The sequence below is a fragment of the Sipha flava genome, unplaced genomic scaffold (genome assembly GCF_003268045.1).
Source record: "Sipha flava isolate LNK unplaced genomic scaffold, YSA_version1 0_pilon_pilon, whole genome shotgun sequence".
Taxonomy (NCBI): Eukaryota; Metazoa; Arthropoda; class Insecta; order Hemiptera; family Aphididae; genus Sipha; species Sipha flava.
The window spans coordinates 6928880-7000968 of NW_020271713.1; the positions used below are offsets into that span (position 1 = coordinate 6928880).

Here is a 72089-nt window from a genome sequence, read left to right on the forward strand (position 1 = left end):
TTTCATGCCATAAATAATGGTCTTCTTTAATTTTTTTTAATACTTAATTAAATTCTTAAACAATTAACTATTTACTGCTATTTTGTGTTTATCAGATATAAAACAACTGTTTACAAGAGTTAAAATTCATTATAAATAGGTTCATTAAAATATATTTTAACACAGCAAAAAAAAATCTATACTATTATAATGTTGGCCGATACAAAGATTAAAATGACCTAAAAAGCACAATAATATTAACTTTATTATTCATAAAATATTTTTGATTGTAATAACAAAATTACATTATTTTTCAAATTATACATCAGTGTTATATAATAAATTACAGTAAAATTATATCTTATTTTTTTAAATAATTTTCTTTATTATTTATAACAATACTTGTAATTATAATTTTTAAATATTCATAAATATATGTATAATTTACAATTGAAATATTACAAAAATATTCAACAAAAAAGCATGAGAGATATATATAAATATAAAACAAAATGGCTTTAAATATTTCTTATCATTTAAATCCAGTAAGCTTTAACAAATTTGTTTATAAATAATACCATAATTAAAATACACATTTTTTTACAGAGTAAACAATTAAATTGTTGAATGTTTAATCACTCAACTTGATAACATTAATTCATGTCAAAACTTATGTTGAAAATTATCCTAATTACAATTAAAAACAAAGTAATTTGATTTCATGCAAATTTATTTTTAAATTAGAAATGAAATAAAACTAATAGATAAACACTTACAAAATTGCAACCCCATTAAATTAATGGTTTATTGAATTGCAATTATAAACATTGTGGAAGTCAAGTGTTAACAAATATTATTACATAAAAATATTTTTTGTTAAATAATTTTTTGTATACTAAAATATTTTAAAAGAATAAAATATTTGTTGATTATAACAGTATAAATAGTATTAATTTTAAATTATTTAATGTAATATTTCCACATTTATAATGTAACTACAATAAAATAAACTATACAATTTAATACTTATTCATAATTAGCTACAATAACCATTAAGTAAACTCCAACAAGCAAAGCTATGATTTCTTTAACAGACTGTTTAAAATTGGAATCTTCTAAAAGACTAGGTATGACATTTACAGTTGCTATATAAATGAAACCACCGGCTGTGAATGGTAACACCCAAGAATTAGCAGCTTCACCTAAAAATAAGTATAATAAAAATTAATATTATAAATATACATTAATACTAGTACATATTTAAAATATATAAATATGTATACTGATATATGTGGTGTGTAAATATAAAAATATATTAAAATTATCAAAATAATTTAATAATTCATTTAAATATTCATTAAAATTTGCAGTCATTTTTAAATAATAAAATTAGTTTTAACCACATTTAACAGACAAAAGTTGTAAATGGTTCATGTAAAATCAGTAAAATAAATACAAAAACGAAGACTGGTACAAATTTATTTTACAAACAATCCAAAATATATTATCTTCATCAATTTACATTAGTATTTTAAATTTTTTAATCCTTGAAATTTATAGATTACTTAAAAATAAAAAACGAAAAATATACGAAAATATGACTTCTTAAGCTGTTTATTTTAACATGCTATCCAGACATAATTAGGTTAAATTATTTATTTTTTTACAATTCAATTTTATTTCAGAAATTTTATTTTTCTTTGTTACTACTATTTTTTATATTTTTTTAACCAAAAAACCTATTAGAAACAATAACCTTAAACTTACTATCTTTTCCAAACGTTAATGACACCAAAGTACCACAAATAGCACCCACGGCAGTTAGCAATTGACATTTCATGGCCTGTTAAAGAAAATCATAATTAGAATTCATTTTTAAATTATAGATATAAATTTATCAAGTAAAGAATTGAGGCAAACAGTAGTTGGCAATTAATATACCAAGTTATCTATATTTTTAAATAAATATGCAAATAATATAATCAGTGATTATATCAGAGTATTTTTCACTTTGAGTGATAAAAAAATGAGTTTATATATTTTATACATAAAAACAGGTCAGTAAATGTATGCATCATACAAATATAAATAATATTATAATCATATATTGTAGGTTATAGTTATAAGTTACATTAATTTGTACACAAAAAAAATAATCAATTGGTAATTTGAATTTATTATTTATATTGTATATAACATTATCATTTTAGTGCAAAATTATTTATATTTCCATACTTTAGTTCTTAAATCAACAAGCCCACTCCAATACAATCTAAACATATACCAACCAGAATATTGTTTAAAAAGAAACATAATTACATACCTATCATTAATTATTAATTTTAATTTTAATTGTCATCTTGTTTAAAAAAAAACAAAAAAAAATTAATAAACAATTAACATATTATTATTAGATGAAGATATTCTATTTAGCTAGGAATGTCTTTTAAAAAAAATATTATAATAAAAAGCTTAAATTAAACATAAATATTAAGAAAATTTAATATATTTTAAATTCTAGGTAGAGTATAATTCATTTATTAATCTTGAAATAAATTGCTTTTTCAATAATATCCGTTGTCATAGTAAATCCACTTGCATGCACTTACACGCATCAAAATTGACTAATAATATATCAAAATAATATTATAAAATCTAAAAAGTATACAAATAAATCTTAAGGCCATCTTTCTATTTTCCCATTTGTTTTTCTTATATATATTAACAATAAAACTTTAATTTTTAAATGATAAAATAATAAAAAATTAAAAATTAGTAAGAATGTAGGTACGGCATGTATTAGAGCCGCGATTTCATTGACATTTTATATACCTCCTGATGAATATAATTATTCGATTTTTAACTATTAACAATTTAACTATTAAACTATTTGTTTGAATTTTAATTTTTTTATAAGTCTTACCTATTTCTATGTAAAACTTGTAATATGTACAAAATAACTTTTTGAAATACAAACAATACTCATTGTCTAGATAATATGTATAGTATAAATATAAAATAAAAATGAGTAAATTGTTAATACTCTTAAATTAATAAATAAATAAATACTTTGCACATAAGAATATATATTAATAAATAAATGCATAGCATGGAGTATTATTATATTGGTAATGTATGATTTAAGAATTCATCATCAGGTATACACAAAGTCAAAGTCGCAATTATAATGATTTTGTATATACCTAATGATGAATTTTTAACTTAAAACCAGTCGTACATTATAAAGATAAAACAAAAATATTTTTTAAGCTAAGAAAGTTCATGTTATTCATGTTATATTATATACACGAGATAAAAGATAATATTATTCATTTTTGTGATAAAAAATCGGTAACCCAGTGCTTGGAAAGTTCCTTTAAAAAAGGAACTCGTTCACGTTCACGTTTATCTTGCTAAAAAGAAACTAAATCCTTTATCATTCCTGTCTTGAAGAAAGGAACTAGTTCCTTTTCTTATCCTAAATAAAGAAAATTTATCGTTCTTCAAAAGTTTTAAAATAATAGAAAATGTATATTATTCTTGGTTCATCCTAGAACATCCAAAGTAAGATACAAATATATTTCACACTACTCGGATATCATACACAAAATTTAATTTTGCTATTTTCTGCATGTATACGGGTTTTATTGCTATTTTGCAGTTTATAATTTAATCAGTCCAGCCATCTATGAAACCAAAAATTTGTAAAATTACATTTAATTTTTTTTCTAATCAATTTATAATTTTTTCAAGTTAAATGCATATTTTTTTATTTTTCGTGCTATTTATAGCGCATATTTTAGACTTTTTAAGTGCATATTTAAGAGCTAAAAAGTAAAAATGTTGGTGCTACAACTTCTGAGCCCTGGTAATAGTTAATAAGTAATAAAATAACTAGTTAAAATAACACGAAATTAATTTATCAACCTATGTAGGCAGAACTCAGCAGACAACTGATTTTACTGAAAAAGAGACATTGCATTAGCTGTAGCCTGGAGGTACGCTTTAAAAATAGAAAATATACTCGTAATAAATTACCAATTGTAAATAATACATACCCGTATCGTCAAGTATTTTCCCACCAATAAGGTCGCCGCGACAGAATGGGCATTTTGTAAACATCAATAATTTTGTAAAAATTATTTTAATATTTATTTTTAGCTCTTTATGTTTGCTAAAGAAATTTTAAACTTTTTTTCTCATAGTTCTAAAAATTATTTGATTACTTTTATTCAAAAATAAATTAACGAAAAAAATAATTCGTATTCCTCTAAAAAGTGAACAAAATTCCAATACGTTCCTAAACACGAAAAAGGAACTGTGTTCCCGATAAGTTCCTAAGAATGGAACAAAATCGAAAGAACAAGTTCCTTTGAACGCGTTCCTTCCAAGCACTGTGGTAACCAGATAGGGAAACAACAATAAATGACATTAACTTAATATATCGGTCTATTACAAAAATATCTACTAATTACACACAATGGCTAATCCAAATTACACTGAACAATTTTATTGTACTAAGTGAAGTCCATTAAAATATAAAAATGCCAAAATTTACAAGTCAATCATTAAATAAAATGTATCATAGTATAAATATACTCATATGAAGAAAAAATATCATTCAGTAAAACATTTACAAATCTTATTCAAATGTGGAAAAACTCAAGTACATGATACTCTTAAGAATCAAAATTAAAAAAGAATGGTTAAAAGGTAAATTTGTCTTTTTATTTATTTTTGAAATTGTTAATGTAATATAAATACCTACATAATGTATATCTATTTAAATATTATTTTAAATGAAATGGTATTAAATAATAATAAAATAAGTCTATAATTAATTAATAACTCAAAAATAAAAATTATAATGATTATAAACTAATTTTGTAAAGTGAAAAATACAAATTAAAATCAAATTGATAATCTGGAGTTTTCAGTTGGTTCTATGGTATTGCGCTTTTGAAATGATTACTATACTTAAATATTTTAATGTTTTTGATACTTAAATGTAAACACACAATTTACTAAATTTAAAATAAGTATACTTACATTTGCCTTAGTACTGCCTTCTTGAATCAAAATTGCATAATCTCCAATTTCATGAGGTACCTCATGAAGTAATACTGTTATTGTTGTGACAATACCAATGTTTTGGCCAGCTAAATATGCTGCACCAATGGCAAGTCCATCAGTAAAATTATGTGAAAAATCAGCAACTACATTAAGCCATCCGGCAACTGATAAACTGTGTTTTGGCTCTAAACAAATTATAATTATATCATATTTATTAATTTAAATTAAACATAATAATTATTAAATTAAATTATAAAAACTTTGAATATTGATTAAGATATGTTCTTATTTTTATTTTTAATAAATTTAATCAAACATTCATACCTATATCAGAGCGATATCTTGACATTATTACATTTTGTAACATTTAGTGTAATACTAAAGTATTGTTTATAATAAATATAAAATAATCATAAAACATTTATTTAATAAAAAAAAGTTTTATATTTGAATACATAAATTTGTTCAACAATTATCTATTTTCCATTATTGCAGGTAGTGTTATAATAAGAAACAACATGTTTTGGTTAATGCAAACTCATATTATCTTAATAGACTGAGAATTGTTTGATTGTAAAATATTTAAAACATTGTTTGCTTTTATAATGCAATATATTTTTGAGTTGTCAACAAACAGCAATATTTTATAAGAGAAAATAAGAACTTAAGATAGATTATTAATATATAATAAAAATAAAAAAGGTCCTCAATGAAAGCTTAGTGAAGCAATGGTAGGATGAGAAAAATAGTACGACTTATTTTATGGCAATATCATAATTTGTTTAATTTACTACAGAATTCTAACTGCACAAAAAAATTAATAATATTTATATTATATTATAATAAAATAAATAGGCTTTTACCTATACATATATAAATGTATTGCTTTATAGTTGTATGGCTAGAGATGTGAGCTCAATAAATTTACCCGGTAAAATTTACAGATAAAGGTAAATTTTACTAAGTATTTTTTTACCTGGTATTTTTTTTTACCATTAAAAAAAATTGAGTAACCCCTTATTTTAAATGTTTTTACTAGCAAAATTTTTATTCACTGTTATAGAAAATATACTCATATATAGATATAAGTATATCTACAACCGTGGTTTTATTTAGATAATCAGCGTAGCCTATACGACAATAAAATGCAGGCACTGTATTCAGTACTTAAGTATATTTTCAGTGATGTATTACTAAAATAAATCCTGGATATACGCCTTATTTCATGTAGTAACTATCATATAATAGGAACCAAAAAAACTCACTCATAAACTACGCATCCTTAATTATGACTATTTGATAACAGAAACTTGTTGTTAAATGATAACAAATTTGAATTTTTCATTAAGAAAAAAAAATGAAAAATAATAATAATATATCACAGTTCAGTGAAACAGATTCAAGTGATGATGATTTTTTTAATTCCATTCAACATACACTTGCCTAGTTAAATTAATTCATAAATTAATTTTAATTAAATTATAACTATTATGTTATGCTGTATTATTCAATATTCTGTAAAAAGTTTTGTTATTTATTTAAATTTTATTGTCTTTTAAAAGATATATTGTTTATTTTATTATTTTTTCTATTGTTTAACTTTTAGTTTTTTGTTTTATTTTATAAATGTAAATACTAATTATATCAAAAACATACATATAGGTACAAGTATAATATGTTGATAATATTAAAGTTAGGTTTAATGTTCAATACAAGTTACTTGATTTACTTTACATATTGTTTTCTGTTCTGAATGAAATAACTTATTTCAAATAAATAATGGTTTTTTTTTCTTAAGAGCCATTTAAAATTTTAGATATAGATGAAAAGTCAATAGTCATATAGAAATAGTGAATGCGAAATATGTTAGATAGGTTGGTAGGTAAAAAGAAAAAAAAACATTCATCCTACATTTTAAAACTTCATAAAAATGTTGAAGAAGGTAAGAAATTTAATACGTAAGCTGTATTTAAAAATCTAATAAAAATTACAAAAAAATTTTTTTTTTCAAAATTTACCAAATATTTTTTACTGGTAAATTCCACATCTCTGTGTATGACATATTATGTTATAATGTAAGTAATATTAAATATTTTATAAGTATATTATATAATTTCATATTGTAGGAATCCAGATATAATAAATAGCTTATATTTTAATAATTTATTAAATAAAATACTTATAGTTAAGTATTTAAGCCAAAATGTTAATAAATAGTTCAAAAAACCATAAGCTTCACTGTTGTTATAAGACTTAAGCTAACTATCAATAAAATAATTATTATGAATTTATCTGAAACTAAATGCAATATACCCTTATAAATTCATAATAAAAAATGTTAACTTGTACTTAAATATTTCATTTAGAATAAATAGGTAAAACATATAACTTTTAGTTTCGAATACCTTATCAAATTCAAAAAATTAGTTAAAAATAATGGTTACGGTTACTGCAGATAAATTAATGAACTTATTGTTCGCTAATTATTTTTGTTAACATATTTTTAAAAAATTTAAAATTTAAAAAAAAATCATAATTTATAAGAGAATACCTATATATATTTGATGAATATAATAAGACTACTCACTTGCACGATCAACATTCTTATCAACATTATCGTCCTCATCGTCACTCAATTTTTCCTTGGTATGCGCACTTGAATGAGAATGGCTATGACCTCCTTTTACAACACGAACCAATTTTTCAATGAACAAGAACACCAATATACCAGCCAAGATCCATAGACCAACTCTAGTCTCGTTACTATGATCGTGAGCTTCTTCTGGCGAATGTGTATGTATACTGCAGTGTTTGCTGTCATCATGATGATCGTCATGGTGATGATGGTGCGTGGACAACGAATGAGGAATCAAGTGCAAGAATGCGTCGCCCAACAGTCCACCGGACGCAAAACTTAAGAGAACCTTCAAGAACGATTGGTGTTCGTCTTTGTTATCAATAGGTATGAAGAAGAGTACGAAAAACGGAAAGACGCTAATGGCCACAGTGGAGGACAAAGCTTTAACCCATAGCATGGTGTCGAAGGGTACTTGTTTTGAATCGGCATGGTGATCGTGGTGATCGTGGTGGCCGTGGGTCAGACACAGTTTCGGCAATCCCAGAAACACGAAGACGAACAAAAGCGCCCAGCAAACATATTTAATACATTTTTTGGACGGCGGCATGGCTGCGTCGGGCGATCAATTCGGTCACGTAGGCTTGATGATCCCTTACAACGGCAACGACAACGGGACGGCAATACGGTCAAACGACGGTTACGTTCACGTTCGAGCAGTCGTCATTTCACACGGAACGTAAGCATCGATGGAACACGTACGTTCGTTATCTGCCCGTCGGCGGAGCGCGCGTTGACTGCGGTCGATGAGGGGAAGATAACGACGGCGGCGGCGGCGGCGGCGGCGGCGAATTGCGAGGGACGGAAAAAAATAAACGAACGGTTGACTGATAACGTTCGGCACGATTCCGTCCTTGTCCGTGTACGACAACCGATAAGAACGCCGCCAGGACAGTATTCGCAGTACGAACAGAGAACGACGCGCCTGAAGCCACGTAACCACTCTTGTCCGTGGTGCGATTTATTGCCGTTGCACGATGTCAAGCACCAGGCAATCGCATTCAAATACGTGTTTCGACCCGGTCCCGTATCCCATCGCCCCCACTACCATTTCGGTTATCGTTTGCTTTTTTTTTTTTTTCCCGTTAAATTGTTTTATTTTCTTCCCTCCCCGTTCGAATTTCCATATCATCTTATCCGTTGGTATTAATCCCCCTCGACGACGCACTCGATTCACACCAGACCGACATGAATTTGCCGAAACGCACCTGTTCAGATTTGCCATGATATTTGAATAATACATTATGTAAATAAATCGCAATTAGTGTCTTTTTCGAGTGTTCGAAATCAAACAGTTTACTATTTTTACTATTAAAATTATTAGAAATTTTTTTTTTTTTTTTTTTTTGTTTTATCTGTACAGATAATATTGCAACAATAGAATTATTAACGTTTAGAATCACAATGAAAATTATTTATTTCATACAATTTTCCATCTGTAAAATTGGTTTGAGTTTCGTAAAACATTTTAACTTCAATATTGTTTTTATAACCGGGCTGCTATCTCAAACTACATTTATATTTGCATTCAATCTCATATACAGATACACTTCATAAATCTTACAGTACCTACCTTGTTAGAATTTTCAAAAAATAGGTAGGTACTGAAGTGCTTTCTTTTTAATTTAATTATACGGTAACTTAAAATATCATAAACATATTAATTTGTAGCACAACAAACTTAAAATTATCATAATTTCTTAATCATATTTGATAAGGGATTAAGGGATAAAAAAACTGCTAATGACTATCCAGTTTCACCATGTACGGCGCAGCATCTAAGAGCATCAAAAACACTTTTTCTTCGTTTTCGCTCAAGTGCAGCGGCGGATTGGCCCACCGGGATCCGGAAAAGTTCCCGGTGGGCCGGTAATCGTATTATATCACTGGGGCGATGTACTTGGATAAAAAATATTATTATTATAATATTATATATTTAATTGTAAGACTGTGATAAAAATTTGGTGTAAACGTGATGTAAACAGTTTTACGAGCATTTAATCCATGAATAAAAGAGACTTTTATGGAAAATTATTATTATTGGATGGTGAGCCGGTCGTACGGTAATTTCCTGGGCCGAAACCGCCGTTGCTCAAGGGTCACATTAATTTTAACCCATCATTCACAAATCGAGCTATAGTAGAATGATTAGGTAGTATTTTCTAAAATATTACATTTTAAGAGAAAAGAACAAGTTAGGTGATTATAATTTAAAATCCCGACCAATAAATTCGCCACACAACAGCCATTTATATGTTGTCTCGTCCAGATGTTACTATCGTTTGTTTATATTGGACAAAATATTTTCATAATTATGAAATAGATGATTTTATCTCAACCAAATTTTATCGGGTATTTGTTTGCCAATATATTTTTCAAAAAATGCTCGAAATTGTGGATTTTGAAACTTCTACTACGGTATATTTGCGGCAATAAAACTCAAATATAAATCTTCAAAAAATTCATTTACATTTTATTCCGAAGTTGATTATGATAAAAACAATTGTTTTTAAGTGTTTGACTTACACTTTAGAGCCTCTTGGTGTGAAGATGTTTTGATATCTGACTTTTTAATGCATAGAATGTATTTATTACACAATTGACATAAAATAGTTGTGCCATCAGTTGTACAATTTATATTGTTTTTATTTAATGGCAGTATCCACTGTTCGATTACATTTTTTAACATAGTCGATGGTATTTTCTGTATTATTAAAAAGAAACGAATAAAAACAAGTGACTAATCAAATAAAACAATAACATAACACGAACCGTGACACTACACTACTGCAGTGTTGTTTTTGAACAAGTGAATGATAAATGAACTCTTAGGGCTATTTTTAAAATGTAATTTCAAATAATTTCTTGTTAGCCATCGTTATCAAACATAATAATAGCTTATTGTTATTCCGTTTATAGTTTTATCAATAAAAAAAATTACAAGACTAAAATTACGTTTATATTATATTTCCGCCACTACGATACAAAATATTGAAAATTATTAAAAGTAATCGATATATTCTCTAATATTCTTTATTGTATAAAATATTCTTTCATCTTGAAAAATTCTTAAATATGCAAAAATACTTTTGTCATTGATTTATACATTTCATGATTTGTTAACATTTCAAATTCCTGTTTAACTGCATAGACTCAACAAATATATGTAAAAGAATATAATTCCAGCCTCTTATTATAATAGTAAAGTAAAAAAATACGTAATATGTATTTTTTAAGCTCAAGTTGAATTAAAATTTTGTTCCTAACCTAGTAATAAATTTCTATCAATAAAAATAAATCTAACAGCACAATGCTTTTTATTTTGAAAAAAAAATGGAATACAGTTTAAATAATTAACATGTTAATGCTGCTATTTGGCAAATATTACAGACTAATAAAATAATAATAAACTCAGGAAATTAAATTTTTACAATATAAATATCCTAAATCTTTTTGACTATCTGTAAGATATATATAAATATATAACCAATATTAGTACAATATGAAATCACTAGATGAACTGTTAACTTAAATCACATAAAAAAAAAAATAAATTTATAATTTTACGTCTAAGTATTATTATTACAGTTAAACAGACTATTGTAAATACAAAAATACCATAGAGTTCTTATTATTTGAATTAGGATAATATTTATTTTTATTTTTTTATATAAGATATCTGTAATAATATAAACTAATAAAATCAATCAACAATATTATGATCACCATACAACCAAAAACACACTAAAAAAAAAAGAAAAAAAAGAGAAATCCGATACATTAATTTAAAAATAAGTATAATAATCAATTTATTAATATTATTATTATTATTATTATTTTAACCACAAATAACAAAAATTAATTCTAAAAAGTCCATGTTTATAAATAGTTTATAAATATTTTACATTTAATCATAAACAGAATATTATGAAATTTCCCTTCTAATGAATAAAACTTATAGTTAAATATTACAAGTTTAAAAATCTCATAAATTACAACACTAAAATATAAATTTATTTATTAAGACTTATGATGAAAATCTACACAAACACTATCTTCCTCAGATGTGTATGTATATTAATTTTATATCATTATGCATACTTAATTCTGTAATACAAATTACAAATAGTAACAGGAGTATAATAAGATTATATCTAAATTAAACTTCAATAGTTATAATTGCTATTAAGTAAACAACATAATTTTATTTACCATTTAAAACTTTAGGATATATTTATATAAAAAATAATAGATAATGTTCATGTGCTTTATGAGAAATTTGAAATGCCCCTTTGAAAATTAAATAAATAAATGTATAATTACCCCTTAACATCATCTAAATTTAATATAATCATGACAAGCAAAATAATTATTAGCAACCCGAATAGCCATGGTCTCGAGTTGCATAAACCGTAAATCATTGATCACTAGTAGTAGTTTTTAACTCTTTAATTTGCTTGATCAGATATGCCTTCTCATCATTGAACTGTTCATCTTCAGATCGTTCAGTGTGAAATCTAGTCAAGAACTCGACAAGTTTATCTTGGTTGCGAAGCAAAATATCAAGAATAGGCTTGGGTTTGTTAGGATTAGCAACAAATACCTAAACAAAATAATAATTATTGTATTGAATTTTATTAATTTTAACTATTTATTTTAACCTTGAAAACATGGAAAGCTTCAAATTGAATATTTCTAGATTTTTCTTTTAGCATATTCATCATCAATTTTAAATTATCTGGATTAGATATGTAACGAGTCATTACCTGAAACAAATAAAAATAAATATGGTTATTTAATATATAAATGAAAATAGTTTATAATAAAAAATACATACAGTGAAATTATGACGGTCTAACAATAGTTCACCCAGTAATTTAAGACTTTGGCGACGAGTAACATAATTTTCAGAATTTAGTAATTGTTGGTAATGTGTAAATACTTTATCATAATTGATTTCAAGGAATTCAGCACAGAGTGGTTTGTGTCGTGTCAACAGTTCCTGTATAACAAACAACCAAAATATAAATAATGATTATAAGCTCAAACAATTATTAAATATAAACCTTAAATGTAGAAAAAGCATCTGAAGCAATATCAAAAGTGGACACTTCTACATAACGAAAGAAATTAAAAAATTCTTTTGAGTATAATAATATTTTTGCTAATGCTTCGTATCTGGCACATTCCCGTAACATAGTTCCACAATTCAGTGCGATTTCTTGATGTTCATACCTAAATTTTAAAAAAATTCTCTTACTTTTCAATTCATAACAATATCATTAAAAATAAATAATTATTAAAGATAATCTAAAGCAATTATATTAATTTATATTTAATTCTGATCTACACACCCTGCTATAAGAGTAAATAATATTTCAGATTTAGCACAGATATGTTCAACAGTAGGTGATCGGCTTCCCAGTTGTCGCCGAAGTACATTATTAAAAACTTGAGCAACATCCTTTTTGCCCTGTAATATTACATAGTTATATAATAAAATAAATTTCAATACATAATGAATAAAATGTTTGAACATACTTCAAAGTCTATTTTTGTCAAATTCTGTATCAACATAAGTAATAAGTTATTGTTGTACATTTCTTGTGCTAGCTGAGCAACAACAATATCTGACAAAGGCTCAGTATCTGCAGTTCCGTACAATAAATTTTTTATTACTAAAAGATTCTTACTCACATCTTCTTGTGCCTAAAAAAAAAAAAGACAAGCAAAATGTATGTTACACAAAAAATTAAGTATTTGCAATAAAACAAATTTATATTTTATTAAGTTCAACAAAATTAAACAGTAAATAATCAGTAAACATAATTACAAACAGCAATTAAATTAATATGCAGATTTATACAGAACAGTCTAAACAATTACTAAGATATTTAATAATAATTATACTTAGGTATACAGGGAACTGAAAATGAATAGTATTTTTTTCAAAAAATTTTTATATAATATGTAAATATGTACTCTATAGTTTTTAAATTTATACATATTAATAAATTAATCATAATTTAGTTTTATTTTTAATTTTTTTTTATTTTTTTATTACCGCTAAATTTAGTGGAATATTATATTGCAATGTATTATTTTTAAAATAAAACAAAGTACTTGAAAAAAACTATAGTTTATTCATTTAAAATTAACGGATTATTTTTATAAACGAATAAAATTAATAGATTATTTTTAGAACAGATATTAAATTATTTTTTTAAAACCAATAAACTTTAATTAATACTATTTAGTAAGTTTAGTCAAGGAATACTATAAGTAAATATCAAAATAAATAATTAAATAAAAAAATAAAAAATGAACTAATAAAAACTAGAACTATAATGCATACAACTAACAAAAACTAATTAAACTATAAGAGAAGCATTAATTAATTACTTTATTAGAAATAGAATATAAATTACTAAAAATGTGATACAAAATGCTAAAGAGCACCACAAAACTGTTTTTTTATCAGGTTTATTAATTTTAAAATAAATAAATGGTAAATACTAATTTTAAAGATTTATAATTTAATACAGTAAAATAAATATTGGTTTTAGATAATCATTATATTAAAATATTAATATATAATTTTATTAATTTATATATAAATATAAATTATATATATTATATATATATTAAAATAAATAATTCATATTAGTTTAGTTAAAATCGTACAAAATATTATAGTAAATGAAAATACTAAACTATAATACATAAATACAAAAAAAGTCACAAAACAAAAATTACTTTGCAACAAAACTAATATAAAAACTACATATTAGGAGCTATGAAAAAAAAATTTATCTGTAATATAGCAAGATAAGTATTATAAAAATCTTAGAAAAAAAAAATTCATAAATTATCATTTATGATGAAAAGATTCATAAATTAAAATGAAATATGGTACTTACTTTTTCTAATTTTTTATCTCCTTTTTCTAATGCAACAACAGCTTCTTTTATTTGTTTCACAACCTCAACGGGATTCTTTTGCGATTTCCCAAATAACGGCATATTTCTAAAATAAATAATACGATTCATATTAATGAAAGTAATAAACTGTTTTTACCACTATTATACACATGTGGTTGTTCATATACTAATTCACTATAGAAAAATCATGAAATCCACTAAATGTGTTATCTGGTTAGGAATCATATTAAGATCAGTCTCTAAACACAATGCGTACATATATATTACAAATGAAAGCATTTGAACATTGTGTTATGGTAGCTTAACAAAATAATGTATAATTAAGATAAGAGTATTGAAGACCTCCAATCATTTAAAATGTTATCTTTAAATATTGTGATTTGTAGAACAGAACTCGTTATCTATACCTGTACATTTAATCTAAGTATTAAAAAGGTAACATGAAAATAATAGGTTCTTGCTAATGATTTATAACAAACTAAGATAATATTATTACATCCTAATAAAATTAACATTTTAAACTTTAACATTACAATTATAACATATAAATATTATAAAGTATATCAAAATATACCAATAGACGGTGTTTATACATAAACAAGTATGCTTAAAAAATGATTTTCACACACAACTACAAAATAAAAAATTATCTAACTACTCAAATACTTTGGAAAAGATCCAATAAACGTACTTATAAACAAGGAAAATACAAATATATCAAATTTCACAACAATTATTACTTAATAAGATTGACAGCTTTAAAAAAAAACTTTGACTTTATTGTTTTATTGATATAACCACTCCTTATTATATGAACATGTAAAATGTTGAATAGTCTTTCTGATTGTTAACAATATTTGGAAATTAAAATCAATTTCCAACATTTTTTAATGAACCTGTCTTTAAAGTTATATATTTATATAAGTATGCAACAACAATATCAGCAAAACATTAAATACAATAATATAGATAACAACAATAGTATTACTATAGACAAACATTTAATTATAAACCTATATTATACAAAATCTTGATAAAAAAACATACTAAAATGAAAAAAATCCATACAGCAGACCAATAGATTACAAAAATAATGTACTAACTTTCAAAAAATAAATTGTTAGAAATAAATATTTTTCTGAGAAAATCATAAAATAACTTTGAAATTTAATCGATTTTATTATAAATGGGATTTTAATAAATGTCAAAGTAATGAACTAATAAACATTAGATTTGTTTTAAGATCAGTAGAGTTCAATATATCATCAGCAGTTTCGAGCACAAAATGAACCTAAATCATGCTGAATATAACAGTCTAATAATAGCTGTAACAAGAAAATGTTGTCTTAAGTGACTTATAATATTAGGATTCATACCATAAGAAAAAGTGACAGAAATTGTTGAAATTCATCTTGAATACATAGTACGCCCCCGGAATCAAGTTAAACTGCAGCAAGTTATGCAAACAACAAATTTAACATCAACTTATGAGCACTTTATGACCATTTGTAAGAGTAAACAAAAAAGCAGGTTACAAATTCGTACCAGTTTATTGCTGACGACACAGTCAGCTAGGTCGGTTCACGTTGAACAGATTGCAAGACTGTATCGACATTGGACTGCACGCAAAGGATATCAAATCCATTACACACATACGAGTACAGAACGTACCTTTATTATGACTGTGAGTTATGATGGAAATTGATATTGTCAATTCGGTGATGTCCGTAGGACGACGCGTTCCATCCGTAAACGAAATTGTATTTTATAATACAAATTTTTACATATATATATATATGCAATATTAATGTACACGCACTCAGCTGTGACGGAGTTATTAATATTTTATTTGAATTGCGATGTTTTCTCTATGTTATCGAATTATCTGCCCGACGACCACAACAACAATTCAAATAAAAGGTACGCACGAATAGAACACATCGGGACGTCCTGCTATCGGTTACACATGCTAAATATTTTCAGACGAGCCGCGCGCATGCGCTGTAGCTGTGCGTGTATGCGTGAGTTCGTTCGTAAACGCGTCGTTTGTGTGTACGTGTGCGCGTGTGCGTGTATGTGTGCGCGTGCGTTTGTGCGTGCGTGTGCGTACGTGTGGGTACGTGTGCGTTGTACGTGCGAAAGTATGTTTACTGCGTTTACGCATCACGCACGCGCATAGTGCGTACGGTGTGCACCGTGCACCGCGAATTTATTATCATCAAAATAATGCAATACATTATTTGTGTACAGTGATAATAAAATAAACACGAAATCGTAATACAATAACAGTTAACAATAAACAGTACTACTACTAATAATAATAACGATGATGATGATAGTAAAAATAATTACGATTTATATACCCACGGACGGAAATATCGACGATATGCGGTTCGGATGACGGTGACGAGTGTAATATATCGGTAATTACTGCTCGCGGTGGTGTATTGTCCGGCGAGAACGGTCACGGTAATGTTGTTGCGGCGACGGGACGGCTCACAGAACGCGGTCGGTTTCGCCGTACGTGGTCGCTGGTCGGCACTGCTTGCACACTGTATCGTACACTGCACGACGGTAACGCAACGGCACACGAGTCATGCGGCGAGTACGCGGCAGCCGTTGTCGTCGCGTCGTCGGCACACCACCGCATCGTCCTCCGCCGCGCCGCCGACGCCTCCGCCACCGCAGCGACGATACGCCACCGCCGTTTCCTCCACCCACCTTCTTCTCGGTCGTCGCCCATCGACCAACGGTGCCGCCGACGCGACGGACCAAAACAATCCGTTTCCGAACATTTTTGCCAGGCGACTCCTCGCTTTCCGCGGGCCACGGAACAAAGTAGTTTGTTGCACCGCCGCGCGGCCGATGAACGCGAAACCGCAGTAAATCGTCGTTGCGCGCGTTCCGTAGACCGGGCGACGAAATAACGCGATCGCGACCCCGGTCCGTTTGTGACGCGTATCCGGGTGTCGCCGGAACCCGGCGAGCGTACCACGGCAATGCGGTCCGCCCTTACACAGGGTGGATGATGGTTTTGATTCCGAAAGGCGGAGCACAGGCGCACAATATTGTGTTGTCGAATTTAATGTCGAATAGGAACGCGCACAAACCCACTGGACCCGTGTGCAATACTAACGATTTTCGTTTGCAATGGTTGCACGCAGGCAGATTCCTTGGGCAATATTTTAACGTCCGTTTCCGTTATTGTCACGCTTGGCAGATGTCTGTTCAACCTCTCTCGACCTTTGTAATGTTACGGACATACGTAAATGTAGATCCTTTACGATTATCATTGTACGGGGGAGGAACACATATCGCATCAAGTATTAAGAATATCAGAACAACTCTTTATACAATTAACATATTGGCACCGGTAATTGCGACAACTAAAATACCGTAGGGTAGAGTAAATACGCAAGCGAATTTATACCACAGGACTTAGATATAATCTAATAATTTATAGAAAACGTGAAAGGCAAATATAGCAAAAACAACCACTCTATGTATATGTATATATATATATATATATATATATATATAATAGGAAGTCTAGGGTTGGGCGCATAGAAATAATTATTTGATAACAACTAAAATACAAAGAACACATTGTTAGCTAAATATTGTATTGGCAATGATGGGAAAACAAACTAAGAAAAGATCACTTAAGCCCAGGGCATTAATGATAAAATATACTCTTTTGGAAGGACCACAATCTCTTACACAAGAACGAGGTATTTAAGGTAGTCCCGAACAGACCAATATTCAGATGTGTTACAGTCAGATCATAGCACGCACCTTCACGCCAGTATATTTGTCAAACTAGTTAATGTTTTGTACTTAGAAAATATTCACAATAAATAACAGTTTAACTTAAACTGAATTATTATTTAGAATATCCTAATACACATCCTTCGTCTGAACTGTCGTATTGGCGACACGCAACAGTATATTTATCTATATCTATATCGAATATTATCCAATTAAAGTACATTCGGCTAGCTAGTTTTTTACCGATATTTGTGGTAAAAAATATAACGTGAGTTGTATGAAATAATCGGTAAGAAATAAATTTAATCATTCAGGTTCTATCTTATACAAATACCTGGGACACAATAAATATGATATTTAATAAAATGGTGTAATAATAATAATAATAATAATAATAATAATAAATAATCGTTAGTAAATATTGATATCGACTCTATATCGTACACTATATTCTTCAATACTTATAAACGGTATTATACTATTATATATTATGCAATTATAGATAAACTTTAATGGTAATTTACAATAAAGATAAACACGATAAGATTCATAACTGTATTTTCAATTTACTAATATATTATATACTACGTAGTATTTATAAATTACAAAAGTTCTCAATACATACTTTTTGTTCATTTCATAAATTTATATTATTATGTTTATGAGACATACCTAATAGGTACGTGCCTACGTCCAAATGACCGTAAACATGTGACCCTATTAGGCAATATTATGTAATATTATGCATCGATAGTTTTCTGTTTACGAACGAATAAACAATAGCCGCCAATGAGTGTTTAAAATAAGTAGTTATGCGATATAATCATGTACGTCATACACATATGTTGTTGTCGATTTCAATCATTGTTTTTTTTTTAAAAAAATTAATCATTTTTCATTATTGATTATTCAAAAACTTTTATTGGCTACACAAAATAATAAATTTAAATAATCGTCGATATGACCAGATTAAAATGCAGTTAATCTAGTTGATTCATTAAAAATGTTATTTTTAAAATAGTTTTACTATTGACTTTTTTTATAGTAGGTTGTATATATTATATTTGTTATATTTTATACAACTGTAATACAAATGAATACATTAGGTCCTGCAGTAACATTTCTAATCAAGTAGACCGTTATGGTCATAAACTTATAAATATGCATTGGCGCTGAAGACTATTCTGAGCCTTGGCCCGATTATTTATCTAAAAATTAAATGGTGCTAGGAGGCCACATAAACGCATAGTACTCTACATCTATTAGAGTTCAACCGTAAGCCACTAAGTTTTTGGAATAATAGCTCGATTATATTTTTAAAACATTGGCGTCACTATACGCATGAATTATACACTACTATTATACTATTATACTACTATCATACACTACTGTCTAGTATATACAACATCGCCTTTATACGAATTACAGTTTTTATTATACGAACTTCAAGGTTTTTCTCGACGGCTAAAAAAAAAAAACCGTATGCAGGGTTATTAAACCGACATGACAGTGATTGCAAGCTTTTATTATATTATGAGGACGACGATTTTGCACGAGAGAATATCCGGTGCCGCCGGAACGGTGAATCGGTTAACGGTCCGACGGTAAAACGTTTCGCGACCGGTCGAATACATGACGGTGGCGTCAGCTTCTCGGTGATAAGCCGATATCACACGGTCTAGCGGCGGATTAATTCATTTTCGTGGTTCAGTGGTTGATATCGATCGAGTAATAGGATTTTTGAGTACACCGTATCTGCGATTAACTGTTGCCTCTAACTATTTACCGTTGTAGCGCCGCAGCAGTTGCGCGGACGTTGCGGTTTTCGTAAACCGTTGTCATTGTGTTCGTTCACCGGGCACCGGTCGGTTATCGTTTGCCGCCGACCGGTAATGTAACCGGTAACGGCTCTCGCATTACCACTGCGAATCTTTTAACCGTAGACTCTTTCTCATTCTCCTCGTCCGTCCGAAAAATGATCAAAACATTCATCGGTTGGATTTGGAGGAAACTCTGGTGGGCGTGGTATTTGGCAATAACCTTAGTCGTGTGCTACACCAGGGATTGTCTTCGGAAAAGGGCCATCTGGGACGTAGGTATGTGATTGACGGGTGCATTATAGTATTACATCAAGCGGCTGCTTGAAAAGTATCATAGATACAGTTAACCCGTCTTGAGACGTATTCTAAAATCAACTCGTGGGCTTCTTATGTTCTTGATGTAATTTGAGCCATCGAAATGTTCGATCACTTACACAAAATTACACAAAAAACAAAATTATCCACTTCGTCTTTGTAATCTTAATTTGTGTTATTATTATTCGTTTTAAATAAATTCACCTCTTAAATTAGAATTTTATGAATATCTTTGAAAACATTTTATAACAATTTAGAAGATATAATATTAGGCAAAGACTGTTGGCATTTTATTGTTTTATGTTCTGAGCAATTATTTAAAATAAAATAGTCAACTGAATACTGGGAATAATGTTAAATCAATAAAGGTATCAAAATTATAAAATATTGGAAACAAATAAGAAATTCATCTTAAGGAGAAATAATGAATTGTACTTAGAATTTGTTAACACAGTACAAACTATCAGTGTTAAAAATAGAAATAAAAATTTCCTGATTATACTTGATACGATTGAGTTAAAAAAAATAAAATATTTGTAATATTTAGATAAATTACCTTATTTTTAACGAATCTATATAAAATTAATAAACCATTAAAATGTGTATTCATTGTCTATCAAATAGGTATTTAAAAAAATTAATAAAAATAATACCTAGTTATTTAAATTTTAGTGATTTTTTTGTTTTACCGTTTTAAATACAATTTATATTTTTGCAGTTGCTGTTTTCATGGATTCCTTGACGCCAAAATTTTACATTGCACTTACAGCTACATCATCACTGATATCAGCTTTAATAATGGTATGTTTTAATAATATTTAAATTTAATTAATTCAACTAAGATATTAGTTATTAGTTATTAATTTATTATTGTTTAAATCTTACGTACTTTTTATTGTTTTTTTCCTATAATTATATTAGAACAAAGTTTGAGTTAATTTAACCATGAAAAAACTATAATAATAATGCAATTGTTTTTTATATTAGTGTATTGAAACAACAGGAAAAATTCAAAATGAACAACTTTTTGTGCTACTTCTCTAATTTTTATTTTCTCTAAAATAAGTACTCATTGAAGTGTTTATTTTTTTATTTTTTTTCTTCATTATTTTGTTTACCACATTATTTTATTTTATTACTAAAAGTAAATCATATACCTAAACATTAAAAAATATATTTTTTCTCATATAGTCATATTAAATTGTCATTAATATTAATGTGCATTTTTAAATAATTGCTTTATACATTAGAACCACAATTATCCAAAGTAATGGTAGGGAGAAGTCATACCGATAATTGAAAACTTTTATTAGTCGAAATTTTATTTACCTAAAAAACTTTAATTTAATTTTTTATTTATTATTACGTTTTATTTAATTTGTATTTTATAAATGCATATTGTGATATTTTAAAATTATAAGGGCTAAAATTTGAAGTAGATTTTGTTATTTATGGTATGAAATAATTTTTCTTGAATTCATGCCATCATTCCTGCTCACAGAAGTTCAGGGCAATATAAACTACTTCCATAAATTTATTTATAATATAGTCCAAACATTGTTTATTAAATTAATATTATTTATTATAATTAACCTACATACAATACATACGGATTAGGTGCCTATGCCTTTATTTTTGGAAAAATGAGCATGATTAATTGCGAACATGGATAGTAAAGATATAAGATATAGTAAATCGGGATTCTACTGTATATGTCATTCATAAATAAAGTTATTAAATACATAAATTAATTATTAAATTATAGTTTAAATAAGAAATAAGAAGTAAAAAAGTACATTTTGAACATTTTTCTTTTTAGATCTAAATTTTAAATAATGATAATTCTTATATCAAAATAAGATTAATTTATATAAAAAATAATAAAAAATATTACAAGACATTTAAAAATTAAAAATGTATACTACTTACAGAATTTAGAAAACTGGGTTAAAAGTATACTAATTATAATAAATTATATACATTTATTTTTTTATAAATTTATAAGCCATATTACATATTATTACTTTTAACTTAGAAAATATCTCTTGACCATTAATTAAATGATAATTATTTATCTAATAAAGTATTTGATTACATGTTAATTTGCTTTTAATGAAATAACCAATTTTAAAGCTATTATGTAAATAATTGTTTGTAACACATTTCAAATGCTATATATTTTCCTGATTATTAAATAATAATTATTGTTTTTCAAAACTGGTTTTCAATTAAAATTATATATTATTTTTAGGTTTTGGAATTGATATATTTTCAAAGATATGGAGTGTCTTTTATTGAACAATTTTCACTCAACTATATAAGTCCTTGGATTGGCGGAGATAACGATAATAACCAACAAGTACCAGGTATATCTTTTTATTAAAATAATATAATATTTTATTTATGCATTTATGAGGTTATTAGTATAATATTTATTGTTAATTTCTTTAATATTATTTTAAAATAATTTATCAATGCATTTTTAATAAGACAAAACATACAATCTTAAATATAAGCTCAGTTTTTAGGACTGTCCATTCTATGTGTTGAAAAAATATATATAATTGTTATTACCAGGATTTGAGGCTTTTAGCACTGAAAAACACAATAAAAACATTATTTTTTCTTTTTTTCAATCGGTTGAAGTTTTTCATTTTTTAAATTTGAATAATTTTCTAAAATATGCAAAATAAGCAAAAAAAACGTAAAAACTAATTTTCTGCAAAATCTATGTAATAAGCAAAATTATGCAAATTCAAAATTCATATTTGGAATCATGACATTGAGAAATGAATTTATTTCGCTCTCTGCTATCCCGAATCCTAATAATAACTTATTATCAATTTCTTAGTAAAATACTTACCTTCCAATTATTGTTTAATAAAAATTTGAATGCTTAGAATTATAGTTTTTATCATTTACTGTAGATTAATATTAACTTTTTTACAATTTATAAACATATTCTCTAAAAAAAAAAAAAAGTTTAATTACTTTATAAGTATTTTAATTGATCTTATCGTTTTTCTCGCTTATTTTGATATAACTACTGTTTATTATTTAATTAATTAACAATTAATTTTGTATTTTTGTATTTATAACTCATCAATTTTTCGAAAACTCATATTTTCTTATAAATCTAAATTAAATTTTTTTAGAATGCAAAGTATGGAGAAATCCTTTGGGTCTTTTTCGGGGTGCAGAATATTCAAGATATTTCAATGCAACCAAACGAGATCCTTTGACGTTTTATGATATGAATTTATCAGCCCAAGATCATCAAGCATTTTTCATATGTGATGCAGATAATGGAAAACCAGATTATGAAAGTATAAAATATTAATTTTATAAAATATTGTTTATGCTTAGTAAATTTAAATTTACTATTTTTATTTAAGTAATGCAAGCTGCATGGAGGGAAAGGGTACCAGCTGCAAGAATAAAAGCAGCACATTTGGCTTTGGAAAAAAATGCTGACTGTGTTACAGCTCTTATAATGTTGGCTGAAGAAGAAGCACCAACTATGTTGAAAGTTGAAAAAATTCTACGAAAAGCACTAAAATTAGCTGAAGCTAATTACAAAAAAACTCAAAAATCTCATCATTTGGATGCTAACATAGAAATGCAACACAGTAATTATATTTATTTATATATTTACAAAATTTTAATTCATAAATTGATGTATTTCGATAATATTTAGGTATCTAAAAAACTAAATTCTTAACACTTTTTTTTCGATTGATGGATTATACTATTTATAACAATTGTAACCAAATTGATTTTTAGCATAATTTGTGGGTTTTCAAATTTTCATTGTTTTAACTAATTGAATAATCTGATTATTTTTAGATACAACTTCCAATACATTTTAAATATCGATAAATATTTATGTTTTACATAGGAGACTTTTTTCATATTTGTAATTATTAATTACATATATAATTATACTAATTCATAATTAGTATCATTTTTTTTTTTAGTTAAATTTTGATGTTCATTAGTATACTAATAATTTTAAGTCATTTATGTATGCAATAAAGAATAAAATGTATTTCGTGTTTATTAAAATAGCAATTTTTCATTAGAGAATAATTCTAAAAATATTATTTATTGATTTATTTACTTTATATATATACTTATAGCTATTAATTTACGATATTATTTTAATATAATTTCCTATTTGTCTTAGGGCGGGATTTAAATGTCTTAATATACATACGAAGGCGAATAGCAATGTGCTGTAGGAAGTTAAGAAAGTTAAAAGAAGCCGCAAAAATGTTTAGAGATGTAAGTGTACATAAATATTCAATAATATGAGTGCATTAAAAAATATATAATTATAAAATTATTATATTGTATGTTTCATTCAAATATACTTCTACTGATTTAATTTTAATTTTATATTTATATTTGGATATCTATAGAATTAAAGTTTTACAAGGATAAAGTGTATCAAAGTATATCATTTATAAAAGGTATTATATTAATGTCATAAATATATTATTGAACACTTGGCATTTTATTTATTGTTTATTAAGCAGTTCAACTTACTTTTTTTTTATATTATAACAATTGAAAGATTCCTAAATAAGTAATGTTGAAATACAATTTTTTTTCTTTATTCTTAATATTTTATACTTATAAGTATTACACAAATAAGTTTTTAACCGAACAAATATTATTCTTACAATATTTTTGTTTTAAATTAAATCTTATTTAAGATGATTTTCAAAATAATAATATTGAAATAGTAAATTAAAATAACATTTATAGTTAATGATAAAAAAAAAATTATTTGTACTTAATTTTACATTATTAAATCATATTAGTTTTTATTACAAAAAAAATATAATATAATTCATGTGTTAATTGTAATTATTTTTAAACACCAATTATTGTAGATATTGAACTGCATATTGAATCAAAATATTTTATCAATTCAAATTACTATTCCTAACAAAGAAGTTTTATTTATACTTATTTATATATAAATAAGATTTATGTAGTTCTTGTAGAATATTTCTTAATTTATCATTTGTGAATTGAGTGGTCTAATTTTAATTCAAAATTAATTCAGAATATTACTTATATTTTCATTGCTTTGTATACCACTGTTGTATTATAATAAAGTAAATTATTTACTAAATTATTTTACATTTAAATAGTATAATCAGGGGTGGATTTAGGGTATGTAGGTCCCTAGGCTCCACTGTGGTATGGGCCTTACCAAAAGATTTTTAGGAAATATGAAGGGCATATGTTCAAATAGAGAGACTAAGCTCAAAATTGAAGGTGCTAATCTTGTCCCCCAAATTGTTTATGCTCTTACTAGAAAAATAGTTAAAAGTGTTTAAAATTGACCTACAGCTCTCGCCTCCAATCTAAAACACGTCTATGAGAAAGATCTTATAGCTTATGAATACTCTCCAAAAAGAACAATTAAATCTACCTCTTAACAATTTTAAATAATTTACTTTCTAAAATCAAGTTCAGTGCAATTTTCTAACTTTTAGTTTTTTCCTGAAAAAAATAATATTTAAAATATACTATTGAAGTCTAGAAAGTCTAGATTCAATTACCACATAGTAGTTAAGGTATTCAATACTATTGCTTTTGCTACATTAGTAATTAAATTAATAACATAATATATAATATAGTTTAATAAATAATAGTAACTAGGTTTAAAGGTTTAATTGATGTATAAAATTATTGTGATGAACATAATTGACTTTTTTAATCTCGGTAGCTATTAGAAATAATGTTATTAATTATGGTATAAAAATATAATTAAACATGCACATATTTTATTTTTAATATACCATAAAACAATCCAGATTTATTTCAAACATTAAAACACAAAGACAAGAACAATTACTTAAAAAATAAATATTTCATAATAGTTTATTTTTTCTTTAAAATTTAATTTAAAATCTTTATAGCTCATGAAATTAAGAAAAGTAATTAAAATTATTATCTTGTTAAATATAATTTTTATTTATTGTTATGTATGTAATCCGATTTTACTTTAAAATTATTAAAATTTAAAAAAAAAGGTATATCTATTATAATCTTATTTTATTTTTTAATTAATTTAGAGTTCTCTGAATCATTATATGATTCAATTAATTAATATAATTAATTTAATTAATATTTATATAATTATGAAATAATTTGTTATTTACAGTTAAGCAAGGAAATGCCTCCGATTATGAACATACTTAATGTTCATGAAAATTTAATTGAAGTATTATTAGAAATGCAATCATATGCCGATGTACAATCAGTGTTGGCTAAATACGACGATATAAATTTACCGAAATCAGCAGTCATCTGTTATACTTCTGCATTGTTGAAAATCCGTATTATCGCTGAAAAGTAATTATTTTATAAATTTTATCTTATCTATTTTTATTAAAAATGTCAGGAATGTATACTTTGTATAATGTGTTTTATTGAATTTAACAAGTAAATATTACAATATTTATAGTTAAGTTTAAAATTCAAAATTACTGATATGTTATTATTTAATAGTATTATACTGTTTTACTTTAATGCAAAAAATAATTATATTTAGTAAATATTCATACACCAATAACGAGTAAAATATATAGATATTATAGACATTTAAAATCACTATATTTTATATACGTTTTGTATTATTTTATATTATATTTATAAAAAAAAATAGTTCTTTGTTTATCATTATAATAATTATATTATATTGAAAATAATTTCAATATTACTTCCGTAGTATGTAATAATAAACTTTAAAATTACTGATATCATTCAAAGCTCTTCCAATACATTGTTGAACTGACAGCACTCAACACAACTAATCCTTAACTAATAAAAACAAACATAATAGTACTAGGGATGTAACTTGAAATAAAAGCTTATTTCTAGCTTTATAATTTTTAATTATTTAATTGATCAGATAAACAATAATATAGATGTTAGGCTAGTATTTATTATATTAAATATATTTTATTATATATTAAATAGTAATTAATATATTAAGTAAAATATTAACACCTGAAAATGTTTGCTTTATATTTATCTAAATGCTGTTGTTAAAATGTCTTAAATAAATATTTGATAATTATAGATATAACGGAGGAAATTCATTGAAAAAAGGACTTAATCAAGCGGAAGAAGTAGCACTTGAAGCTATCCACCGAGCTGTTGAATTTAATCCACATGTTCCAAAAGTATGATATGTTTTTATATTTAAATATTGTGTTCATTTATTAATTTTTTTATTATTTAATTTTATTATTATTAGTATGTACTTATAATATTATCTTTACTTTAGTTTATGTTGTTTTTTGTTTCATTGTATTAGAGTTAATAACATAATTACAACCTATTCTACATACATATATATATATATTTATTTATTTTTTATTAGTTTAACGAAAATATTATTAACTATTATCAAATGGAAAAATTATTATATATTAGCTTAAAATTATTAATATTTTCATATTGACATATAGTACTGATAAATTTAAAGCTTAAAAACTAAAAATACAAATAGTGCCAAATCCTGATGATTATATAATAACAACTTTTATTTTTAATTTTTCTTTTAAGTATTTATTGGAAATGAAATCGTACATCTTTCCTCCTGAACACATACTGAAAAGAGGAGATTCGGAAGCTGTGGCGTACGCATTTTTCCATTTAGCCCATTGGAAACGAATAAAAGGAGCTTTGACTGTGCTAAGTGTCACTTGGGAAAGTGCGTTCAACCAAATTCCATACCCTTTGGAAAAAGGATACTTATTCCATCCTTATCCAACATGCACAGAGTTAGCAGACAGAGAATTATTACCCAGTAATTAATTTAACAAAAATATACTATTTCTTAATATTTCTATTAATTATTTATGTAATTTATTTTTATAGATTATCATAAAGTTAGCGTATTTCCACAAAAAGATTTACCATTTTTCATTCACTTTACAGCCGGTCTAAGTTCCTTTACAGCATTACTTGCTTTACTCATATATCTCCATCCACAATTTACTGGCAGTCTTGTTTATATTGTAAGTTAATTTTATATGAAATTTATTATATATTTTAACTTTTAAGATTTTACAATCTTTTTTTTCAACATTATTTAATTATATATATTTTCTTTGATTATTACAGTTATGCATGTGGATTATTGTTCCAGTAAATTATTGTCTAGATCGTTTGGAGACAATGCTTCCAAACAATGTTATGGATATTCTCTCTAATATTTGATCTGATTTATCCTTCCATAGCTTATAATGTTTTTATTTTGACTGTAAATATGTATATTTAACAATGGAGAGCAAAACAATCCCAACTACATTTTTATGATAATTTTTGCCCTTTTTGTAAAATATAAGTTTTAAATTAATATTGAAACAAAACTAGTCAAACTGCGGTTCAGATCAAATCATCTCTTGGACAATTATTAGCTATGTACAAATTATAGTGAACTATTCAACAAATGAATATTTCTCTCTTAACATAATTTATAACTGTAAACTTAAGTAATGCCAGAGTATTTGTACTACTATTTTTAATTTAATTTATTTAAATAAAATCTGATAGTTATTTATTTTGTTAAAACCTTTTTCTCAGAATAAGGATGTATGATCTTTGTTAACATTGTATGTTTTATAACTCGAGGTATGTTACATATTTATTTAAAACCATTAATGAATAATTTACATATTACTAGAATGAATTTTCAAATATTCTTCTAAATCAAAGGAAAACTAATTTATTTATTACCTCATAAAACTTGTTGATAAAATAATAATTTGGCTATTTTTATCTATGATGTTCGACATGGACAAAGAATATATAGTGAATGTAGACATTAAAATTTACTTCAATAATTGATTTATTTATAATAATTTTATTATGATTTCATTATAACTTTTCAAATACCCAACTAAAAAAATGCACTGACTAATTAAATATAAAAGTTATTTACAATAATGATTTTAAATTCATATTATTTAAAATTTCACATTACACTATTTTACTTAGACTTACGTTTGTTAATCCTCATATTTGTTAAATTACATTTATATGTACTTATCTACTGTAAACTGGTCATTTTTTCTGAATCACAATCAAATCAAATTTCGGTTTGAAAGTTTCAAGTATTGAGTAAATTGTATATTAAATTTCATATTCATTTATTTTCTGTCCATATTCGTTTTTTTTTTTTTTTTAATAAATTAATGTATATCTAGACTTTAATTTTATTTAATTTTTCGAAATGATGTGGGTTATTCTAAGCAGTAAGAATTGCTAAATAGGTCTATATTCCTTAAATATCGATAAGAAATATTAGTTCTTTGACTTTTAAACATGATCAACAGTACAGTAACATCGATGTTAAGCAAAGGATATGAAAGTTAGAAGAAATGCTTGTTTCAATATTTTATAAAGTGTAAAAATCACAACATTTCCATACTACAGTGCATTAAGCATTATTGAATAAGCATCCCAGAATCATTGTTTGTGAGCAGTTCAAGTACTTAATTTTTAAGTTTTTGAAAACGAAATACAAAACAAGATTGATCAAAAAGACTAATATATTGATTTAAACTGGCTGTAAGTTATATAATAATTTGGTTATTTATTTGGCTAAATTAAATGACAAAAAAATAAAAATATAAATGTTGTAATAGCTCAAATAAACTATCCACAGTCAATGATAATAATCTTATTGTGCCGTATTCTCTTTAAACCTATAGATTATTTATGCTGTGAGCGATGGTATGATTATCACATTTTTTTTTTGAATTTTCAATAGGTAGCTATTTTATCTAAAAGATGACATAATACAATATTACATAAAATTGAATAATCAAAGTATTAATACAATTTATTAAAAAATTATAACTTATCATATAAATATGTATATAAATTATAATCGTACACTTAAAACATAATTTAATATAAATATTTAAATCAGGGACATATATTAATACTTCTGGCTTTTTCACCTATAGATACCAACCAATAATTATATTTTTTATTTATTTAGACTATCTGTTCATACAATGTCTATTATAGTTATAGTTTTAATAAAAAAATAAAAAAAATTAAGGAACTAAAAATAAATTATCATAGCATTATACAAATAATATTTTACTTGTAATTATTACTTACAAGATAATAATTATGATTAGGAAATTAATTGACAATATACATAAATTATGTAAAAATATTTTCTTATGTCATAAGAATACTAATCAAATTGTAACTATTAGTTTATAGAAATGAAATCAATTTTCAAAACTAATAATTTGTTAAAATACCACTACATACAATTTTATCAACAATTGGTTGCACCGTGTACTTGACAGATGTCTAAATCTGTTTAATATATGTCCGTGGTTCAAATTAAATTCCAAATAAAAATACTTTGTTTTTACAATATATAATAGAATTAGGTACCTAATCAAAATAACATTTTGTTTAAATGTTGATTTACAAATAAAAAATTAATTATAATAAAATTTGTTACATTTAAAATAAAAAGCACCATAGAATCTTAGTGAAAAATATTTAACTAGTATGACTATAAGCTGTATTTGTGTATGGGCCACTGTAAACGGAACTTCCACTAGAAGAAACCGATTTTTTGTGTCTTCTCATTAATAATATTAGAGCTGTTATCACAGTTAACAGCATCAATATAAGTCCAGCTATAGCAATACTGATGGCGAAATTTCGTTGTGAAATGCAAATATTATACGGGTCATCCATAACCTATAACAAAAAAATATTATTTTTAATTCTATCATATCCATAACATACATTAAATGTCAAAATCAAAAATGAGCATGTAATATCCATCAAATTCGAAAGTATTACAATTCATGTACATTTTTTTTTTTTTTTTAATGTATTATAATAATCATTTAACTATACAGAAATGATTGACATGAAGTAGAATTTGTATATTATTTCCAATCATTAAATTATATTATTATTCATTAGATGATTATTTTATATTATTGCTTTTTCTTCCAACTATATGGAGTTAGCTACATTTTTTCTAAGCCTCTAATAAATCTAAGTTAAATCAAAAGCCCATGAAGTTATAATTTTAAAATTATTTAAATCCATTAATTTAGGAATATAAATTCAATAAAAGAATTGCATTAACAATTGTTTATTAGTATAAATATTAAATACATTAATTTTAAAAAGAATATTCAGTACCTTCTCTCTTGATACTTGATCCATTTGTTCGGGATTGCCTGAATCTGCACCTTCGTTAACATATAAACCGCTGTATACTTCTATTGTTGCAGGACTCTCATCTTCTAATGTTTGGTCTTCACGACGAAAACGTTTTTTACTACTACAATTTGGTGGCTATATACAAAATAAAAATAAGAATATATTCTTCATTATTAATATTGAATAATTAAAATAAATTTACCGTATTTGCACAACCATTATTAGCTTTCAAACATAAATGAACATGGCATTGATAATAAACAGATGTAGTGTAGGGAAACTTATGAGCTTGAAAATTAACAACTGCTGTTGTCTTATTAGCACTGTATTCAAATTGTCCCATTATATCATCTTCAATGGAACATCTAAAATTAAAAAAAAAAAAAAAATCGAAATCTATATTATTAATGATGCTTCAACATAATTATTAATGTATATTAATATTGAAATTAATAGTTGAATGCATTAATGAGTATAGATATCTTATTAACAAAATAAATATTTATATTTTTGTAGCAACTTACCCAGATTTATCAATAAGTCGTTGATCACCCCAGCCCAAACCATCACGAACTAAACAATCTGTAATAAACAAACCAAAAACGTCTTCACTGTTTATAGATATGACCATTGTCAAAGGATCTCCGATTTTCACATTTTCAGCTACATCTTGTTTTACAGTTTTCCCAGAGAATATTTTCATTGTACATGTTGGCATCTTGGAAGTTTCAATCATTGCTGCTTCATCAGTTGTGCTACAGAAGTATAAAAATCATACAATTTTCAAGAATATTAACCTACATAAATAAAATGCATATTTATATATTGAGTTTTAGGAAACAGAATTTTAATTTTCCTATTTTTTTATCGTAAAATTCTATATGCCATGTTGGCAATTTAAATGTTATTAACTCTAAAAAAATATTATTATAAATATTATTATTATTAATATCTAAATTATTATCTAACCTAATTTAATTATAAGCGGATTAACAAATTGAAAGAATAAAGATGAAAATAGAAACAATTATTACTCACCTCATATTCAACACATTAGTTAACAACTGATCATTTGTTTGATACTTGCAACGAATGTGAAAACCTTTACCCTGGTTCGTTACCAATTTCCTATGCGGTTGTAGAACTATTGTATTGAAGTATTCTACCATACCGTCATTCTAGAATATTTATTAAGATTTAAAAAAAATTTATATCTACTTAATTTACCATACATAATAGAGGACAATTTGTTGTATGAGAAGGTTTTAAAGGCCGCAATCTCCCCCCCCCCCAAAAAAAAAAATTACCATACATTTTTACTTACTAAATATGTACTCATTGTGTTACAAGACCTTAATGGAAGTTTATAAACTATTGGATTCCTTTCATAATTAAACTCGGCCATGCAGCTTGAATTTTTTGATAAATCTTTTGGATAAATTATTCCAGTGAAAGATTTTGATTTAGTATCAATAGTCACACTTATTTCCTTATTATTGCATTCTATTGTTATATCTTTTGACATATCATTTAAATCTAGTTTAAATGAAATGATAAAATATAAATTATTTATTGATTATAATTATTTGTAAATAATTAAAATATATACCTCCTAATAAAGCATCATTAGACATAAAATTATCAGCTTGAATACAGCTAAATGCCAACTAAAATAAAAAATAAATATAATATAATATAATTAATAATAAATTATTTGTGTCTATTAATAAACATAATTTATCAGAAGATTTTAAGAAATAATTAAATAGTAGAATATTATCAGAGTAGGTTTTTGAACCATGTTGCATGTCTTTATAAACAATTTAAACTGTAAATGTATATGTTAATGTTAAAAAATAAAACTTGTATAAAATGAGATTTTAATTATATTATTTTGAATATATACTTACAGCACATAAAATAATGCTTTTTAATCCCATCATATTGCTCTGAAAAATAAAATAGATTAAATTGATATAATAGAATAATTTTACGGTCAAAATTAATTTTGTAAACAACAAATGTAAATAAAGAGTTATCAGAATTTTAATAGGGCCTAATGATTACTCTTTACATTATTAATTATAAATATTTATTATATACCTAATTTTAATTAGAAACACAATCCTCAAGAAAAAGAAAAGAATATGAAACCAGATTTTTTGAGGAAAAAACAAATATATTACTGTCTAAAATAATGAAACATTTACTAAATTGAAACAGGATACAAAATATAAAAAATAAAAAGGCACATTAAATATTATGAGTATCTTGTTTAAAGATAATTAATGAAGACTTCAAAATGGTTCTGTATAAAAGTTAAGTTATATACTCATAAAATATCCAAGTAAAAGTTCATATTATGAAATATCCAATTTTAATCAAAGTTCAGAGATATTTATCATTGTGTTGTATTTTGAAATGAAACAACATTTTTTGAGATAATATATTATTGTTTAGGTCCAAATAATATCCTACATAAGGCATGACAAATGACAGGAGTAAGTATATTATTTAGAAATCAAATTTTTAAAATTACCTGGATCATTTAACTATTTTGATTACTTAATTTGTTAATAGTCAATTTGCAATATAAATTCAGCATATGTAATAGGCAGTTGCTAACATTAATTTTTTTTTTGTGGAATTGTGATAGCCCAATCTTGTAGGAGTGGATCTACGTGTATTGTGCATACACAATGAGTATACCAATCAAGAAGAAAATATTAGATATAAGTAATTTAATATTTCAATGAGCAAAAACGTATAGTTCTGTTTATTTATTTGAAGTGTTCCTGAAATATGCAATATTTCACCCAAGAACCTAACGGGTATGGACGAAGTACAGGTCATAACCGCGAAAAAATTATAGCGATGGTCAGGATCGTTTTAGTAAACGATTTTTAGTAAAAATTTTTAGTAAGGAGGAGATGAGAGGTGTCTACATCCCTTGAGGAACTCCTGGGAGAGCGCAAAAACGAAAAATTTGAATTTCATGTTAAAAATGTAAACGGTCAATGTTGAAAATTTTATTTAAAAAATACTTCGAGAAAAACGTCCTTTAAATTGCCTGAAGTAAATGTGAAAAATGATATAAAATCATTAAAATGTTTTTAAATTAAAAATACATAAGAGTGCATTTAGAAGTTTCACCCAAGGCGCAATATTTGGTTGCTACGGTACTGGCGACGATAAAAACAGCAACGTAAAAGTCGCGATAGCAATAAGAACGGCACACCAAATACAGCGATTTCTGGATTGCAACATGTTACATTGACCAATGGGACAACGGATGAGATTGCATGAGACGTGAAACACATATTTTTTAGGTTCACTTCATTTAAAATTCAAGAAATTTATTGATGGATTAAAAAACGAACCAAATTTTCAAGAATTAAAGTATAAGTATGAGCAAATCATTTGTGAGCAACAATCACACGATAAAAATAAATAAATATATTTATAAAGAAAAAAAAAATTAAAAAAAATAGAAGATGTAGTAAATAAATATAGACACTTATGACACCGTAACTTTTATAAAAGGCGTAGCTCATAACATTAATTTGCAAGTATTCAACGAAGCCTAGGTACTTATATTATTTTATTATTAATTATCATTACCAACATTTCAACTATCTAACTAATTTTTGTCTTTACTCTAAATACAATAAACTGCAAAGATAAATTGTAAGCTGTAACAGTCGTAGAACTATAACTGTGCATGTTTTAAGTTTTTAGGCTACATTTATAATCGCTATAAAGTACGTTCGCTCGTTTTGTTCTCTATGACGGTCGCTGTAATTGTTTCGCGATTTCCACAGGTTACCGACCTAACGTTCACAACGCGACCCCAACATCCGATTTCCAATTCAAACGCCCGGATGACTGCGCAAACTTGTACGCAACGTGTGCATCTCGCGATCCCGTTATACAGAGCTGTGCCGATCGTCAACCGGAACCAACGGCGACGGGGAAAGACGCGCGCGTACATATAACGGGTTACCAACGCGTTTCCCGGGAAACCCGGCCGCCCACGAGCGGCAACAGCGCGACGAGCGGGGGCGCGCAACCCTAACCGAGACGTGGCCCTCGTCGGGTCACCGTTGTTGCCAAAGGGTAGTACATACAAGGGTATATGTGACAGCGTTTGAATAATACTCACGGCGAGGGTGGCCTGGACGACGAGCACCGGTGGTCGCGGACGGGAATCGACGGCAGCCGCTACGGGTCTGTGCAGCACGTCGTGAAACGCGTTCGACGGTTCGTCGAGTAGATCGGACCGACGTTGCGCAACACGGTCGACTGGATCGCGTACAAGACTACGCGGCCGACACAATGGCGGTAGTGCGTGCGTGCGTGTGCGTGTGCGTGGCGCGCGCGCGCGCGCGTGTGTGTGTGTGTTCGCGCAGCGGAGGTGTAAACGCTCCCACTACGGTCTCTCCGGAACGACGCGGCGAAGAGAACCGGTCCGCTGACGCGACAGCACCGCGGCAGCCTTCGCGACCGTCCGCCCACTCTTTTCACTCTTTCCTACCGCCGCCGAAGCCACCTGCCGCAGCGATGGTTAAGTTACGTGTACAGGGTACGCGTACGCGTGCGCCGAGCTCGGACGGAAAATGCCGCGACTCTACGCAGCACCCTGTATGCGCGCGTTCCGAACGAAGCGTGTACCTGGTCCCGTCGCGCACACCGCCTCCGCGCGAGACGAGGCCGACGGTCAACGCGCCATATTCGGAAGCGGTTCCTGCTCGCACAGTCATGGGTACACGCTAGGAAACGCGTTCGAATCGTTGCGCAATACGTGTTGCGCAATTACCGCAGGTACGCGCATAACACCCGGGACACACCTGTACCCGTGCAGAACGGGCAATAGTGTCGGTATTGTCACATAGGTATTGTCGACACATTTGGACGGGTTGGTGTACCCGAATTCGGTTCTCGAGTTCCGACCGCGCCGGTTCGATAGCAGCACCAGTTACTTGCGACTTACACGAGCGAGACAAGTCACTACCGCGAAACAATAGTGCCTACCGGCTGCAGTAAAGGACACCTATGATGTATAGACATAATTCAAATCCTATCCAACATCAATGCCAATTGTTATTATCGCCTACGTATAGTACGATATACGTACACACTTGTATAATAAGTATCAAATGTTTTCGGTCGACTAAAACTTTGCAACATGGTTATTGCTAAGTCTTGCGATTAAGGTCGAGCCGATCGATGCGTGTGAAAAAAAAGTATTTGGAAGGATGCACGCGTGTCTACAGATAGTAGATTACTGGCTAATTCCAAATTATTTAATATTACAGTATTGTATTAGGCAGTAAATTGAAAATACGTGTTACACGTTTTTCAAATCAATCACTTCATTCGCAACACCGAACATTTCTATATGCTCCTGAGGTAAAAGTAAATTTAAAAAAAATCTTAAAAAATGTAGTGTAGATTACACTGATAAATAGGGCTAGGATTTATATGCATTTACATGGTTTTTTCCTTAAGTCCAAATTGATTGGTTGCCAGTATGTTCACGATTTGGCTTATTGTAGATTACATAGAACCATTTTTTTCTCCATATTATGTATAGATATTTGAGAATCTTTTTAAGACTTAAACTTGAATTTTTAAATTTTTATAATATTGTAAATTTTAAATAATATTTATTTAATGAACGTTTATTTTTCGAATTTTCGTTAATATACTACATATCTAAACTTATCTTGGTCGGACGACCTGTATAATTATTTAACAAAGTACTTATTAAAGGTCTGCACGTAATAAAAATGTTAGGTCCGACCCGGTCCGGATTTTCTGCTGACGTATAAGGTCCGTTTCACAGCATTTCACGTATAGTCCGTGACGTTTTCGAATTACATTGTTTAAGTTCATACGCGCCGAACTGACGAGGGCGCGTATGGGTTTTTGCGATCGGCGCGTAGGAACTTAGACAATGTAAGCCGAAAAATGCCGAGTATAAACGTTCGGCTATGAACGGGCCTAAAGCCTTAGAAATATTTTTCTAAGCCCGGTTCGGTCTGATATTGTTATTGGAGAATAAAAGCCTGGTTTTGTAAAACCGGACTCGGTTCTAATAAATGTTTTATCACTAAAATTGAATTTTTGTACAAGTTTTTTACATTCTAGCCCAAACCGAAATAGATTTAAAAATTTAAAAGTCCTGCCCGGAATCCGTGTCTCGTTTAAAAAAAGGTTGTATTTAAATTTTATGGGCCTGGCCCATGCAGGTATCTAGTACATATATTTTGAGATAGTACAAAAGTATTTCATTTAATTATTACAACTACTTATATTAGTATAAACTAATATTTAATGTAATAATAACAAGTTATAATAAATAATAAAAATTTGTTTTCGTATATTTTTGCAAATGTTGGTAAATAAAATGTATGTTGTGTAATTGTTTATTGTATATAAATCTCAGCCCTTCAAATAAACAACTAAAATTATGAAATAGATATTCTATGAATTTTAAACATTACATAGACAATAATGAAAAATAATAAACTATATTCAATAATTTGCATAAAATAAATATAATTTTATTTTTTATTCCAGATTCCTAGATACGTATCTAATCCTGTATTTATTTGTACTAATTTGTGTAATTACATACAATATTTTTTATTTTTATAACGGTTTTTTTTTATTTTTTTCGTAACCTAGAAAATTACCTACTTTATAAAAATAATATACTTTGAGTAGCAATGTAATATCATAAAAATATTTATTCCATAATATGCATAATTCGTATAAGGTATAAGTTTTTCTTCATTCTAGAGGGGCATCGCTCTTATGCCCCTCTCCCCTCGGATTCATACCTTCTGTAAGCACAATAACCTTGCGTACATATAACTGTACCTACACAAACAACATCGATTGAATAAGGTACCTATTATACCTACACATCCGATTATTACAGCAACGATGACGCATTATATACATATGCGTAACTGACCGCAAGACTGTATATACTATTTACTGTCAATATTATTGCCAAAATAATGCTCTTAAATGGAAAGTCCGATGATTTAATAGCCAATAATTGATTAAGGATACCAAACCATAGGTATCTTAAATACATTTTTTCATATCCAATTCACATTATTACAGAAAAAATAAATATAGGAATGTAATAAATATAAATTAATAAAAATAAAAACTTCTTAAAGAATTAAATTTAAACACTCTAATTTCATTTATTAGATAAACCAGACAATAAAGACAAAAAAAGTTAGGTTTACTATAGTAAAAATTAAAAATTATAATTTGTATGGATACTTTTTATAGATACTTCCGAACTAAATGATTATTATAACTAATTACTTTATATTGTGTTCTGAAACAGTGGTGTACCGATAGGGTGACATGACAGGAAATGAGTTACAGGCCCATCAGAAATGTTGAGAATCCAGAAAACAGATCACCATTATTAGAACATTTAAAAATACCTTGATCTTTAGAACAAACTATGTTCTAGTAAAATTAAATTACGTTCGTCGGCGCGGAGCATCTGCGATATTATTATGTATAAATATAATTTTGAAAGAGAAATAATAAGGAAACGCACTTAAAACGTTATACTTAGAGCGGTATAACCTCTAGTCAAGAAAACCGTATGATGACTACTATTTTGCGATTACTGTTATAATAATATATATAACCTAACATTACTTTCAATCAAACAAGAAGCAGGTCGAGAGGTTAACTTCGAAAATGAAATCGATAAGCTTTCTGAAGCAAATGTGAGAAAGACATTTTTTTATAAAAGTGATAGAACATTTCTTAAGATATAAATTAAATATTTTAAATTTTGTTATTGCCTCGTTTATATTAATCTAACTAAAAAAAAAAAAAAAAAAAAATTAGATACAAATAATGTATAATAAAAATTAATATTAATAATTGTACATTAAATATGATTTTAATTATTTATTTTCTATTAGCAGAGACGAATCTTTATAAGACTTATTCATACTCGATTATTTTGCCACGAGCAATCGAAGTTCTAATTACGCTACTATTTTGAAATAAATTGATTAGTATATTATATACGAGATATATACATAAATATGTTGTGTGCATATTATTTCTCAATATATCTTTACTTCATCGTTTAATTAAGTACTTATCAGTGTATGTTTTTATTTTTTTACGAATTCTAACTTTTTAATTTGTAAAGTATCACCCAATTTTGAAAGCACTGCATCGCAAAGAATCGCCCAAGTCATCCAACACTCATTAAGGTCCTGTAATATTAATAATAAACTATTGTCTTATATTATATTTTAATGAGTGAATCGAATTTTTATCTAATATAATTGTTAAGTAAGATTAAATGAAAAAGACTTTAATGCTATGCATCAATTATAAATATGAATTATATAATACTAAATTATTCTTAGTATCTAGTTGGTATATTTAATACAATAGAATTGGTAGTTATTTATTAATTAATTATATATTAATAGTAAATAATTTATTCATTGACTTGAATTATAAAATAATATTTTGTTTTCTTTCTTGATTCGTATATTTTAAATCTTTGACAGATAAATTACAATTTATGTAGGTAGTCAATAAGTACTAATATAATATGTATAAGTATCATTTATATGCATAGGTATAATTATGTATGTATATTTTATATAGTTATAGGAATACATACTTTCCTTTCGTTTGAAAAATATATTTAAATTGATTTAACTACCTATCAAAATAAGAATATACAAATAATGTAATTTAAAAGTTTCACTTTTATAAATTTACTGTAAAGAATTATATTATACAATTTCAATTTTTTAATTTGAACATTTTTTTTTTCCACTTCAGCTATTCTTATATAGTTGTATATGTGGATGGATTGAATTTCACCTTGAAGTAGATTCATTGTAATAAATTTGTACTTATGCTTTCACTCAGTACATTTATTCGTTACACTGTTAATATTAATAATTTACAAATTTTAAAGCAGAATAAACTGACTAAAAAACATTGAATAATAATAATAATAACAAATAATGATTAAATATTATACTATACTTATAATATTTTTAAATAATAGACAGATGTGAATTGAAGTTCCTTTGAATTATTGAAGGTAAATATTTTGAAGTACAATCTTTGACCTTCAGTATACTTTTCATGGTTCGTTTACATCCAATATAATAAACTGTATTATAATATTAATTGGAAATTAATCATTTTTTACGAATCCCTTAATGTATCATTTTTAAAGATTAAATAAAATTGTTACAAGGTATTTAAAAATTATTTCTTAAATAAATCTATTTTAATGTTATTAGGAATCGGTTTAAATTATGATGGAAAAATAAAAAATATGAATTAATTATAATATATTATATTGTTGTTTAACGTAATGTATACCCAATGAGAAAATTCTATAATATTCCAAGCATACTTAAATATTAATAATTTCATAAGCAGACCCTTTATGTAGGGGAAATAATCAGTGCTTGGAAAGTTCCTTTACCGATCCTGTCTTCAAGAAAGTAACTAGTTCTTTTCCTCGTTTCTAAATAAGGAATATTTTTCACTCCTCAAAAGTTTTAAAATTTTTTCAATATAATTAATTTAATTAAGTATTGTTATTTTGTTTTAATTTTTAAGTTTATTTATTTCATACAAATTAATTTTACAATACTAGCTTCAATTTTAATTATTTTGTAATAAGTAGGGTACTGATTTTAATGCCCTAAAAAATTACCTTAAAATTCTTTAGAAAAAATGCAATTGTGACCTAATCAATTTAATCAATGATGTAAAAAAATGTATTAAAAATGTGAAAAAATTAATTAATTACGTAAAAAATGTATTAAAAAATGTAAAACATGACTACCAAAAAAGCAATACATTTATTTTATTTTATATGATTTCCAGCTGTTTCTTGTATTTTTATGGTCACGTTAAACTGAAAATTTTAAACCAGTAAATTAAAAATAGTATTAGGTATAAACAGTCAAAATTTAAAAAAAATCTTTTTTATTTAATAATATTCAAGTATTTTTACCTTATGATAGTATGTGTGCACTGCATAACAATATATTGTTTGATGTGTCAATGTTTTCCGGTTATCAGACGGTTAATAAACGGAATTATTAATAGTGTGGCTAGGCTAGGGTGACCAGACGTCCCGTTTATAACAGGATTGTCTCTTTTTTGATCATCACGTCCCGTTTTCCCGACAAAATTCGAATGGGACGCTTTTTGTCCCGTTTTAATCCCGTTATTTGCATATTATTTAAAAACTATAATAGTTTTGAAATGCTACTTTGTGTTGTTTGATGAATTATTTAAATTAAATATTTTATTGTCTAGGTTATTTTACTGAAACAAGGGTAAATTAAAAAGAAAATAATTGATTGTGATTTGACAAAGATTTGGACTTTGACTCTGGAGATTTGTGTGAATATGTGTGAATGTATATGGATGAGAGTTATTTTTTTTGGGGAGAGGGGAAATAACAGCTGTCCCGTTTTTTTTATTTTCTTAACATGGTCATCCTAGGCTAGGCCCACTATGTCACTATACACACGTAGTCCATATTATTTTTATTTTCATCGACTATTATACAATAATGTAATAACATAACGATAAGTTTCATTAACTGTAGCGCCCGTAGAGACGATTTAAAAATAGAAAATATAATAAATGACCAATTGTAAATAATACCCGTATCGTCAAACTGTTTTTCCAACCTCTAACGATGTCCCACCGACAAGGCCGCTGCGATAGAATGGGCATTTTGTAGACATTATCAATAATTTCATATTAAAAAAAAGTTTATTTTTAGCTCTTTATGTTATCTAAATATATAAAGAAGTTTTAAACTTTATGAGAAAAAAGTTTAAAACTTCTCTATATTTTAAAAAATGATTTAATTACTTTTATTTAAAAATAAATTAACGAAGAAAAGAACGAAAAAATCTTTCATATTCCTCTAAAAAATGAACGGAATTCCAATACGTTCATAAACATTGAAAAGGAACTAAGTTCCCGATAAATTCCTAAGAATGAAATTAAAAGAACGAGTTCCTTTCAACACGTTTCTTCCAAGCACTGGAAATAATTGAAATCATAGGCGTGCGCATGGAGGGTGCCGGGTGTGCTCGAGCATCCCCAGACATTTTATAATTGGGGCCCTTAAGTCCTAGAGCAAAGAACCAATATTTAGACTGATGTTCTTAAAATAAAATGTAACTTTTTCTAAAATATATGGTAAATAAAATTAAATAATGTTTCGTAATAAAATAAAAATAAACCATATATATATTTTAAGAAATAGATATTCGATTCAAGAAATAATATTTCTTTGGGAACTAATATAGTTGTGATATAAATATATAATTCCATGCAATTAGATTCGATTAAACACCATTATTATTTGAGCCATGGAGTTATTTTTAAATTTTAAGTGTTGTGGAAAATCAACACGGTGACTTGCATCTGTTATATTTATGTATAATCATAAACGTAGAATATAAAACTATTATCTGTTGACTGTTTACTATTATACGAGTATTATTAACAAATTATCTGGTACTGTTATTTTACAATGAACACTGAACGTACACGTATATGTAACTATATTTAGCATTTTACCTGTTACTAGTTGTTCCTGTGAACGGGTGAACGGGTATTCTTAAAATTAAATATTGTTAAAAGTAAATTAAGAAGTACCATGGCCAAGACCATTTGGAATCATTAATTCTACTATTCACAGAACAAAAAATGGCTTCTAATGTTGATGTAGATTTAGTAATTAATGAGTTCAATAACTTAAGTAAGAGGCGTTTGTTATTATTAGGGTTCGGAACTTAATGCACTTAAAAAGTACTAAATATGCATGCACTTATATTTTATTTTGTACACAAAATTTTCATTTGCGCAAATATTTAAAAAAAAATTATAAATATAGAAAAAGCATAGTAATAAAATAATTCTGATTTTTAAATTTTAATCATAATTTAAAAATAATAAAATAGCATTAAAAATGTTTCTTAAATAAAAAAATTGCACTTGTAGAATGTTCAATAATCATTGAGTTATTTTCCTAGAAAAATATTTATTGAAAATATTGTATTTCGATAGCAGCTGTTCCTATTTGATATTTGTATAATATTTTATGTTAGATGAAGCTGTAGTTATAATTTATAATTACATATATTATATTAACCAATAGGGGAAAAACATTATTTTTAATGTCAAATGGAAATTTCAAAAATACAATACAAGAATATTAAGAAAGTTCTCTCAATATGAATGTATTTATTTTTTTATTTTTCGAATTTTCATAATGAATCTTCAAAAATCATAAAATATGCTCTAAAAAATTATAAAATTAAGAAATATACTATAAAATCTAAAAATCACTAAATGTGCAAAAATATGCACTATAAAATTTTAATATGGTTTTCATAGTGTCTTGGAACGAATTTCTAGCTCACTTAGCAATAAATCCAATGGTGCAAAAAAATATGCAAATGCAACAACTTCCGAGCCCTAGTTATTATTAATCAGTAATTTTTATATTTGAATAATATATTATAAAATTAAATTAATGTTTATCTTTGCATTTTCATTTATTAAATGTCCTTCTTTAGATCGGGCCTAAATTAAGATAAGGGCTCAAAAATACTGTAGGAATCCCCTGAAATTTATGTCTGCGCACGCCTATAATTAAAATAAACATTAAGTTTGAATTTTGGAAGTTTTACTTTAAAATAACTGATCAAAGCTTAAAGTCCTAATTACAAAATACAATTCGTGGTTTTTACCATAGTAATCGTGTCATTTGTGCTAATTCTAAAGGAATATTAGTATTACGTGTTAAAATTAAAATTTTAGTTCACAACGACTTCGATTACAAGAACTTATTGCTTAGTAGTTATTAAATACATAAGCTGTGTAGGTTTAGAAATTGTGTTTAAAACAAGATTTTGATCAATAATAATAGTGTATAAGTGTCACAAGAAAATTGTGTACCTATACCAAAATGTTTGCTTCGATTCTTTACAGGATACATACTTAATTGCTATAATAAATGGACGGACATCATATCGCTTTATCAAAACTCTATCGTATATAGTGGTTAAAGTAGGAAAAATTTTGTGGGGGGACTATTTCATCAAAAATTGAGGAGCGTTCCCTTACCTAATTCTAAATTTTACCAACCTTTTTTAGGAAACCCATGAGGTCTAAGCCTCTTTTGTTACACATATATGTTCATAAAAACTTTATTTTCATAGGGCGTAAAAACAAATTTCCCCCAAAGAAAAATAATTCTATATATATGCCTGCTCAGTAAAAATAAATTGAAATACATAGTAGCATTAGTTAAATATTTAATTAATGATTGTAGGTAATGTTTAAAAAACTGAACAAAACTAAAAAGAAACAATTACTAACCTTGATAGTTGTTGGTCATCGTAGACAGTAACAAATACGTATATTGCACATAAGGTGTGTACTATCAATAAAATAGTGTCTATCCTCTATCTCAATTTAATATTTATGCTATTTATAGTTATTCTATTATATTTATATATATTCTAAATGATAGTCGATATCACTAACACTTTAATTTTAGAGCTATGGGTAATAACCGCTCGGGGACCATCTATAATTAAACACAGCGTCAATTAAATTAACCCATTGTGTACATTATCTACCATTTTTGCTTATCGTTATACCTACATATTATTTCTTCGACATTTTTTCCACGTGTTAAAATGAACCAAGAAAATAAATTTCATGTAATACTGTAATATTATAATAAATATTGTATTTTAGTAACCAATGCCATTAAACATCCACCCGGACTTTTGGTGACTTGAATTAAAGAGGACGCATAATCTTGCCTTAAATAAGAAGGGGGGGGACTCCGTCCCCTTTCGTTCCCCCACTTTAACCACTGATCGTATATTGTATATTGTTTTTGGTACCTAGTCAACATAAAAACGATTTCGTTAACGTCATGAAAACCTATCAATTTTTTCCGTAATCATGATCACGGAAAGTAAAAAGTATTATAAGTATTACGTACAAGCATTATATAGGTGCGTGACAATATTAGTCATGAAACACCGAAATTCCTACCTTCCATGTTGGCATTTTGGGGTCGGTCTCAACATCTATAAACTAATTGACGCTTGTAACTGGTTCTGGTTTTGAATTTCGGCGTGAATTTCGTTCGTGTTTATTACTTATATCAATTATGTCATTGATCAAAAATATTTAATCAATAGTAATATATAGCTTGTATCTACTTGGTAAATACAACTTTAATTGTTAAAAAAAAATTAGCTAAAAAAAATACTCTGAACATTATTATTTTATTCGATTCAGTATTTTACTGCATGTTACATAACAATATTATAAACAATAAGAGTTATTTATTATACATAAAAATATGGCAATTGTAAATAGGTATAGTAATAATTTATATTACCTAATAAACAATAAAATTTGTTCTTAATATTAACCAGAATGAGACCACAGAATGTCAATATGTTACCGGGATACAACATTATACATTTTTGCCAGATTGCATAAATGTTCACTAAGTAGTAATTGGTTCGATAATATAGAAATTGGGTGAAAATATTGTCTGTTGCATAAACAATTTTCATAATTATTATAACAATGTACGGGGAATGAATGAGTTTTGAGATAAACTGTTACCGTTAAAAATCATAATGGACCAAATTCAAAAATGATTTTCATTTACCTAATTATTGGTATCGGTTACAGTTGAAGGCCGCTTAAGTATAGAATATACGTATTATAGTTTTAAACTATTACATTTATTAACGTTTAATTATTAATTTAATTAATTCTGAGGTAAAGGCATCTATGATAACGTTGATGCTTGATAACAAGTGATAAAAGTCAGGCGGCTATCAAAATATTATGTTATTATAGGTAACGACAAAAAAGTAAATAATTTTTTTACTTTTAGTTTCTGTACATTTCTTTTAACTATTATTAGTTAATCCAGTTATTCGTTAATGATTCGTTATCGAATAAATTATTTGTTTCTATTTAAAATTTCTGAAGATTTACCTTTTTCAAATTAATTTTAAATAAAATATTTACAATGTATCGATAACTGATCATCAAAATGAGTAGTTTTCGGTTTAAAAATCCTGGTAAGTTTGATGTTTTATATTCTCACTCAATCATCCATCGTGTACTTACCACTTAGAAAAATATTTTTGTGACATTTTGATAACATACCAATAGTTCAAAATGTAGACTTAATATTATTGTATTTTGTATTTTCTACTGGGATTTATTCACAATATTTTAAATATAATTTTTATATTAAACAATTTTACTAAAAATTAGTTTATATTGTTCTTAATATAATAATGATTATTATAGATGAAAAACCAGGATATGGAGAGGAAGATTCTAGTTTTGAATCTGCCATATCTTCTTCATTTGTGTATAATCCATATATGTCATTGGATTTACAAAGTCAAAAAAATAAATTACCTATCACTAAATACAGAAATGATGTTTTATATCTTTGTGAAAAGTTTCAAACATTAATATTAGTTGGTTCTACGGGAAGTGGAAAAAGTACTCAAGTATCACAAGTATGTTTTATATTTTATTATTTTAATAATTTATTTCCATAATATTATGTTCTTGATGTTGATTTGTATAGTTTATTATCAACTTCTTATTCTTTATAAAATTATTACTAGGCTAATCAGTATTTTGGTCATTGAGGAAAATTATTTTTTTAATACATAATACTTAATTTTATTCTTTGTTTTTCTTTATTAAAATGCAGAATCTTAAATTTATTGAAATACTTCAAGTATGAGAAATTATTATTATAAGTATTTATTTTTATTAATTTTTATTTTAAATAACCTTGTACAAACATTTATATTTTATAATTTATTAATTTAAATTTTTATTTTTCTTATATGATTTTTAAGTAGAGACCTCGATCCGTATTCTATTATAAGTAATATTCTTTAAAAATATTTTAACGCAATATTTTTATTATTTTTATTTATCAAAATGTATAACCCCAATAAATTATTTAATTTTTAAATATTTAACTTCATTAAATTATTATAATTTAAGGTAAATTTAATAATATATTTAACAGGTATTCGTGTAGCAGGTGATCTACAATTATTATTATTATTAATATGCTATTATTATATTATACTATTATTATATGTACATTATCGTAGACAACAGTGGGACAGTATTTCGATAACGATTAATGACATTTACAATATAACTACGAGTCATTAGCAATGTTATTGGATAGGTTAGATTCAAATTGTTCATTGATTGGAGTTAATCTATAATGCGTGCATCTGAAATTTAAAAAATGTTTACTGTAATTGAAATTATAATTATATTTGGCTAATTATTTTTTATTTTTATATTTGACAAATATTTGTATAATATGGTGTACTCGTAGTAAAAAATATAAAGTGTTTTTATACTATTAAAACGTAGATCACTCGTAATGAATTCGCAGATCCCCCCTCTCCCCCCCCCGGTAGATCACCTGCTACACGAATACCATTTAACATAAAAATTTGTTATACAATTTAATAATTTACAGTATTAAAATAAAAATCTGAAGGTTATTTTTATAGTTAATTATCTTATGTTATAATAACCATTTAATTAATAATATAATACCTAGCTATAGATTTTATTGTATATTGTAAAAATTATGTTCATTAGTTATTTGTTATAAATAAATTTGGCTTTAGTTCAGATAAATTTAATCTTAGGAACTCCAATATATAGTTTATCATTTGATTTAGAAATAAATACTCAATCAGAAATGTATTATTATAAAGTTCCTTATGCTATTTAGTTATGACTAAATCATCTAGCATAAAAAATATAGTGAAATATAATTTATAAATTAATAAAAACACATTTTACAATAATTTTACTTAAAAATAAGGAAAAGAAAAAAATAGAAAAAAAATATAGAATATTTTGTTTTATTTTAAAAATTTATAACGGGCCACCTAGAATACCTTTGCAGGTTGGGCACCATTGTATACATTTAAAGACACTTCATATTTTAATTAGGTTGTCTATAATTTGAATTATTGAATTTTCATAATTTAACTGTAATTGATGGTTTTAATCAATTATTGAAAAATGTATTTTAGATGCTTTTAGAAAGTGGTTTATGCCAATTTGATAAAACAATTGTTGTCACTGAACCTCGGAAAATAAGTGCCATAACTTTAGCTACTCGAGTAGCTCAGGAACAAAAAACAATTCTCGGCCAATTAGTAGGCTATTCAGTTCGATTTGACAATTGCTGCCAACCAGGTACTAAAATTAAAGTAAGTACTTCATAGTAAATATTTTTATGTAATTCAAGATTTTAACATAAAATGTTTAAATATAATTACAGTATATTACTGAAGGTATTCTTTTGAATGAAATGATGAGTAATCCTTTATTGGTAAATTATTCAGTTATCATATTAGATGAAATTCATGAAAGAAGTTTGATGACTGATATTTTAATGGGACTTATTAAAAAAGTTTTGAAGGTTAGTTTTAACTAATATTATTAATTTAATAGTTTAATAATTTAATAGTACACAGTTCTTTAACTTTAATTTTATTTAAATTACAGAAACGACCAACTTTAAGACTTATAGTATTATCAGCTACTTTGGATTCCTCACAACTTAAATCATATTTTAATTTTAACCAAAGTAATAATCCTGAAGATGATACTGCTACAGTTTTGGGTATTGAAGGAAGATCTTATCCTATTACAATATATTATTTGAAAGGTATAATTTACTAATATACAATTCATACATTTTAGTAATTTAAAAATATAATCTGTATTTGTAGAACCAGCTCCAAATTATATTGATGAATCAATTAATACAGTACTAAAAATTCAACAAAATACTCCTTCAGGGGATATTTTAGTATTTTTGACCGGAAAAGAAGAAATAATGCAAGCCGTTAATACATTGGATGATTATTCCACCAAGAATACAAACGAAAAGTATACATTTGTTTTATTGTATTATTTGTGTGCTTGAATATATTAAAACTGATTATTTTTACCTAAAAATTTCTGTATGTAGGGATGACATTTTAAATTAACATTTTTATTTTTATTTTCCATTTAAATTTTCTGATCGTGAAATTATAGTGAAAGTTTTTAAGTACCTTCTTGGATCAAACAATGAACTTATTGATTGTGTCATTGCTTTAAAAATGCCATTCTGTTTGTAGATTTATGATATGAAAAAACAAGCATTTCGATTGATTTTGATGAAATATAAAATGTTGTGTTTTTATGATTTGAATATTGTATAACATGTTTTTCATTCGGTAATACTCTTACTTACTTATCAAAATATTTGACTTTGTTAGTTTTTTTTATTAGTATTTACATTTTAAGTATGGAATAATCTATTATTATTATGAATAAAGATAATTCTTTTTTTTCTTTTAATTTATAAGTAAGATATTTGTTAAATATTGTTTTGTTAAAATAGTTATTTGAATTATTTATTTTAAATCTTGTGACATTACTTAAAGCATGTATATTATTTATTATACATTTAAGTTACAATTCTATAGATTTGATAATAATTATTCAATAAATATATATATATATATTACCCCAACTTTTGATCAGATTATAAGATCTTCAATACAACACTCTGAAAAACTTTTATTAAATTAAGGTTTTAAAATAAACGTATTATTTCACATTTTATACAATTTATATAATTTATGATCTCGCATGTATATTACAATTTTTTAAATATTTTTTAGCTGTATCATATTTAAATTATTTTTCATATTTTATTTAGAATTCGACTTCTACCTCTACCTATGCATGGTACATTAACTAATGATGAACAACTTAAAGCATTTCGCCCAGCACCAAAAGGATACAGAAAAGTAATTTTTTCAACCAATGTTGCTGAGACATCAGTTACAATATCGGGAATTGTTTATGGTAAATTTATTATTCATAAAACAAATTTTTACAATATTATATTGGGTTTCCTGTTTTTACTTTTTATAAAATAATGCAAGTTTGAAAAAATTCAAATTATATAAAATAATCAATAATACTAGATGAAATATGGTTTTTATTTTAATTTTATAATATTTATACATTACCAAAAAAAAAAAAATTTGTGAATTCAAATTTTATAAAAATGTATATGTGTCCCAAAGTTAAAATTCTTAGCATTTAAGTAAATAAAAAGTATAAATTGAATGAAATAAATAAAAAGTTATTTCTTTCTATTTCTTATAAAATATTTGTTTAGTTAATATTACAAAATATAAAATTTATATCAATGAAATTTAAATTAAACAAATTTTATTTATTTTTAGTAATTGATTGTGGATTTGTTAAATTAAAGTGGTTTAATTCTAAATTTGGAGCTGATTCTTTGATAACTGTTCCTATATCTAAAGCATCAGCAATTCAAAGAGCCGGTCGCGCTGGAAGAGAACGACCTGGAAAAGTATACAGGTACATACTTTATACATATATCAGTTATTAGAGTATTTATTCATATTTATATTTTATTACTTTAATTATTCAATTTTTTTTCTTTTAGATTATATACAAAAGAAGCATACGATAATTTAATAAATGCCACTCCACCAGAAATGATGAGATCTGATTTAACTGATGTGACATTACAACTTAAATCAATTTATATTAATAATATTTTGAGATTTCCATTCCTTAGTCCACCTCCTGCTAAAAATCTACTTTATGCTTTAGAAATGTTGAAGGCTTTAGAAGCTATAGATGAATTTGGAAATTTAACAGATAAATTTGGAACTATAATGGCTAAATTTCCATTGCAGTTAAAACATTCCAGAATATTATTAAAATCTGGCGAAATGGGTTGTTCTGCAGAAATTGTATCGATATTAGCTATGCTTCAACTTCAAGATGCTTTTATTCGTCCTAAGTATGGTGCTACAATACAAAAAGCTAAAATGCAGCATAGAAATTTTGAAGTTGCAGAAGGAGATCTCTTAACGTTATTAAATATCTACAATGGATTTGAAAAAAACCAATGCAGTAAACAATGGTGTCATCGTTTTTTTATAAATTATAATGAACTATGCAAAGCACAAAAAATTCGTTCTCATTTAATAGATTTAATGAGATCATCAAAAATTCCACTTAAATCATGTAGAGGTATATATTTTTCTATGTTAATATTCTAAGATTTTTAACATAACATATGTTTATATAATTTAGGTGATACAAGAGTTATTGTGAAGTGCATTGCATCAGGACTCTTTAAAAATGCTGCTTATTTACATTACACTGGGGTTTATAGATCTGTTGGTGCAGATGAAGATCTTTATTTCCATCCTAAATCTGTTCTAAATTATGTAAATCAACCACAATGGTAAGCCAGTTGTAATTAGCTTTTAAATAATTTAAAATACAACGATTTATTAAATCATCATACTCAATATATACTGTTTGATTTTATTTAACGTAAGATTCTTATAATTTAATTATATTAACAAATTTTTTACTTAAAATTAATTATCTTAAGCATGTATGCTTTCATAAAATCTCACTGTTTTTATTTTATATTTTAAATTTTTGAGCCCAATTCTTGTAATTAAAATTATAGTTAAATAATTAGTTATGGCTTTTAAAATTGAAATAAAATATGTATACTATTAAATAAGTTATTCTTTTACTTAATTTTGATTTTGATAAAACCAATAGCAGCAATTGTTTTTTATTTATAAATTTAAATTTATATTTACTTGCATTACTTAGTGTAAGTAAACATAATTATGGCATACATGTAATTTTATCTTTTTTTTTATTTCCGAAATTTCGTTTACCTACTTTTAGTTTTATTTATCAAATTATTATGTTACTATAATAATAATATGATAATATTCTTAAAAAATGTTTGATATATTTTTAATAATACAGAAATAATATTATATATCCTAGACAAGTATAACTAGTGAACTTAATGTATTTTAGTTTTATATTGAAAAGTTAAGATCATTTTTTATTAATTTTAATTAGGTAAATTATATATTAATAACTTTTTTATAATGTTACAGGGTCTTATACGACGAACTTCTAGAAACAACGAAAATATATATTAAAAATTTGATTGAAATAACACCATCTTTGTTATTAGAAGTAGCTCCTCATTATTTTTCTACTCCAACTTTATAAAAATAATAATTGTTTAATTTTTTTTTTTTATGACTGCTTTAATTTATAAATTATGAAGAAAATTGTAAAATTGTTATTGTGAATATGATTTTATATTATAAAAGAAAAACATATACATTTTTAAACTATGTATCTAATTTATTAACGCATTTAAATATTTTATTTTTAAATTCAGTGTTATCAGTAATTATTAAAAATAATTGTACTCGCATGAAACTATGCTCGTATCTAAATTAGAAAAGCCACTTCTTAAACTAATTAATAATAACATAACTTATGAAATCTGCAATAAAATAAAATCTGTAATATTTCCAATATTAATATTAATCTTCAAAATTCATAAGTCTTGTACTATCAATTCAATACAAATATTTATGTCAGATTACAATATCATTGTTTAATATAACATACATTTTTCTATTTACTGTTAAATGATAGTAGTTTTAGATCAGGGGTGGCCAACCTAAATGATCTTGCAGGCCACTTCGGAAGTACATTACGATCCCGCGGACCATTTATAAAATTATATTAGTATTTTTCCCCAATACAAAAAAATTTGTAGTAAACATTAGTTTTGTTTAATTAGTTTTGGTGTATTAATTATTTGATATAAACATAATTATTTAATATTTATTTTTATTTTGACTCATAATTTATTAACATAGATAATGTACTATTTATTAGTTTTAATTTATTTATTTCACTATTTAGTGAGACATTTTTTTTCTAAACTCGTTCACTGATTTTTTGAAAATAAACAAAAATGGTTGTATTTGCATATCGTAATTGATGTTGCAGGTTTTCATTTGTTAGGTTTGAGCGTGATTTATCTTTGGCGAATTTCATTTTCAAAAAAAAAAAAAACGATTCACATCTATAAGTCGACCTAAAAGCATTTACAACTTTTTGTGCCAGATTTCTCAAATTGGAAAATTTTTCTTTGGTGAAATTATTGTTATAAAAATCTATTTTTGATTTTGATGTTTCAAAAATGTGTTTTAATTCATTATAGCATTGTAAGTCAATGAGTTCCATTTAAAGATATTCTGGGGCTGACTTGAGAACAGTATGAAAAGGAGATGAATATATTTAAAATATTTTCTTGTATTTGTCTAAATTAGTGAAACGAGTTTCAAAAGCAGCTGTAAGTTTACTTATTTCTTTTGCATATTTAATGTTATCGATATGTTTTGAAACTTTCAATTCGTTTAGCAATGGAAAGTGCTGAATGTTATTCAATTTTAATTGAAATTAAAATAACAAAAATTTCTTCTGAAATGCATTGATGTGATTAAATGAGTCAATTATTAAATTATCTTTTCACTATAATGATATATTTAATTGATTGAGTTTTTTGATGATAATTATTGAAAAAACATAAATCCAATAAACATTCATCATAACTTAATTCTAATAGGGTTTTTGCTTATCATTCTTAGACAAGTTAATCTCATGGCGTAACTCATAAAATTGTTGTAAATATTTTCCACGACTTAATCATCTGACATGACTAAAATATACTACGACACCGTATTTTGAATCCAATTCTTTCAAGAACTCGTTGAATTGTAGGTTGCATAACATGGTTCATGTATTTGGGAACAAAGATTTTGTTGATAAATCAAACAATTTGTTACGATTACTTTGTTATTAATACGGATTCCGCGTTGAGGGGACATTCCAGAATATTCTGTTTGGACAAAAATAAATTTTTTTTGTAAATGTTTGAGAAATCTTGCTGGTCGCAAAATTTCCAAGGTGGGCTACATATGAGTCACGAGTTTGCCATCCCTGTTCTAGATAATTGATAGATTCAGAGGCGCAATAAAAGTATATTTTTAACCTGAAATTCTAGAACTTATGATAAAATTAATTGAAATGTTGAAGTTGGTAAAAACACTAATACTTCTTAAACAAAAGTATATCTAAATAATTTTTTTTTTTTTTTGTTTAAATAAGTGTAAGGACAGACCACCCTGATGGAATAGCTTATGCAGGCTCTGCCATTATTATTTCCTCGCAAATTAAACACAATCTTTTAAACTTACAACTTTCCACTATTTAAGCAATAAATATATCAATTACACTTTACCACATACCCACTACAATATCGGCAGTCTATTACTCTCCCCGACCAGCAAACCCCAACCACCAAATCTGTTTCTACGATCATTCGGTCACACATTTTTTTGCTGGAGGGGATTTTAACGCCAAACACCCCAACTGGGGTTGTAGATGTGAAAACCCTCGGGTCTCATGATCCTCAATGTGATACAAAATATTAGATATAAATGTATTTTACCTCCAGGTCCTACATATTGGCCATCTCACCAAAATTGATACCCTAACATTTTAGACTTTTTCATTTCATCAATTCCCAACCATATAAAGTTCAACATATATAATTCAAACGATATCTTCTCAGACCACAGCCCAGTTATCCTAGACATAAACAGTCTACCTACCCTCAACCCTCTCCAACCTTCAAATGGTCCTATGAATTGGATTAAATTCGTATATCATTAAGAAAATAATACTAATTTAAAAATTTCATTAAAAACCAGCGACGAAATAGAAACTGCTACACACGATTTCATCACCTCAATACAATCTGCTGTTTTTAAATCAACCTATTCACCCAATCGAATCAATTCAATTCAAAATAATGTTTACGAACTTTCATCTGATATCAAGTCACTAATTGCCGAGAAACGCAGAGTCCGTTCCCGCTGGCAAAGATCCGGTCTTCCTTCTGACAAACGAACATTTAATTACATGTCCAGTAAAATTAAAAATTAATACAACCCTACAAATCAATTTACTTCAAGTCCAAATATCAAGCACTAAATACACAGGACGAATTCTTATAGAAAGTTACTAAAAATTTTATTAAAATTAAAACCATAGTTATCCTCTAAAAAACTAAGATGACTCATTAGCTATATCCGATGAGAAAAAAGCAAACGTTTTTGGTATTCACCTTTCAAACATATTTAAACCACACTCTAATATATCTCCCAACCTAAACAAGCTAAACGAAATTGAAAATTTTTTAGACACCTCATTACCAATGTTACTTTTCGTGAAACACACATCACCTAGAGAAATAAAAAATGTAATACTTAAGCTAAAGGACAAAAAATCTCCTGGTTACGATTTAATCACCAACAAAATACTAAAATTCCTCCCTCATAAATTCAACTCAACACTAAGATTATCATTCTTCCCACTTATCTGGAAGTTTTCTACAATAATTTTCATACAAAAACCAAACAAACCAAAAAATGAGGTATCTTCATATCGACCTATCAGTTTATTACCAGTGTTAGCCAAATTGTTTGAAAAAATATTGCTCCTCAGAATCAGATCTGTCACCTAAACCCAAAAAACAATTTCTGACACTTAATTCGGCTTTAAACCTAAACATTCTACCACCCAACAAATCCATAGTATTATAGATAAAATGTCTTCCTTGTTCGAGAAAAAAAAATACTGTCTTAGCGTCTTCTTCGATGTTTCCCAAGCATTTGACCAAGCATGGCATCAAGGACTACATTTTAAAATAAAAAAAAAATTCTACCAGCACTCCTTTATTTATTAATTAAATCATACCTCTCTAATCGTTCATTGGTTATTAGACAAGGTAATGCGTTCTCCTCCTATTTCAAAATTCATGCAGGAGTCCCCCAAGGGAGTGACCTGTCCCCAGACCTTTACAACATTTTCACTGCCGCTATACCAAGCGCTGATAATATCCTAATTGTTACATATGTTGATGACAGAGTAATTTTAAGCAACCATAGTAACAACATTATAGCAGCCTCTAATCTCCAATCGTATCTTATAAAAATATAAAAATGGACATCCAATTGGAGAATCAAAACTAATGTTGAAAAGTCCTTCTACGTTCCTTTTACATTAAAAAAAGAAATACTTCCTGTCCTTCAATTTGAAGAAAAGGCAATCCCAAATTAAATATCTGGGTCTGATCCTAGATAAACGTCTCACCTGGGGTCCCCACTTAAAAAAACTTAACAGTAGACTTCACCTCCTCCGTCCTATCCTCAAATCAAATCTTTCCCTCAACAATAAAATAACTATTTATAATTCAATGTTAAGACCCATCTGGGCTTACGGAAAACAGATATAGGACTATGCCAAACCATCCCAAACAAAAACAATACAAGCTTTTCAATCAATTACTATACGTTTACTAACTTCTGCACCCTGGTATGTTTCTAATAATTTACACCAAGATGACCTCAAAATTGAAACCATTGCCACAGTTGCTTTCAAACACTACAAAAAATTCCACTCCAAACTTGCCACCCACATCAATCCTCTTATAGCCAATCAGAGCGGAGTGAACCTACCTAATAATCCCAATCGACGATTAAAAAGGCGTTGGTGAAAGGATTTATTAAGCCCCTGACACTATCGACGTATGAGGGTTCTGTCACTGGACAGCCTCCCTCCTCATATTATATCATCATGTAAAAAAAAAGAAATCCTATTAGCTTATTGTCAGCTCTGTACCCGAATTTACCCGAACCCGTAACACCCCTAAAAATTTATTATTATAAATTATTATTCACATGAATAATTTCACAAATAATATACGAAATTGTTAGTTAATCTAAATTTATCTAAATAAAGACAATAACAATATATCATATTGACATGTATGCATGAATGTTGAATGTTCGACTGTAAGCAACTGGGGTACTATTTTTAAAATTATCCCAAATGGATACATCGTATTATTATAATTTAATAGGTAATAGGTCTTCTACGAATCACCGAGTCGTTATTTATTGCAATACTGTAAGTCTGAAATAGAATTGATGTCTCGCGTATGATTACCTAAATTGTTGTTCACGTATTCGTATTTGTTCAGTGTATGACGTGAATTGTCAATTTTTGTTGGTGTAATAATTTCATCGTAACATTCATAAGTACAAATTATTATTATTTTTGTATTACGCTATGTCTAGCTTGTGCGTTTTTAGAGTGTGCACGCACCACAAACCATAAGAGAAAATTTGGTGAAATTTGTGGGAGGCTGGGGATTATTTGCTTATTATACCTATGGATACCACTGTGCGCAATTATTTATTTCAACAAGGCAATTTACGAAGTTTGACAATTTAACATTTTTAATCAACAATTTAAACGAAAAAACAATTAAGTGCCTTATCATAAACATTTTTGGAGTAGGTATTCTAAACAGAAATTATTAATTAATTAAATTAAACAATCTATTCAGGTATTATTACATATTATTAATATTACATTAATTGAGATCTTTTTAAGTCATGACTAGAAGCTTGTAAAATCTTACGAATTTGATTTAATTTTTTTCACAGAATATTTTTTTTTAATTCAGTTATTAAAAATAAATTTACAGTTATAATAATTATTGTATTTTTAGTCACATAACAATTTTTAGGGCTAGGGGGGCTAAAACTTGTACTTTATATTTCTGGGGGGGCTTAGTCCCCTCAAGCCCCACTCTCCGATTTCCGCTTATACCACAAACACAGAATACAAAATAGTTTGTTTTTTGTCGCATGCGATATGCCCGCACTAATTAGGAGTAGAACATAATGTTAGTATTTTTAATTTTAATAGATATTATAATTTATAAGCTTCATACACATATAAAATAACCCCCTCTTCCCCGAAAATAAATCATAGTTACACCATTGCTTGAAATTAACATAATGATAATTTGGTCTATAAAACTGTTGCACAGTTGTATAAGAAATTTATATTTTATTACATAGGCAGGCAACAAAAAATATAAATATTTCATTAGTGGAGGGAAGGCTCAGATTCCCTACCACCCTCCCCAATAAAAAATATTTTTCCTTGACTACTTAACACCCGTATTAACTAATATTAACCCAAATAATAACGGTTATTAACACCCAAACGTTTGTTTAAATGTTGTATTGCGGTGTTTGAACACCCAAAACCCGAAACCCGAAAAAGTTATTCGGGTGCAAAGTCTTGCTTATTGTACTTATGTTACAGATTGTAAATATTCTATTTTAAATAAATAAAAAAAAAAAGTGATTTATTTCATCATATTAATTAGGTATTTCCTGTTTTTTATGCATATTAATGAATTATTTATGTATTTTAAAAGATTATTACTATCAATTTTTAGTACTTAATACCAGTTTTTTTTTTACTATTTCGTTTTGAATCAAAATGATGTAAATATATAATAATTTATGAAATATTTATACCTGCCTACCAATGGGAATAACCAAATATTTTCAGTTGACTCATATCAACGGTGTACACATATACATAGTACAAATGAACAATTTTCAAACAATTTTCGTAAAATAAGGTTATATATATTATATATTATATTACTATATTTTTATATATTTTATATTGTGTATCTTTTATAAAAAGTACCTAACTTAAGGTTTTGTAAATTTTGCATTTTTAATGAAAATTATAAGTGTAATTTTAAGTTTGTTGAAATATATAATATATATATAATAGTTAGGCTTGGAAGTTACTGATGCTTAAATAGACAATATATGTTTAAAAGTTTAGTCAGTTTTTGTCTAAAGTTATATTGTATGATAATATTATGTTGATAGACCACCTATTTGTAATATGTTCGCTTAAATACTTTTCAACATTTTATTTAGTCTCACAATTTAGTTATGTATTAATTTCCACACATTCTGACACCAAAAGCTATCTAAATATTTCGTACAGTTCTATTCCACTAATTCGTTTTTATGAAGCTTTAGGATCAATTGGCCATAATAAAAAATCTGGTCCAGATTTATTCTCTCCTATAATATTTAAAAAAATGCCACATTGCACTTGCACGTCCTGTTTATGTTCTTTTTAATTTGTCTCTTTCATCTGGTATTTATCCAATTCTTTGGAAAACGAGCTATATAAATCCTATACTTATATCTGAAGACAAATCACTCGCAATTAATTATAGACCTATTACGAAATGTAATGTTTTGCATAAACTTCTTTGTAAACATTTAATCGAACCCATTATTTAATACATTTAACTCAATCTTAATTGATGAATAATATGGCTTTCATCAAAGTAAATTGACTTCAGCTAATATCTAATATCTAATAATAATATCTAATAGTAATAATAAGCTAATATCTAATATCTAATATGTTATACTTCTATCCTAATATTTTGAATATCATTGAATTAAGTGGCCAAATTGATTTTCTTTACACTGATTTTAAAAAGTATTCTGTTAATATTAAAAGACAAATTTCTAAATTGCAAAAAATGGACGTAGTTGAATCATTTACTCCAATGCCATATGATCGACGCAGACGAATACGATGTGGAACATTACCTCGTCTTTCACTGCCGCCGACGTCGCCAACTGCGGTTCATAAAACGTCTTCGTCGCGACGACTCTACAATCATTTTTATGCTCCTCGTATGAGAACAAAGCATGCTGTTACAACATACAGTAAATGTAGATTTTGTTTTTAAAATTCGGCAGTGGCGCCGAACTAATTTTTTATAGGTGGTGAAAGTATATATTTTTACCACTCGTCCACCCCTACCTAAAAAGTAGTTTTTTTAGTACTTTGTGATGCATTTTTTACAAAATAAAATGTCTGTTAAATCGTATATTTTTAAGGCATTTTCCTGGTTTTTTAGAGCATTTAAATCCGTTATCTAATAATAACGTATACCACCACATATACAAATACACACACACTAATACTCGTACATGCAGTATGCACAGATGCACATTATACAAATACATTTACAACGCCCTATTATCCTATTATAATACTGTACCTACTTTTTATAATGCCGATGGTACGATTGTTATATCATTACATGGATGTGAACGATTAAAAAACAACGCCCGGCTGGGCGATTGAAATCGAATTCCATAGTTCGAGCGATTGCAGCGCGACGAGTTATGTCGGTATGGTTGTAAAATGCACTCAAATAATATAATAATTTATCTATCGTATATTATTAATTCGATAAAACATTGAGCTGTATGGTGATTCATTAAAAAATGATCTGTACAGTATAAAAATGATTACTGTTCGAAGTATTGTAATTTTTAATTACGAAACATACTTACCGGGTAATCGTCCTCTGGATGGGGCTCTAGAGTATGTTTTTAATTGTAAAAATTAAATCATAGTGGTGACAATACTTGTATTTTTTTTAAATAAAATTAAACAAAAACGTTTTAATATATTTAAATTATAAAATTATTTATATTATCTACATAAGATTAATATTAACGACATTTTATTTGTAAATCTGTAATCATAATTTAGATCTTAAATGAACTCTAAAGGAAATTGAGATTAACAAATAACAATAATTTAAAATATTATTGAAATACAGTTTGGTAGTAGTAATAATACATAGTTAAGTAATAATATAAAACGCTGTGTCTTTACATGAAAATTTCATATTTTTGAAATAAATAAAATCACAAAAAAGTTAAACATTTTCAATTTAAATTATTTTATTTAATGTTATACTTTATTTTTCTTGTTTATTGTTGTCAATTATAACTCTACATGGATAAGATAAATGTTAATTTTTTGGCTTTATAATGTCGGACTTTATAATTAATTATATAAAATAATATAATAATGCAAATAATGCATATTATCGCATAAACGATACGAACTTTTTTCTTTGTAACTGAGATAGTCATACACCAACAGTCGTACGTACACTTTCAATTTTATCTTCCGTTAACCGTATTAAATATTAAAATGCTAAAATATAAGTGTCTATGAAAAATATCAACTGATTAATATGAGTATAAAAGGATAATTGAATAATCTGGAATTTTTCCGTTTTATTGAATAAAGCGGAAATTTTTGTTGATCCCATGCGATTCCGTTTTAGGCATTTTTCACCGTATTTGCCTAGCTCGCAAATTTCCCCTAAAAACTATAATACACATTACTCACATTCTCAATTAAATTCTAAGATTATCTTATGTCATAATGCAATAGAAATTCTCATTAATTATACTTTTTTCAAAACCTAACAAACCATCTTCTTATTTTTAGTATCTTTCTTATTATAACTATATGTACATATTGTTTATATTCGTCATTTAAATAGTTGTTTAATTTTATTAAATGAAAAACATTTAATTATTTTCTTAATCTATAAACCAAAAAAGTATTTTTAAACTTGATATTTTAATAAAACTCAATTTTGATATTTATTGGAATAAAATGTATTTGTAAAATATGATGTATTATTTAAGACTATACCTTATGATATAGAAATTTTAATGAAGTCATTGATAGTTACTTCAAAATAATTTTTCGAACAAATTGAGTTTTAATGTTTTTTTATTTTAATCAATTTCAAGTATTCCACCTATTTTTCAACAAATATAATTTTAATTCCATATTCTGAATTCTTGTACTAGAGTTAATTAATTTTATTATATTAATTTAAATGAAATTATTGGATATCCTATTTTAATGAACTTTAGTAACTGAATATTAGTTAGTAACTGGATTGATATTCGATTTTTATCAATCGACATTTTTAGATAATATTCATGACATTAAATAATATAAAAATATTTTTTTCAAAAACACAAACGTGTGTTGCACGGTGGCGATTTTGATATGCATACATCTATTACACATGTTTAAAATAGAAAGGTACGTCCGGCCTTCCGAATAACTATACAAAAATACCTACGTGATGTATTTTAATTTGAATATGTGTACGTACATTTTGGACCAATTGTGTTAGATGTCAATGGCCGATTAATACGTTTTGCATGTTGCTGTGTCTATTAATGCATTGTACACAAATTCATTCATGTTTACTTCCGGATAGTGCGGAAGCCATTTAAAACAAATAGCAGAGGGCTACTGATATAAAAGGAATAAAGTTTCATTTCCCATAAAAAAAATGAATAAATGTCAGTCGTTCGTTCGTCCGATATTCATTAATATACAATCGTACTTCGAACAACGTAAATGTATTCAACGTAATTATTTTTTTCGTAATTTTCGTCAATCTTTCTGCGTATCAGGTAGAGTATTATTTTTTATATATGTATATAAACTTATAATTTTCACAATGAGATAGTCATTGTTTTGAAAAATATATTTTATGAAAAACTATTTCAAATCATAATAAAATGATTTATTTAAAAAAACAAACTGAAAGTTTTAGGGTATCAACATTTTGAAATAATTAACCTATATTACTGTTTTAAATATACATTTTTAGATTACATTTTAATGAGCCTGAATTATTGCATTTAAATGACAATGAAATTAAATTTAACAGATATAATGGATATTACCTATTTGATAAATACATTTTTAAGATAAAAAACATTTTGGAGTGCAAATGTTCGTTAATATTATAATTTATAAATAATAGTAAATTATGATTTTTTTTTCAAAATGTTGAAACCCATTTATTTTATATTTTGTCAGTCACAACGCGTGCATTTAAAATAAAACGAAAAATAGTAAGAACTATCATTAAAACGGTTAAAAAATATTTCCATAAATATTTAATGGAAATATATCGGTGATAAAAATGTATAATTTATTGAAAGGACATTAAATATTATGTGACCTAAACGAAAATAGTTTATATTTACCGAATAATATTTGATTTTTGATTAATTAAGCTCTTATAGTGGATGACTAACTTACAATACTAGTTAATAAATAAATAAAATGAATTTACTAGCCAACTTATTGTTAATTTTATCTATTAAGCGCATGCATATATAATTATTAAGTGACATTATTTAATTTTTTTAATACGTGATAATTTTATTATGATAATATAATATGAGATGTAGCCTCGCGGATGGGATTAAATCTGACCAATGTTATCAAGCTTTAGGTACAATTTATGCACTAATATCATGTAGCTTACTTATTATATTATTTTAGTTGTTTGTCTGCATTGTCTTTAATAGTTGTACATCGTAAACGAATAATGAATCATAATAATATAGCTAATGATAAGTATATACTAAACCAACTTCTATAAAATTTTATTATTGTTACAAAAACTTAATAAAAATTATTCACAAAATTACTTAATAAAAAAAAAAAAGCTCTAAGTACCTATCAACCATACTACATATCCTTATATATATATATATGTATGTATGTATATATGTATACATGTATAACAAGTCAACCATTTTGTAAGGACAGTTAACTCATCAATAATATATTTAATTGAATTATAGTTTAATAATGAATAATTATTCAGAGTCGCGATTTTGTTGACTTTGTACATACCTAATGATAAATTTTTAATTCGAAACCGGTCATTCTTTACAAATATAATATTACTCCAGACTAAGCATTTATTTATTTATTTATTTCTATGTAAAATATTTGTTTATTTATGTATATATTACTTTTCGAGTATTAACCAATTTTTCATTATTTTATTATAAATTATAATTCATGAATCTGTTATGTATATTTTTTAATAAATCCAATAAGAATTTTTTTTTAAATTAATTTTCATTTTGCACAAAATGAACAATACTAAATTAATAATTCAAACAGTAAATAAACAAAAAAAAAGGATGTCGATAAAAATTAAGAAATTAATTTGTTTTTACAGTAAATATGTCTCGTCGTAATTTAATTAAAAAAATATATATTTACACTTTAGATTTGATCACAGCTAGGTTTTATTTAAATGCTTTACAATAAATAATCAATGGAGATTTTGTTAAAGACGATTAGATACCGACCGTTCATAGGAGTCGTACTAGTCAATTTTTTGATTCGTGTTTTTTACGCCATCAGATGTCTTATAAATACGAGTGTAAAAAATTAATAATGATTGTAAATTACTTTAGCTTTAGGTATTTATATTTTAAAATGTATCCTGTCAAGTACAGATGTACTGAATTACCTAACTTAATTATGATAAACATGTCATTTAAAAGTATTAGTTACTTACCGATTTAAATGCGTACATTTTCTATTTCAGCTCGAAATACAATTAAAGCACATCATTACTTCAAAAAGCATTCACTCTGTCATTCACTCATACGTTTTATGACCCTAACGAAAACTATCATACTAATTTTTTTTTTTATATTAATAATTACTAACTAAGCATCATATTTAAGAAGCAATTTTAAAATTCTGAAAATATTATTTAACTCAGCTCGAAGTTTAAATTTTAAGTTCCTGCAGGAACTCTATCCTAGCTTTAACTCTAATTCTCAGGAGAAGTGGAGAAATAGGTCTACTTTTTTTCAATTTAATTTTAGTTTTTTTTATCCATCAAAATAATTATCAACAACTAAAGTGAAATGTATGGATAAAATAAGATAACGAAAAAATAAATTGTCTGACCTGATCTTTCTCCATGTTTCATTCAAATTTGTTTTCAGAATTGTTATCGCTTCATTATATTGATTGGTACCCAATCGCTAATACATATTATTATCTAGATGATGTAATATTTTTAAATTAATGTGATCATGATATTATATTAAAGGTATGCAAGGTCCATAGCATTCTCCTACATCGATTATAAATTTAAAATAGGTACTATAGTTATATATGTATATATAAAAAAAACTATAATTGATAAATATGGCGTAGATACCTAAATATAAGTGTATAGATTCGAATTTTTCGCATTTTTAAATAAAATATTTTTATGTCTTACATAATGCTATATTTATTATTATCTAATTATTTGCGTATTATTCCACTTATCGGAAATAGTTTACTCGAATGATTTCTTCAATAAATAATGCATGTAAAAAGTTCAATTCATTTATAGTAAAAGGCAGTGTCGGTCTGGACTATTCAGATACTCGGTAATCAGTGAGGGCCCTGAGATGTATTTTTAAAATAGGGACCCAACCACGCTAATATGAAAATTATAGTAATTATTTTCCTGAATTAAATTAAATTGATGTTGATTTTGAAATACTATAGTGTTTTTATTTTATTAATTTTATCTATCTACAAACAGATATTTAAAAATATCGGAGATTTTATTTTGATTTTCAAGTTTGAAGTTGAACGTAATTAAAATTTCGTCAAGAGCAGATTATTCGTAAATATTAAACTTTGACAAACTATAACTTTACCAATTTTTTAATTAAAAAAAACTTTTTATATAAAAATTATTTAAAAAAAATTCTACTGGAATATGTAGAAAAAAAATTGTGTTAACATTTAAAAAAAAAATAATTTGTATTGCTCATGCGAGTACAGTCTAGATCAAACATTTGAAATTTGAAACTGTGTATTTTGGTATTCATTCTCCAAAAACTCTATTTCAATACAAGGTCATCAAATTGAAATGTTAAGGGATGAGACACGTTTCCACCAAGAGTGTATCTTCCACTTTTCTACTAAAAACCGTTTTGAAATTATATTTTGACTGATATCCATTTCCACCAAAATAATTTATATTAAAAAACTCACTAGTTAAATGTATTGAGCACAATATTATGAATGTTAGATATTACATGGTCTTATTGAACTTTTCAATGAATTTAATGTTTTCGACTTGTTTTATCATTAAAATAAAATATGATAGACAATAATTTATTAACTCTCCCCAGTACCGAAAAGGTAAAGCATTATTATATCTATATAGAATAATATAATATATCTATATATTTAAAAATCATAAACTTAAAAATAGTACTATTGTACTAAAAAACGAGTTTTCCTTTGTACTAATATGTATTTTTAAGTCGATTAAATGAGATAAATCAAAGACAATCTATTAACTTGATATCATATGACTCTACAAGTATTTCAATCTACAGATAGTGTATTTTTCACATTTTTTAAAAAAATAATTCATGCATTAGTAGGTAATATAGAAATTGATTAGGTGGAAATAGATACAGTCAACATATAATTTGGTGGAATCGGGTGTCGGTTATAATATAATTTTATGGAATCGGATTTTGGTGGAAAAGGGAAAGGTACACTTTTGGCGGAAATGTGATATGCCCATATTTGGTGGTACCTCTTAGCGTAAACACACTGTATTGTTGACATGATATAATATAACTAGATATAACCTTTATAGTTTATTAATTTTCGATCTCTTGATCAAAATTGAACGAATATAAAAATAATTACTTTGAAAAATTGAGAAAATGATGTTGACGAACACATACATGAACAATGATAGTTTGATAACATTGGCTTTGGAAAAATTTAAAAATCAAAATAAATTAGTATTTGTAGAGTTTGAGCGTAGAGATAAAACATTTTTTTAGTAGTTAGTAATTGAATCCCACTCCATTATTATTTTGTTAAGGGGTCTATTGTTAATTGCTTACCTGAAGTCCAATCAGAAGCCGGATCGATATTAGTAAAGGTTATCTTTGAGATCATAAAATAATTTATTAACATGTATTTAAAAATACTTCACCAGGGTAACTATTGGTTTCATTTTAGAAATGTACATGTTACTGATATTTTGTCATAAAATAAATTAATAACTTTCATCTTATTTGTAACCATAAGTGCTTTAAAATTTTTGGTTAAATTAAAGTTACATCTGAATATATTTGTAATACAATAAAATTGTAACCAAAAGTATCTATATTTATTTAGGTTATATGATCGAAGAACATACGTACTTCAATTGAATAGAAACTTGGTACAAATTAAGAGAAAAAAAAATTTAATTTAAGACTGTACCTACTTGTTATGAAATATAATACAATTTCTAATAAAACAAGATATTTTTCAATAAATAAGTAAGAATAAGTGAAATTTTTTTAGTGCAAACCATTTATTTATTTATTCGTATTGCTAGAAATATAAAAATCAATACATATTTAAGGGATAGCAGTAAATAAGTAAAAGTGCGTGAGAGTGTACACCATGTTATATAATAATAAGATAAATTACAAAGTTCTAACAAGATTTTTTTTTGTTAAAGTTTAAAATACTTGTGTACTGATAATAATTAGTAAATAGTAATATTAATTATTTACCTATTATATTTATTTAATACCCACTTACTATGTAATTATGTGTCCACTTGCTTATTTTGTAATTATGTATATTTAGTGACTTAGTTTAAAAATAATAGTTAAGTACCTATAGCATATATTATGGCAACACACATGATAAAATTATTATTATAAAATACCTACTAATTATACCTAGTTGACTTTGACAGGAAAAATACTTTTTACTAAAAAATATTTTAATTATTATTTGATAGATTTATCAATTTATTTGGGTTTCTTGATGACTGGACCTTGACATTATATTAATTTGGTTCGTTGTCGATGAAACCTTGATATTGTTGATAACGCACTAAATATCAAACAATTTAAGTACCTATATATATATTTAGTGATTAATCATACGTTTAAAACAGTAAATGTTAATAGTTCAGGTGATATTTGAAATACAAGTAATTTTATTTCACACACACACACACACATATATATATATACCTGTATACCTGTATATATAAATGTTTTCTGTGTTATCTATTTAAATCAAATATTAAAACAATAAAATGTAACTATCATCTATCTGTATAATAAAACCTTAATTTAATTTTTTGAATATCAAACATGCTTTTTTTTATGATAGTAAGTTAAAACTAAATAATACGAACAGTGTAGTAGTTAATTATTCATAGACCACTTAAATATTATGAATACATTTATAACAACTAAACATAATCTTAATAATCATTATTGTACACATTTTCAAGATTTTTGGTGGAACAAAAATTATCTTATTGACATTCTATAAAAAAGGATAAGAAAATATGAACATTTCAAATATATATTAACAAAAAAAAAAAAACATTTTAAATCTATTGAAAATTATAACATCTCAAAAATGTGGTGATAATAGTATTCAATTAAATGTTCAAGTTTTAGATTTATAAGCTTTTAAGTTACATCGAAATAAGAAAATTCAATTTTTTCAATAACCGGTATCCTGTATATGATACGGATTTGTATGCAATTATCCTACAGTTTACTCAATTATTTCGAAAACTAATGAGAATTTAAAGAAGTGACTATCTCATTATTAAAAATATCCTCTCAGAAAAAAAAATTGTTTATCGGAGTAATATTTTTGGTCAAAAATGTTTTGACATTAAATAGACCTTAATACTATGAACTTGAAAATTTAAAAGAATTTAGTCTATTTTTTTATATTTAATAAAAATCGTATTTTTTTTGTTAAATAAATTACATTACAAATATTTCTTGTCGATCGAAAAACAATACACTTATTTACATTTAATAGTTTATATTATATAATAGTCATAACTTATTTATTATACTATATTATATAATCACTTCAAAGTAACACAAACCAATGTGTATTATACTTCTTAAGTGTCTATAAAAATAAACGTACTCATATATTATTTGAGAGCTATCAGGTTATCAAAGTTTATGTAATATTTATTTATTAACCATAAGTTTATCCTACATGTTACTTTAATATATTGTAGGTACTCAATTATAAATATAATACAAATTATGAATTTTAGTTGTATTAATAAGAAAACAACTAAAATTTAAAAATATAGTATTTTAATAACATTAAATAGTGTTTTTCAATGTATATTACGTATGTATGAGATTTTAGAAATTAGTTATTATAATTATTTTAATTCCACTTAATATTACTAAATGTAATTATGTTTAATTTTTTTCTGAGGTTTCGACATGTATAGTATTAAAGTTGGTAAATAAAATAAATTAATAAACAATTGGCCTGCAAAGATTGGAGAATGGAATATAAATTTATACAGTTATTAAATTATTAGGTCTTCAAAATAAATGTATTTTATACGATAGGATATCTCAACATTATTTATTTTCTATAATTATAAGTCTAATCAAACCCAGATTAAGAGGGAGGAAGTACGTCCCCGAGTCCTACGTGTATAAAGGGCTCATAGTCTTCTCGGATTAAAATTATATTGAATGGTAATTTGAACTTTTTATAATAGAATACTATAAGAATAGTTTTTTTTTTGTTTGAATTAACGGACGTTACTCATCTACCATCTCTATAACCATGGGTATGGTAAGTGAGAACACATGACCAGAGCCGACGAGAAGATTAGGCAGGGAAGGCTAGAGCCCTGGGGCCCGTCGTCTCAGCCTTTTCTACAAAATTATTTTATAATCTTATTAGCCGTGGCATAAGTTGCAAATTTAAATATTTTTATTGTACTAAAGTATGTACAAATAGTATGTATATCTTGGCCAAACAAGTGTAAGTAAAGGGAGCCTGGTCAGCCGATCAGCCCGTGGCCTTCAAACAAGGACACCCATATGGGGGAGGGGGCAAGGGAGGGACATGCCTCCCTCTGGAAAATGTCAAAAATCTTGGAAAATTGTGTACTGTGATAAGAAAATATTTATTTAAATAGAATTTAATAATTTTATTTAATATATGAAAATCTATAATTCGTTGATGAAAAATATATTTATTTAGTTTGGAAAAACAGGTTATCAGCTATAAATAACAATACGCTTTTTCGTTTCTACTCTATAGATAATTATCAATTCTTAAAATATTATGTATTTCCATAAATACAGTATGTATATGTGTGTGTGTACACAACCATAATATTTATATAACATTTGTAAATTAATATTTTAATAAATATAACTAATATTTTAAGTGTCCAATTTATATTATTCATTAAATAAAAATTTCAATAAATTACTTTTATGGTAAATTAATTAAATAATTATTATTTTATAGTCTTCCAGTTTGATATATATAATGTAATAGTTGAATATAATGTAAAATTGTAAACCCCTTCCTATATCGTGGGTCATTCCTATTTATGAATAGATTGATAAATTAAAATGTTGTCCCCCCCTTGAGAATTTTCCTATAGACGCCCTTGCCATCAAATGTTCTCGTCAGCCCTGCACATGGCTAAGTTTATGTGTATGAAGAATTGAAATATAAATTGTTATAGTTGTATTTAAAATAAAACTTTATAAACATTTGCTACATAAAAAGCAAGAAAAAAGACTTTTACATAAAATACTAAATTGTATTTCTAAATATATGTACTCGTATTATAATAAAAATACGTTTTTAATTTTTTTATTAATCTTAATTAAAAAGGTTTAAAATTTGTTTTATAATATATTTTTATAATTTTAAAGAATTGTTTTCATTTATGAAGGGCCCACAAACATGTATTGGCTCCCGAAGGTTTTACTCGAGTTTAATGGTTTACCATTGTAATAAAATAATAATGAAGAACATTGAAGTGAAAATTCGATGTTAGAATTATGAGAATAATGATAATTTAACGAGATAACGAAAGGTGACAAATAGTCGCGTGATATCAACGAGTCGATGATTGTATAGCCGTCTACGTTATGTGTGTAAGTAAGAGTTACTTGATTTACACAATGATATTGGTAACTTAATGGTAGTATTAAGGAATTACATTTTTTAATCCTTGATATATTTATCTGTTTACACACTAGTATGATAGAATTTAATAATTTTTGTTATTACATACTTAAAATTAATTTTAATACCAAACATATTTTGTGAAATTGAGCTTGCGTCATTCGGGGCGTAATATTTATACTACCCGAAGCCGATCATGAGCAAAGGTATAATAATAATGAGCGTGTTGCATAGTTTTATACTTGTAATATTCCGATACTCTATTAACGACTTTAAATTATTCTTCCAATGCACATAAATCGTTTTTAGTATTATGAAATGTACGTATTTTGATTAAACGAAAAAAATTGTATGGTAAAAACTGCGTAGACATTGTCCGAAAATAATATCGTACTCAAGTGTTCCTTTCCATCCTATCGGTACTTGAAAATCTAGTAGATTTTTTTTAAAATCGCAAAATAAATTCATTAAAAACCTTCGAAATGTTTCAATATTATTAGCTGAGGCATCGTCACTCGTATGTACTCGTATAATTTGTGGTGTACAGTGAGTTTAGAAATTTGAAATACCTTAACCGTAAGAATT

General features: G+C 26.2%; 5 protein-coding genes across 10 annotated transcripts; 2 read left to right on the top strand and 3 right to left on the bottom strand.

Annotated features, from left to right (window-relative positions):
• Window positions 1–951: 951 nt before the first annotated feature.
• LOC112694204 (protein catecholamines up) lies at window positions 952–8654 on the bottom strand. The gene is made up of 4 exons (XM_025569612.1): window positions 7640–8654; window positions 5029–5237; window positions 1747–1822; window positions 952–1181 (listed from the first exon to the last, which is right to left on the bottom strand). The coding sequence occupies exons 1-4, from the start codon at window positions 8235–8237 to the stop codon at window positions 1006–1008; spliced, it is 1059 nt and encodes a 352-aa protein (XP_025425397.1). The 5' UTR covers window positions 8238–8654; the 3' UTR covers window positions 952–1005.
• Window positions 8655–11794: 3140 nt separating this feature from the next.
• Window positions 11795–18100, bottom strand: LOC112690775 (protein Mo25). 6 transcript variants are annotated; one of them, XM_025564967.1, is made up of 8 exons: window positions 16996–18100; window positions 14608–14713; window positions 13229–13396; window positions 13042–13160; window positions 12754–12922; window positions 12525–12689; window positions 12349–12453; window positions 12105–12290 (listed from the first exon to the last, which is right to left on the bottom strand). In XM_025564967.1, exons 2-8 carry the CDS (start codon window positions 14707–14709, stop codon window positions 12105–12107), a joined length of 1014 nt encoding a protein of 337 aa, XP_025420752.1. In that variant the 5' UTR covers window positions 14710–14713; window positions 16996–18100. The 6 variants fall into 6 exon arrangements, with proteins under 6 accessions (XP_025420994.1, XP_025420752.1, XP_025420808.1 ...); XM_025565023.1 differs by having other exon boundaries at window positions 16992–18100; XM_025565081.1 differs by having other exon boundaries at window positions 16981–18100.
• A 1976-nt stretch (window positions 18101–20076) lies between these two features.
• On the top strand, window positions 20077–29121 carry LOC112681562 (protein ST7 homolog). Its single transcript, XM_025551834.1, has 11 exons — window positions 20077–20492; window positions 21250–21332; window positions 22783–22897; window positions 23687–23857; window positions 23927–24160; window positions 24718–24815; window positions 26713–26903; window positions 27634–27736; window positions 28122–28365; window positions 28437–28576; window positions 28683–29121. Exons 1-11 carry the CDS (start codon window positions 20372–20374, stop codon window positions 28776–28778), a joined length of 1596 nt encoding a protein of 531 aa, XP_025407619.1. The 5' UTR covers window positions 20077–20371; the 3' UTR covers window positions 28779–29121.
• A 1900-nt stretch (window positions 29122–31021) lies between these two features.
• LOC112693136 lies at window positions 31022–36161 on the bottom strand. The gene is made up of 9 exons (XM_025568098.1): window positions 35935–36161; window positions 33683–33721; window positions 33382–33439; window positions 33097–33308; window positions 32811–32950; window positions 32297–32527; window positions 31975–32137; window positions 31752–31907; window positions 31022–31295 (listed from the first exon to the last, which is right to left on the bottom strand). The coding sequence occupies exons 2-9, from the start codon at window positions 33713–33715 to the stop codon at window positions 31092–31094; spliced, it is 1197 nt and encodes a 398-aa protein (XP_025423883.1). The 5' UTR covers window positions 33716–33721; window positions 35935–36161; the 3' UTR covers window positions 31022–31091.
• Window positions 36162–46740: 10579 nt separating this feature from the next.
• On the top strand, window positions 46741–53103 carry LOC112681218 (probable ATP-dependent RNA helicase DHX35). Its single transcript, XM_025551514.1, has 11 exons — window positions 46741–46966; window positions 47202–47419; window positions 48986–49165; window positions 49237–49377; window positions 49464–49626; window positions 49691–49850; window positions 50671–50819; window positions 51206–51347; window positions 51436–52031; window positions 52095–52248; window positions 52934–53103. The coding sequence occupies exons 1-11, from the start codon at window positions 46939–46941 to the stop codon at window positions 53049–53051; spliced, it is 2049 nt and encodes a 682-aa protein (XP_025407299.1). The 5' UTR covers window positions 46741–46938; the 3' UTR covers window positions 53052–53103.
• Window positions 53104–72089: the final 18986 nt, after the last annotated feature.

Bases quoted from the DNA above. Each gene is read 5' to 3' on its own strand.
- LOC112694204 (XM_025569612.1), bottom strand. From the start codon at position 8,237: ATGCCGCCGTCCAAAAAATGTATTAAATATGTTTGCTGGGCGCTTTTG. The intron at 1,823-5,028 runs GTAAGTATACTT...TTTCTTTAACAG, and splicing joins AAGGCAGTACTAAGGCAAAT to GCCATGAAATGTCAATTGCT. The intron at 1,182-1,746 runs GTAAGTTTAAGG...ACTTATTTTTAG, and splicing joins ATTAACGTTTGGAAAAGATA to GTGAAGCTGCTAATTCTTGG.
- LOC112690775 (XM_025565209.1), bottom strand. From the start codon at position 14,709: ATGCCGTTATTTGGGAAATCGCAAAAGAATCCCGTTGAGGTTGTGAAA. The intron at 12,923-13,041 runs GTGTGTAGATCA...TTTAAAATTTAG, and splicing joins TTATTTACTCTTATAGCAGG to GTATGAACATCAAGAAATCG. The intron at 12,291-12,348 runs GTTAAAATAAAT...TATTTTGTTTAG, and splicing joins AAGCTTTCCATGTTTTCAAG to GTATTTGTTGCTAATCCTAA.
- LOC112681562 (XM_025551834.1), top strand. From the start codon at position 20,372: ATGATCAAAACATTCATCGGTTGGATTTGGAGGAAACTCTGGTGGGCG. The intron at 24,816-26,712 runs GTAAGTGTACAT...TGTTATTTACAG, and splicing joins CCGCAAAAATGTTTAGAGAT to TTAAGCAAGGAAATGCCTCC. The intron at 27,737-28,121 runs GTATGATATGTT...TTTTCTTTTAAG, and splicing joins TTAATCCACATGTTCCAAAA to TATTTATTGGAAATGAAATC.
- LOC112693136 (XM_025568098.1), bottom strand. From the start codon at position 33,715: ATGATGGGATTAAAAAGCATTATTTTATGTGCT. The intron at 33,309-33,381 runs GTATATATTTTA...CATTTAAACTAG, and splicing joins TAATGATGCTTTATTAGGAG to ATTTAAATGATATGTCAAAA. The intron at 32,528-32,810 runs GTGAGTAATAAT...ATACTTCTGTAG, and splicing joins ACTAATGTGTTGAATATGAG to CACAACTGATGAAGCAGCAA.
- LOC112681218 (XM_025551514.1), top strand. From the start codon at position 46,939: ATGAGTAGTTTTCGGTTTAAAAATCCTG. The intron at 49,627-49,690 runs GTATAATTTACT...CTGTATTTGTAG, and splicing joins TACAATATATTATTTGAAAG to AACCAGCTCCAAATTATATT. The intron at 52,249-52,933 runs GTAAGCCAGTTG...ATAATGTTACAG, and splicing joins TATGTAAATCAACCACAATG to GGTCTTATACGACGAACTTC.